Genomic DNA, 60,948 nt, shown 5'->3' on the forward strand with positions numbered 1-60,948 from the left:
GAATCATTTTGAGAACTTTTTTGAGACCTCTTTCTTCATTATAATTATTATTTGCAGTGAAACTACATTGCATTGATCTAAACTTTTTGTGCCGTTAGATGATGATAAAAAGAAAGTAAACTCATTGAGGGACTTTAAACATTGCTTTGTTTTTCCCAGCATATCAGTTTGCTATAAAGGACTGATATTGAACAAAATATAATTCAGAGGAGAGTTTCAGTTCAGTATCATGACGAAAAACTGTATTATGAAGTGGTCATGGTAGTTTAAGTCATCTAGTTAATCATGACTGATAATTAAAAAATATAATTGCAGTTTTGAATGCTCAGTATTGAAAATCATTATTCTTACTGATGAATTTATTATGCTAATTAATTATGCTAATTAATGTCCGGTCAAATTGTTAAGATGTCTGACCAAAATGAAGATTTGAAAGGACACATGTCCTGTTAAAGGAGAAAAATTATTTCCAGCACTGGCAGCTGGAAGAGTGGGCGACTATGACAAGGGTGAGGCCACAAGGCCCTTCATCCTAGGGGGTTCAGGGGCATGTCCCCCCTCCCCCAGAAAATTTTGAAAAGTACAATGTAGAAGAAAGGAAATGCCATTTTCAGCACTCAAAGTTAAATATTGATCTATCAATGGCATAACTTTATTGATTTTCTTAGGTGGTGTACAGTGGGCCATGATCTCCCATCTTATCTGTCAAATCAGCCACTTGTAGTTCAGTTAAACTAAACAACAAAGTAATCATATGGGCAAATGAACAATAACATCTGACAACATGATTCTGATTACCTGTGTGCATTGGTTGAATTTTTCACCTTCCCACCAAACATGACTTTTTGAAACTAAAAGAAAAAAGATCAGTTTTTCACAATCGTTTCACTGCCAGGATGCTGCTACATTGTAGATTTCAAAATGCTGGAAGTGACACCCAAACAATGTGGGCCTGGCCACTTATTTAAAACTGCAAGATGGCTAAAAAGACACAACAGTGCAATGGATGCTTTGAGTGTCTCTTTAAAAGAGCCTACTTGTTATTGCATAAAAGCAGGGGTTTGATAACGGGCCAGGAACCGGCAAATTGACTGGCTGTGAGGATGCTTTTTTCCAGCTTGGTTTAACCATCTAGTGGAAAGTTTTTCTTATGAAAAAGTTTGGTTTAAATAGTTTTGCCCACCTATGAAAACCAGTTGCCCTCCTGCTGAGAAGGTTAATGAAACCCCTGATTGAGTATGAAGTTACTCTCCTGTCTTAAGGTGGCTGAACACAGTTTTTGATACTCGTGTTTCATTAACCCTTTTCTCTAAAACCCTTGATCTCTCGGTCGCCAAAAGTGGCAGCAAGCAAGTTAACAACACAAACTTTGGTTTTTTGATGGTTAAGCTGATGTGGGTGCCATTGCCATGGCAACATGAATAAAACTAAAAAGACTTTTAAAATCGGTTTTGTTTATTTGTAGAAAATCTAGTCATTAGATTTTCTTTATAATTTGCATGCAACAAACTTGTAACGATTCTCACAAGTTAACACCATTTTGCTAATAATTTAACAGAGAGATCTTTAATTATCCCTTGTTGAAGGTTCACTGGAATATCTAGAATTTCCTTTGTTAAAGTTCAATTATTTTCAATACTCCAGTTACTTATTTCCTAAAGTATTTTCGTGCCAAATTTCGTGAAATTCTAATGAGTGGTTTTCGAGAAATAGGCGTATTTCCGAGTGCAACTTTTCATTCAATCGCAATTTTTTTACTTACTACGTATGCACTGCATTTAACTGGGTTCTTTCAGTAACAAAGAAAAAGCTGAGAATTGCTGGGTTCTTTGCATCGTTTCCTTTGCTAACATATCTTTGTGATAAAAGACTAAAGCCATCAATACACCGCGTTCGATTATAGAGAAAAAAAGCACAGCGTGTGTTTGGCCACCTTAAAGATTGATTGATAAGATGCAATGCCAAGCTTGTTTGTCACAAGCTGATTGCTATAACCAGAATAACCAGCGATATATAATCAGGTAGGCAGCGGATATCCGGTAGTTGCCCGCTTGTATTGAAAACACTGGGCTAAATCAATAAATTCGTGTAGAAAAGCAGTACAGTAAAAGTTGCATACCAAATGTCTATACAAATTAGAGACATAACAGAATGGATAAATCACTAACATTAATACAATTTATCGACTTAAAGTTTACTTAAGACACCATTGACTCTCTGCACAAAGGGAAACACATCCACTAAAGCAAATCATTCAGAGAGTAAATCGTGTTACCACCTCCTCAACAACTTTCACCAACAACCACTGACTCTATTCAATGCTAAATACCTTGAACTTTAACCTCAAATCAAATGCAACAGAGAATCTTCATACTGGGCAGCCTATTCATCCCGAATCACTGATTTACTAATTTATCAGCCTTTTTCATACGTAACAATTAATGAAACACAACAAAGAAAAATCAAAAACGGTGTTTTGTTAAATTGTTTTGGGAATGATTAGCACAGTTTTCAAAGTAAGCCAGTGCTCAATCCAAGTCGCCAGCTACTTAAAGCATTTGCGCCAGGTACTTTTTTAATTCCAAAGTTTAATATTAAAATGCAGTTTTGTTTCCCCAATATGATCATGATCTGATCTTTGTGAGAATAGGAATGAACAGGTGTAAAACTAAACAGTGCAGCTATTGTACGTACACCTTTTAAACTTCAAAACAAGAGCAACTTGTGGCCAGCATTCTCCTGTCATTCAAATGTACATGTATCACATTTGCGAGCACATGCCCATTTTCACCATGAAGCAGGGGCAACAGACTATGCTGCCTTGAATTGCCACTGTATAGAAGTCACCAAGGCAACAGCTAACAAGCAGGTAAAGAAATATTATGTGCTGTTTCAGTTGTAAAAGTAACAACAAAACAGTCAGCTTTTTATTGACCTAGTTCTCTGCATGTTACATGGAGCATACAAAGGCACCCTTTGTTGTGAAGTGTTACTTATCAAGGTCAGAAGGAGTCCAAATGTATTCTAAGCAACAGGATGAAAGGAATCTTAATGATAAAATCATTCAAACACCAAAGAGTTCAGAATTCAAGACAAATGAAAACTCTAAACATCAAAGCACAAACAAAACAAGACCACTCATTAAGAAGTGATCATTCATGTAACTGACAGGAACTTAGATATCACAAGAACTCACTCTGATCCTTTCACCACAATGGACTTGATTTATACCCAGCTCTTTCAATATGAAAACTAAAATGATCTTGGCAATGAAACTCTCTTCTTGAACCCTGCCATGGACAGTCCTAAGCCCAGCTGAGAAAGTAGGAAGGTTAGAAATTGGGTCAGCACCGCTACCCCAAAAAACTGTTACTACATGTAATGGGTGCGCGATCGTGTAGGCATCCAATTACAGGTATCCAATTAGAAGTTTTTGTGACTGGATAACTGCAATTGGACACTTACCTCATTCGCACATCAATTACGTGCACTTTAATGGCTTACTTCATGATGTTTCCTATAGTTTTTAAAACTTATGAAAAGTGCTCCTGGCTTTTTCGCTCAAAAGAAGTTCTCAAGACTTGAGAACTCAGACCATACAATTCATACAGTACTCGTGCCCATAATTTTAAATCCACCTCGCCCTTTGAGCTTATCTGATTTTGAAATTACACACACGATTACTCCCTGAATTCTACTCCACTCAGTCTAATTACTATTTAACCCATTGACTCCTGCATAAAATTTCCCGTGACCCACCCCTAATTCCCTGGTGTTTTTGTGAAATATTTCAGAGCGAGCGAAAGCACAAAAATAAACTATATGTGCAGTAACCACAGACACAAGATCAGGTTTTGAGACATCGTTTACTTAAAGTTGAATAAATGAAGGGTCAAAATATTAAAAAATATCAACAAAAAGAACTCAACTTGATCTGTAAAACTGATAATAAACAAGAAATTATATTTGGTTCTTTGCCATGCAACAAAAGCCGAGAAAATTGATTACGCAAAAATGAGTTTATTTTTGACTTTAAAGGACAAAACGAAACCGAATACAACAGGATTTCTACTCTTTTACTATAACGGATAACATTTGATAAAACACTGGAAAATAACGGCGAAAGACACATGTAAAACCCAATTTAAAAACAAGAAATCAGATCATTTCTTCGCGGCACGACAAAATAATACAGCGCAGTGAAAGAAAGCTGAAAGTCGTACATCAAAAAGGCAACAAAAACAAGCCAATTATTTTGAGATAAATCGTATTTCAAATGTGTTAATTTAGTTCCCACTTAGTTCTTTTCTAGGAGTTCTGTAGTAGCTGAATAAGACTCGAAAAAACATATTTGAACAAAGTGAATAAACTAAACAAACAAACCACGGGGGTCACCATAAATTAAATATGCAGGAATCCAGCGTGCAAAAATGCTGTTCACTTTAAAGCCTAAAATTCACAAATAAAGGCAACCAAATGAAAGAAACGTGACAGGAAGCTAAATAACAATAAATTTTCGTTCACAATGAGGCAAAAAATCTTACCTAAAGGCATAAGAATGTTCAAAATTTCGCAGACATGCTTTGCTGCATAACCACATGTTCAAATTAATTCTTCACGCTAAAGCGAAAGCTTGAGATTTTGCCGATGAGTTTTGCAGTTATTTTATTGGCCGTGGCTTTACTAATTGTTCTAAAAATTAAACTCAACTTCGAATCAATACTGTACATTACCATTTTTGTTTTCTTAAGTCCAGGAAGCTGCTTTAAATCTGCGATCTGTATTCAAAACTCACTTGAACGCGCACCGATCGTCATGTTTTCACGGCAGTTCAAGGAAGGAAAAATTCTTCACCAGAAAGGTTTGAGGACTCTGAACACCTTCATCTTTCATTCTGAGGCCACCTAAACATCAATTTTTGTTTTTCCTTTCTATTTTAAAGTGCCACGGAAACAAAATTTTCGTATGTTAGATTTTTGCTTAGTAATAAAGTTTCAACCTTACTTGGAAACACTGCAGACTTTTTTTTCGCATACGGTAAGCAAAAACTGCTTTTTCAGCCGTTCGAAGTTGGCTGGTTAAACCCAACATTGGCGGTCATCTTGGCGCGGCCAAAACAGCCTAGTGACGTCACTGGTTGTATTACTCTCATGCCGCGCTGAAAATTTAGAGTGATTATGGGAGAAGAGAATACTGTTCGAAGCCCCCCAAAAAACATCTTACGGACATCTCAGAACTGTAAAGCAGATAATAACAGTAGCCTTAGACATGAAGAGGCGGAGAGTCGATCCTGGGGCTTCTCAGTCTATTTAATTGGATATTTGCAGGATATTTTATGTAAGCAAGCAAAATGATCGGGACTCTTCGTGAAATGGCCACCACTCAATTAAACAATATCTACACTCATAAAGTAAAAAAGACATGAAAACAATAGAAACCGGCTTTTGAAAATATTATCCGGACTGCTGCTGTACGAATCGCAGCAACAACGCTTCAAGTTTTGAGTCACTTCACTTTGAGGAAACCGGATACTTTGCGAGTTTCACCACGGACAGGATTGTGCTACAGTGACCTTTAGTCTAGTTGTATCTGCTACATCCTACAAGTTATCAAAACAGCAACAATTTAAGAAACCCTCTTCTTTTATATGAGGGAGCGAATTTAAACTATAAAGGTAAACTAAGCTGCTATGATCGTACAGGTATGTTTTCAGGAAACAAGAGAAAGCGTGACAATGTCGGCGGCGAAAGGTGAGATATGCAAATTAGTTCAAATTCTGTTTAATAAACCTTCGAAAGGAGTGTAAACTAGTGACGTTTTAACAAATTGCTTTGAATTTGGATACTATTAAATGAAGATCATAGACATAAGTATGTGCTAAAGAACTCCAAGTAATCCATCGACCGTGAAATATTGTAATTGGGAGATACGTGTAAAAGAGAAGCGAAATTCCCGCTTTGTTTACACTGATACATATGCGGCGATAAAGCAAACCCTGCTGCGGATCACAATTTTCAAAGATACATTTTGTCTACCACAAGAACTCTCACTTATTAGTATCATAAAAAGATGCCCTCTGTGTGTAAAGAAGTACTTGACTAAAAGCTTGTGGACCGTTAATAACTTCATAATTGTGCGGATGGCTGCTGCGCTTACAGCTTTTACTGCAGTAAAGTTGCCAAGGATATATTCGAACCTTGTGTAATAGACCTTAGATAAACGTGAGAATCCAAATTTCAGAACCAGGCTGAAAACAGACGAATACTCAAGATGTTCAAAAAGTAACTGAGCTGTTCTAATCTGTAGCATTTATTTTGGTGAATCTACACTCTTTGGTGCCCTCCAATGTTCATGATATGTATTTCCTATCAAGACTGGACAGAAATTACAAGGTAGAAAACTAGCAGGTATCGACAATATGAAGAATAAACTTGAATAAATCAAGTGAAAACAAGAGAGAATCTATAGCGCTTCTTGTGTGAATACAACCAGTGACGTCACAAGGTCCTTAAACTTGGTTCCAGCGCCCAGACACAGTTTTGCTCCAAAAACTCGATTTCAGCAGCTAAAAAAAGCACTTTCTGTTATGATTTGACAGAAATAAAGTTCACCATTATTTTAAGCACGTTTGAAACTAAAAATTGGGCTAATAAAAGAGAGTACGAACATTTCGTTTCAGTGGCACTTTAAGTGCCAAAGAAGTAATTTCTCCGTTTTAGGAATCAAAACAGGACCCTCAAAGTTTGTAGATTTGGCCCGCAACACGCCATGATTACCTGTACTTTTCGAGCGTATGATTGTAAGTCAAAAAACTGTCTTTCTAGGACCTTTAAAGTCGTCTAAAAATATGCTCAGTAAGTCGATTTTGATTTGCTTATTTGTCCTTAACAACAATAGAACAATAGGAGAACTAAAACGTCTTCAGGGAGGGTAGGGAAGGCAATTGTCCTCACATGCTTTTTCACGGCTGGTTACAGCCAGCACAGGGAACTGGGGGTAGGTTTTCACACGGCTGGTTACAGCCAGCACAGGAGTCGGTTAACAATTAGATTATGAGCTCAAGATTTCTATGAGGTGATAACTAATTGGGCCAAAGGCCAAATACACTACCTTAAATTTTCTTCACCAAACCATATCAAATTGTTTTTGTACATTGTATTTAACTTTATTCTTTATACAAATTGTGTGGATTGAATTGTTGTAAGGAATTTCCTGTTGTGTACACACAAACCGTAAATCTCCTTCTTTTACTTTTCTCGAGAATTTAATTATCCATTTGAATCTAAATGTTCTTTTGTGACTTCTCAAAAACAACAAAAGATCACTATTTCACAGACAACCTCCTCCTTTGGCTAGTGAAATTCCCTTAGTTACTAGCCATGTTAACTACCAAAATTATGGAAGCAAATTTCTTTCTCCAGTGCAAAAGATAAATTCATGCCATCTGACAGGGTGTGGAACAAAATACCAAATTAAGCAGAAATTTTCAGGGTAAAATGCAGAAAAATGTGTTGGTTGTGCGGAAAACACACTGGATTATACGCAAATTTCAACATTTAACAGAATTGATCATAAAACCTTTCAAATGTACCAAACAACAGTGAAACGTAAAGCACTTCAAAGTCTTACCAACAATTTTAAGTTCTTCAATAGAATGCACATCATTTTTGCCAACTTTGATATATCTTTGATCTTTTTATGGTATTTGTTGACAGGTATTTCTTAATTTAGAGATTTTCCAAGTATTCTAGCTCATTTCGCCGGCAGAATTTATTGTTACATTCGTGGAACATCCATAGCTCAATAACCACGCATTTTCCTCAGAACTAGTTTTCAGGCTCCTTGCCTAAAGTACGTTGGAACATCTGGCTAGTGAGAACTACCATTTTACTAGCCATAACCCCACTGGCAACAAAAGTTAAGGTCAAGCCCTGGAAGACATCACCCCAAGTACAGGAAATTTGAAAGGATGGAGAATTTTTAAAATGACTCCTGTCACCCTTGGACCAATTTTTTTCACGAACTCATATTCAAAGCACTTAAGAATCGTAAACACAGTGGTTATGCTGATCACCATCAGATCAGATCAATTGACTGAAACTTGTTTTTCTTCAAACTAAAGCTACTCATTTTAGGACAATGGTGACAACTGTGAATGAAGTCAACAATGATAAAACAAAGGTACCAGATGAATTTATTTTTCGTAGCGTTTTGCTAATTTGTTTTTACTGCCAAACTTGATGGGTAAACTGATAAATAATCAATCTGCACGAAAGCTTATTATTGCTGTGGCTCCATACGTGTATGCAAACAAACAATTGCATCTGTATTTTTGTGTTTTAGTCCATTATTTTGTAGTCCTTGATATTCACCTCTGAAAATTATACAAAAACAATTATGCGGCTCAGGCTCAGTGAACATTGGTGAATATTTCCAAGATGAAGTTAAGGTGAATATTCACCAATGTTCACTTTGCCTTTGATGAATAATTGTTCATTATTACGCAGCATTTTAGTTTTTAACCTTATAATTGACATTAATTAAACTGAAGTTTGATAACTTTGCACTTTCCATTCAGAAGAGTCTCTTTTGCACTGATAAGCAGAAAAATACACTAGGGTCACTAGTGACGATGTTCGTAATCTCAAACATCAGAGCTTTTTTGTGACACAAATCTTGATATTTACAAAAGAACCTTGTTAACAAATTTGGGCGGGAAGAGGATTCAGGCGTAAAGAAAGGCGAGATGGCAGGATTCACACAAAAAAGTAGAGAGAAAGTAATTCTGAGAACTGTAGTGGATGTTCTACATCATCTGAGACAGATACCCTTACGGGGCTAATCCCAGAAAAGTTGGGCAGGGATGTGCGGCCCAGTTCCCAAAACCCTCACCCTATTTAACCCTTGTCAAATAGGTACCAGGATCCTACCGGGATCCCACCAAGATTCCCAGCACTCACCGGGATCCCACCAGGATAATTCGTCTGTTTCATAATAAAAATTGGGCCATGAAATTAAAGCAAAAACTATATTTAAACATGGAATGAGCTCTTAATAACCAGTACTATCACGCCACTGTCAAACTTGACTTGAGCGTCACTTCTCATGGAATGAAAACTTAGGCTGAACTGCAAAATCTGCAAATCTTAAAGAAATGCTGGAAATGTCAAGTTGATTTTTGTCATCAGAGCAACCCTGTGAGCCGAAAACGCTTGGACGTTGCCCTGAATATTACAGGAGTTGAAAAAATATGCTCGGAAAACTTGCGGTTGCAGTCAACACTACAGGCCATTCAATTTGAGTTTTGAACAAAAGGAATGTTAGTGACAGAGGACTTTATCCCCTGTGGTTAGTGATTCTCAAATCAGTTTTCTCAAATCAGTTTGATATAGTGTCAGAGACAACTTTTTGCTGCCATACAGTTGGCCGTAAGCTGTAGTGAGCTATACTTCCCTCGCTGCTGTGCCCTGAAACGGACTGGAACATTTGCGTCGGAAAGCAAGGTCATGTGTTTATTTTAACTGATTTTAACATGGTGTTCAAATGTTTCATTCCTGACATTTTGAGACTAAGAAAAAATGATTTGTTGTTAAATAAATTAATCTCATAAACATTTTGTTCATTGGGTTTGTTAAATTTGAGACAAAGCAATGGTTTCATACTTTAAAGTAATTTCAAGACCAAATTAGTTTGGTTTAGTCTAGCTCAACTGCCCACTGAGACTACTCGGGTATTTTCTTCCGAGTCATTTTCAAAAAAGAAACAGCTCCTCCTTTCTTCTTCCTGCTTCTTGTACCCATTCAATGCCTCGGGAAGACTAAATGTTGTACCTTATCTTTCGCCCAGTCACAAAATATTACCTAAATTCCCAAAACTTTCTGCCATTTTAAAACACAGAGGGAAAAAATTCATAAGGATGTCAATAGTGCATCTGTCCGCTAATTGATCATGGGTGAGAACCAATCAAAATGCAAGAATAATTTGGGTTATTATATAAAAACCACGAGATACTACAGGGCAATTCCACCATCGCAGACATAACATTCAGACTCAATTTTGAAACTTTAATTTAGCACAGACAAAGGATAAAAAGAAGTTGTCTAGTTTTCCATTTGTGAACATGTTTTTGCCTACTGACATGATAACTGGGCTGTACAATTTTTCCAATTGACTGATTTCTATTAGAGATATAGAGTAAAAAAACACTGTCGCAAACGTTACATAAAAAACCACAATATTGAATGCATTAGTATTTATTCAAAATTCCTGTGAAGTGCCAGGGGGTTTTGTATGAACTGCTCAAAGTATATGTAGTTTAGTGGTTGTGTGACCCAAAACAGCTGATTTCATTTGAATTGACATTCACAGTTTTGCAACAGTACTTGAACTTTAGCATAACATGGCGTAACGTGGCAGACGTTACGCTATGTGAATCATTGCCAAGTATAGGTGACAAATCAACTTTTCTGCATGGTTCTCAGTGATATAAGGCAAGATAGGCAAATATTTTATGTTACTATGAATGAAACTGGTTGACATTTCACGTAAAACCCCTGAAAGTTTGGGGGGACACAACATGCTTTCTACATCAAGCATGATCTGCATTTGAGCCTGCTTTTGGCATTCTGAGCCTGGAAACTTATGTTGCTCACCAAAATAATAACTTCTTTTGCCAGAAAATAGAAAAAATTGGCAGTTTTGTTCAATTCAAGGTTTCTTTACAGAGTTGGTACTACTAATTATTATTGGCCTAGACAAGGGAAAACAAAAAGGTCCACTTTTCAAACATTTTGTCTACTTCTGTTGTAGTTCCTCACTTAATCAATGGACCACTCAAAATTCCAGAGCAATTACCAGTAAAAAAAACTCTTGAAAGTAATAGAAAACATAAAAGGGTTTAAGAACTGTTAGAAATGTCTATGTTGATCAGAATGGCAGAACCTCTTCTCTTGTTGAAATTTCAGAATAGTTCACAACCCACTTGAAAGCTGCTGTCTTTGGCAAAATGTTTGTTAGATGAAACTAGAGCAAATCTAGAAGGACTTATGGTCTTGTGGTGTAATGGTTTAGCTTTTAAGAACCATTTCAAAATGTTTTTACTTAACTTCAAGAAGTGTAATGTCTGCAACGTAATGTCCACAACAATGTTTGCTGCCATTATTTTGAAAATGTTGTTGTTTACCGGATGTTTTTTTTACCAAAGTGTTTCTATTGGATATCTAGCTGTGTGACAAGAATGGTTTTAAAATCTTTCATGTAGTTATTTTAGAAAAGAAAAAAAGATTGTTAAAACGTTGCAGACATTACATAATGTCCACGACGAAACTGATTTTTGATATATCTACCTTTTAAAAATGTTCAGGATGAAGTTTATATCACTTAGGCCATCCCCCTTTTTTTTCTCTGTTTAGCATCGTCCGTCCCACCCAGGTTTTCGCGTTTTCAAAGAAAAAAAAAAGTTACACAGAAGGCAATAAAGGCAATGACACATTATTTCAAACAATTGTCACTTTAATCTGAAACATAAGCAATTTTTTGCCTTACAGATTTTGTTTTTCCCTGTTCTCGTTTGATTTTAAAAACAACGTCAACTTTTTCCTTCCTCCATTGCTGCGATGTTGACTTTGTAACCACACCTTGTTGTTTCCAGGCTCTACGGATATTATGCCGAGGTACCGGGCCTCCTAGCTCCAGACTCCTTTTCCAATTTTTTTTTTTTGTTTTTTTTTCCTTTTCCGACCGACCAACCCAAAATCAGAAAACGCATTCGACAATAAACGAAAAAAAAGGGGGATGGCCTTATGTATTAACTCCAGTGAGGGACTTTTTCTGATACAAGTATTTGAAGTCCCTTACATTTTCCAAGTTTGATACAGCAAGTTAAAAAAATTTACTTCTTGCTTGTTGTTTGCTGTAAAAAATAAATACTTACTCTGTGTACCTTAACTCGTCCACAATGTAGAACAAGGTATAATTTCATGTGCAACCTCTTTCCAAAAATCTGAATTTTCCCACAACTCATGTGGAATTGCCCTACGGTGAAGATTTCCACAATACAGTTTGTAGGACAATAATTTTACTTCAAAAATGTAAGGCCTAAAAAGACAGAAACAACCAGCAGCTAGTCTTCAAGTTTCATCGGCAAAACACTATCGCGCTATACCAAGTTATTTCGGAAACGGCCATGTTTTTCTTCAACGCGCATTTCAACATAGCCAGCCTAGCACCAAAAACAATATTAGGAGCAAAATTTAACATTTTCACAACAATAAAAGCGAATTATTACCCAATATAACATTGCACGAGGGTCAAATACAAACAAATACTGACCTTGACAAAAGAATAATCTCCAAAAGCGAGCTCCACGTGAATTCCTGTTTTCAACATCTCAAATTATTTCGTAGCCAGACAAACATCTCCTAGGCAGAGAAACAACTCGTTATTCTAAGTTTCGTCAATAAAAAAGGCAGAAAATATACTTTTACATAGTCTGGTGAGATAAAACGAGAGGAAATTGCTCTCCTCGTCATGAAACGAACTTCAGAATGTACTCCCCGAGAAACAGGATGAACAGTTGACGAGACAGCTGTGCCGTCGCTATGTCGAAATTCCGCTCCCGTTCCAATACCCTGCCAATAAATGCCTGTTCGCAGAACGCAAACACTTGAATGAACGTACCTTAAACAGTATCCTCGGCTTTCACACTTCTAAAACAGATACAAAACATTCAACCACCATCATCTTCGATCTGCTTCATCACAGCTCGACAACTCGTGTACGTGTGGCAGCATTGGGAGGGGCAGATCAAATTACTCAGTGGTGTCCGGTTTACATCGGGGAGGGGGTTGGGGAGGGGGGGTCCACAAGTACCAGGGTCTCGTTTCTCGAAAGCCCCGTAAACCTTTCGGGCCCGAGAAGCCATTTTTAGCTAATCTCTATCTAAGAGCAGAAACTTCTTGTATGAAGTGAACCTCTGTTCGTATTAGAATATGTGAACACAATAGCTCAGCAATCATTAGGTTTGAGATTTTGAGGAACCAGAAACTGCAAGGGACCGCATACGATAAACGCTGCCAACGTAGAATCTAAAAGAGATCTGATCAGCCAAAAAATTGTGTGAAGACAAACAATAGACTGCAAGACTGATACTACGTGAGAAACGTTTCGAGACACCAACATGACAAGAACCGTTAAAGTAGGATCGCAACAGTGGACAGCTGTTTCGCCCTTCTTGAGGCTCGTCAGCACTGTGTAGTGAAGATATGTAACGCCAGCCCAACAGCCAACGCACATAAATTGCAAAATGACCCGTTCACCATATCAAGTTCCGTACTTTGAACTCACTTGCACCCCGAAACACGAGTTGCCACATCACGTGTTTCGGGGCGCAAGGAGACAAAGTGTCAAGATTGGTGTCTCGAAAAGCAAAAGAATAAATGTGGCTGGACAAGGCCAGCCTAAACATTTAAACATTCAACAGCATGGCTAGTACCATGCTTTGCTATGGGCGAGAAACGGGATTGACCTATTAAACAAATTCTGGAAAATCAAGCGCACTTACTTTTCTGAGATACGATATCAATTATTTTTACGATAACTGCAGAAATTCTCCCGCGCTCATTGGCTAATTTTTATCGTCAATAAGCGGACAGACACATGAATTTATAATTTAGGCGATGCGTCAGCGAGCGAGAGCGGACAAGTTGACAATTTGTTGTCGTAAAAAACAAACTGACGTCAGTTTTTCATGCGTATGTCCTGTTATTGACAATGAATTACGTCATAACATTGTCAAAATAGCTGTGGATCCACCAGGCGATAACCGAGTGGATCCGCAGACTATCGCCTCGTGGATCCACAGCTACTTTGACAATGTTATGACGTAATTCATGATCAATAACAGGACAGACACATGAAAAACTGACGTCAATTTGTTAAATTTTGTTGACTTTCGAAAGGAATGACGTTTTTAACCGCGCGGCCTAACTAGGCTGAGCGCGGTTTATTCGCACAGGTAAGAACAAAAGGGTTCTTTGTTTTAGCGCTTATTGCCGGTTTTCATGTTACAGAGTAAAGTGGGAAGTAAAGACAATTTTAGATCTGGTTTTTGAACTTCTTGAGTTGTAGTCTTTTGTCGAACTGGTTGTAAACAGGCGGTGAAATGTGTATGAAGATGAATCAGCAGAATTAGCTGTTGTGGGTTTTACGTTAATTTTTTTGGGGCGGCTTCTTGTGGTTACTGGTCAGGTATATCATCAGATGTGAAGGTAAGATAGTCCGTCACGTTTTCGGGAACCTTTCGGAACAATCTTGGTGAAACCAAAATACCTAAAAATTTACTTGAGTCCTTTAACCTTCAAAACGCGAGTTGATTTATGAAAAGAACCAAAGTTGCTTAGCAACGAAGGTTATTGCGATTTGTTGCCGATTACAATTTTTCTGCAACAATGGCTTCCCCCTTTGTTGAAGCCGACAAAGAGTTTATTGAGTAACTACCCAGTGAGAAAAAAAAAAAAAAACACAAAAAGAAGTACAGACTACTGGACTAGCATTTTTCAACATTGGGCAAAAACAAGAGGGGAAATTAAAATGAGCAACTTGAAAGCTACGAAGTGCCACAGCTGAACGAAGCGCTCGCCCAATTTTTTGCTGAGCTGAGGAAGGAAATGGTAAGGAGTACGAACCAGACCCCTGAAGAGACAAGAGGTGGTGGTGGACCGCGAGTTAAACCTCGCCTGACAACTCCTAAAATGTTTGCGACTGGCAAGAAGAGATGTCCCGTTGCTTTTTTAAGAAGTACTTATATAAACGTGAAGACAACTGGGCCAGTGTACCTCGGTGTTATCGATAAGCCACAGACCACCGTGTAGTACAAAAAAATGCTCATGGATAAACACACTGTAAATAACATTATAAAAACAATGAAAGAAAATTCCCCTAAAAAGCTAACCAACCACAGAAATGCAAGAAAAACGGTTGTAAAAACGTTGAGGAGTTCTGGCACAGCTCCGCTAGCCACAGCTCCGAGCAAGGATTAGAACACTATGACTCCGGTGATGAAAGCGAGCAAAGAATTATGTCCAACATCATTGACAATGTCACAAATGCAAGACAAAAACTCACAGCTCTCTCCTCAATGCAGACAGGCCCCCGTCAAGTGTACAATTTCAGCCATTGCAATGTGACGCGCGACATCACTGATAGCCATTCTTCAAAATCAAGTTTCAGCCAGACCAAGCGAGGTTACAGGAGCATCTTTTGGCCAGATTCTAACTCTGATTAAGGTAATTCCTCTGAAATAAAAGTGACAATAGATTTTTGTTCAAACTTTGTCCACTAAATATTTGTCATATGATAACTTCAATTTTGAAATAAAAAAGGGGGGTGCCCATGCTCATTAAGGAGCAGTGAGGCATTGAAAATGCCCCATTTTGGCATTATTTAATGCTTATTATAAAAACGCATTCCCAGTAATTGTAAAATCTTTGTGAGCCCAGACTCATAAGAAAACGCATTAAACTACAGTCAATACATTGTGTCGGACACAAATAAACATTTTAAGAGTCACTGACTGAAAATATCGAGAACGGCTGGCCAGGTTAGAAATATCGAAAATCCCGAAACTTTGCCTAAAGAACGCTTTCAGGGAGCCACTTTCGAAAATATTATTCCGATTTTCTTAGAATTTAAAGTCTTCGAGAAATTCGCAAAAAACGAAAATATAGCTTTTTGCCTCATTAAATATGCAAAAAATATCTGGAAAATTGACAAAGTTCTCGGTATTCGCATTGAAACAATTTGCAAAACTAGAACTCGGGGTAAACTTAGCATAAGAGCTTTACTTTTCTTCTATCTAACAATAGGAAGTTTTAAATTTTTCAAGCATTTTGAAGGATTCCGTCGACCGTTGAAGAATTGCCTTCTAAAGCCCCCATGAAAACGGCAAAATTTGCGTAGTTTTACGGGCTTAAAACGCATCTTGGTATGTCCGATATGGAACCAAAACAAGTACTGTGCGAAAAAGTGTCGTTTCTACTATAATAATATGGAGAAAAATTTCTGGGCAATCGAGGTTCACACAGGTAAAATGCGAAAGTTCGCGACAGTCTCTTCTCAAATTTGCATAATGCGGTATGTTCAAAGAACTCTATTGTTGAGCACTCTAGTCTGTTTTTGTTCCATTTGTGGGCCTTGCTTTGTGGGAAATATACAAAAAGAGAGTTGATCCATGTCGTTATTACAACATTGTCTCATTATTTCACGCAAGGTACATAAAACTACAGACAAAGCCCAAAATATAAGTTCAAAGTCACATAGCCTAAACACGCTACATGTATTACGTGACTGGCGTCACGTAATATTTATTTTCAATTAGCTCCAATTGGAATTCCTCGATTATTGAGGTTTAGACACTTACTTATAATAGAGACATAGCAGGGTTTGTCTTTCCCGTTTACATACACTCGATTAGTCTGCAAATATTCAAAAGGAGACTGGTCTTTTAAAGTAAATTTAGCATGTGTCTCGATTTTGATCTTGATGGAAAACGAATCAATTACATACACGAAATGAAACGAAGAGGTTTTATTAACACGATCCAGCCAGACCAAGGAAGCAAGTCTTCTTGAAAAATAGAGTAAGGCTGTTTGAAATCGAGACTCATATAAAAATAACTGGGGTTCTCCTGGTACATTTTCGGGGTTAAGCTTCAAAAGGTCCACCGCGAGAGCTTTAGCGGAACCTTTTACTGGGATTGAGCCGAAAAATATGACAGGGGATAATGTGTTATGTAAACGGTTGTCAGTTTAACCATCGATTTTCCCTCTTTCTTTATTATTTGGAAACTATTAAGGCCAAGTAATTGAAGGCACCATCAAAGACAAAACAACACTGTTAGAAATATATCGAGTAGTCATTCTATGAAGAGACTTTTCAATTTTCGTCATTTATGCAAAAAAGTTCACCTAGCCTTAAAAACGTTTGTGTTTGCTGGTGCGCGTTCTTACTGCGCCGATTTTTTGTTCCAAATACTGATTGAAGAAGACCAAAAGTTAATCAAAGTATTTATTTGGAACCGATATTTGGCAAACTAAAACGCCTTTTAAGGCCATAAAATTACGCAATTTTTGCCGTTTCCATAGGGGCTTGAATTCTTCGACAGTCGACGGAACCCCTCAAAATTTAATTTAATATAAGGTTTTCAATACGCTTAGTTTATCCAGTGTTCTAGTCTTGTAAATTGTTTCAATGCGAATACCGAGAACTTCGACTCAAGCGCGGCAGTAGCACGACGTTTGAAACCATGCATTCACTCAGATCGGCAGGCTGAATTAAAGTCGGCGCGACTAGTTATAGCACGGCAGGCCTAGTGCCGTTCCGAACGGCAGTAGCGCGACTTGGCTTCGAACGGCGTGCTCTTGCCATGCACGTGCCGAACTGAACCAGGGACGGCGGAGCCGGGGTCGGAGCTTAAGCTCCCCCCCCCCTCCCCTCCACTTTTTACCACGATGACAGTTTATTTTGTTTTAGTATGAGGTACAAATGAAGAAATAAAGAAGAAGGAAAAGAAAACGAAAAAAGTCTGGTTGACTACAGATTTACCAATAATTTACAGAGCTACAACCTCGTACCAACTCTGTAGGAAGCTTCTCATGTTTACATAGTTTTAACCTTTCCGCAGCGTGCACTTCTTTCCCACACACAGTGGGGCTTGTGTAAAAGCGCAGGTCATTCAGTACCCTAAGGCGGTGATTTATCATGGAGGGCTGAGAAAGATGTATCAAGCTCACAATACCTTCAAAATATATCGCTGTAAATGCACTAAAAGTACCTGTCATTTTATAGTTCATCCACTAGGTTGATTTTCTTAAGAACTACACCATGGAGAATGTCAAAATACTATTCCCGAGCCCCTAGACTTAAAAAGGTTTTTTGGGGGGAGGATGCCCCTAGAGCCCTCTACAAACTTGCGCCGGCACCGCTCTTTTTCAAGCCCCCACATCGCCCCCACCCCGCTTTCTTTCACTTGAAAAAAGACTCGGCCGTCCCTGTGAATTCATATCCTGCTGCATCAGCTGCAGTTGCTTTCTAGCATTTAAAAAGGTCTTCAGTAAAGCAAACTTCTTCCGATCTTCTGAACGAATGAATTAAATTCGACGTTTGAATCTTTCATAGCTTTTTGTCATGCCACTGCCGGGCCAAATTTATTTGAGTTCGGCACGGCAGAAGCACGACGTTTGGACTAGGCCGAATACCAACCGAGGTCAGATCGCGGGATAGACATCAAACAGCCTTACTCTATTTTTCAAGAAAACCTGCTTCCTTGGTCTAGCTGGATCACGTTAATAATGCCTCTTCGTTTCATTTAGTGCTTCTAATTAATCCGTTTTCCATCAAGATCAAAATCGACACACTGGTTAAAAAAATACTGTAAAAGACTAGTCTCCTTTACAATATTTGCAGACTAATCGAGTGTGTATAGACGGGAAAGACAAACCCCTATATGCTTCTATTATAAGCAAGTGTCTAAACCTCAATAATCGAGGAATTCCAATTGGAGCTAATTGAAAATAAATATTACGCCGGTCACGTAATACATGTAGCGTGTTTAATCTATGTAGCTTTGAACGTATATTTTGGGCTTTTTCTATAGCTTTTTGTATCTTGCGTGAAATAATGAAATAATGTTGTAATAACGACATGGATCAACTCTCTTTTTGTATATTTCCCACAAAGCAAGGCCCACAAATGGAACAAAAACAGACTAGAGTGCTCAACAATAGAGTTCTTTGAACATACCGCATTATGCAAATTTGAGAAGAGACTGTCGCGAACTTTCGCATTTTACCTGTGTGAACCTCGATTGCCCAGAAATTTTTCTCCATATTATTATAGTAGAAACGACACTTTTTCGCACAGTACTTGTTTTGGTTCCATATCGGACATACCAAGATGCGTTTTAAGCCCGTAAAACTACGCAAATTTTGCCGTTTTCATAGGGGCTTTAGAAGGCAATTCTTCAACGGTCGACGGAATCCTTCAAAATGCTTGAAAAATTTAAAACTTCCTATTGTTAGATAGAAGAAAAGTAAAGCTCTTATGCTAAGTTTACCCCGAGTTCTAGTTTTGCAAATTGTTTCAATGCGAATACCGAGAACTTTGTCAATTTTCCAGATATTTTTTGCATATTTAATGAGGCAAAAAGCTATATTTTCGTTTTTTGCGAATTTCTCGAAGACTTTAAATTCTAAGAAAATCGGAATAATATTTTCGAAAGTGGCTCCCTGAAAGCGTTCTTTAGGCAAAGTTTCGGGATTTTCGATATTTCTAACCTGACCAGCCGTTCTCGATATTTTCAGTCAGTGACTCTTAAGTTTGATTCAGACAGAAAGCTAAATCCTTGATTAAAATTTGAACAAATTTCTTGACGTGGTTACCGACTGCAAAATAGAAAAGACCACAGTGTATCTGCTATTTTTCTTATTTGTTAAATTTTCAGCAATAGAAATTAGATCAGTCTTTTCTCACGCGAAGCTTACGATTAGTTGATTACAATGACTGGAAAAAAATTGGGGTCCCCGTGCTCGTTGGTGAGCTAGAGCCATTTTTCAACTGAAAGAGCTCAATATCAAGGCAAATCTGTCATGTTTTCAATATGCGCGTGCACGAGCGCGCGCTAATGACGCCATAAATTATGCGCAGTAAGGATGCGCAATGCAAATGTGAGGAATGACCTTAAGCTGACTTTAGTTCAGAGTTTGATCACTATTTTCGTTGACAGCAACCAAAAACTTGTCAATTTCTTTGCTGTATTTTTGAGAATAAAATGTTAATTGCATCGATTGGTCAGTTCAGATAATTCTTGTATGTCACGGCATTGAACGGGCTTCCTAGAAGGAGAAAGTCGCGCGTGAATGGGATTCCCTCGATACTCGATATAACAATTTTGTGTTTGAGAAAAACTCGGGCGTGGAAATCACATGATTATTGTGAAGTCATCGTTTCGAAAACCTCCGTTTTCAAAATGTTTTCCGTCCACACTTAAACACAAAGCCAGTGTTTTCAAATTCTTCTAGTTTGAAGAGTGTTTTCCAAAAGCTCCGTTTTCGTGACGGCGGATTAGTGTGGACGGTGGGCCTAACCGTAGAAATAAAGCTGCATTAATGTGGACGGGGCCGTAGGTCTGGCTGTGGCGGTCACTCTTATAACGAAGAGTTACACAATTAATAATATACATGAAAAAAAAAAAAATACTCCATTCTGATTGGCTGAGAGCAGTGCAGTTCAAGTGTAATACCAGTGCAAAAAGTGTAACACCAGTGCAAATTACACATCGTCATTCTGGATTATGCTTGGCTGAAAGACAATAGATAATTTTCTAAGCCAGCGATATCACGCAAAATGATGAAGAACATTTTTGCGGAAACTTTGAAAAACGTTTATTGAATGAGAAAAAAATGGCCCCAAGAAAGATCTTCCAGCACTTCCTCCACGCGAATTTTTTCCTGTTTTATTTTATATTATTAATAAGTAACCATACGGCTTTTCTCATTCAATTTGAATTTGATTAGGACTTGGGAGTTTTTCAAAAAGCTCACTTGTGCAAATTAATTCCAAATCGAACTCGAAACCATGTGATTACCTATACAAACTTGTGAAAATTTGATCTATCTTTTTATCTCTTTACGAACACACACAGTTCAACAACGTCTGTAAACTGTATCTAAGTTGCAAGAACACTTTGTTAGCGCAGAAATTGGTACTTGCATCCATTTGAGATGATACGGTACATCACTCTTGTCTCAATGTGTGTTCTCCGAGCCACAAGGCTTCAGATTTTCTGCGGTCAATTTTCTATCCAGTGCATTCTTGGAATAATGCAAAAAGCTCCAAGAATTCTCTAAGCGAGTTCTTATTCCTCCAAAAGCACCTCAAAAGATAGCCTTAAGTGAACTGTTGCTGAGAATATATATTTTACCTCGATACGATAAGTGTTTTAGACGTGCAAAGATAATCTTGGTTTAAACTGGGGTCGTGGCATCATTTCCCAATCAAAGGCCCGCAAAGCGTGCGTATGCATGTGACAAATGCAATCAAAGAGATGAACCAGCAGTGACGATGAACTAATTTCTCCTTAGAGTATCAGTACATTTTCCAGCAAATTGGTGATGGGAATAAAGAAATTCATTAACTTACAAATTCTACATGTCCTACCAAATTCTCGTGAGCTTTTCGTGAACAACAACAACAACACTAGCTTTATTTGCATGACCATAAATACATACAGTGTCGCAAAAGCTTTCGTAGACTAAAACTAAAACAGTAACGATTATCGTCATCATATAGTAATGTTATGATATAGCAATCAAGTTACACTCAAGGTTGAAAAAACTGTGTAGCACAAATGTTGAGAAAGAAATTCATTTAAAATCGGTTAGGACCCATTTGAAGTTGACACGTACTAGAAATTGTCAACCACGCCACTTTGCTAAGTCGAGTCGACGCGACGGCCACCTTTCTTCAAACGAAGTTAGCTCTACGGATGCGAGACTTGGAAACTGAAATGCTACGTTTGCAAGTTTTAACACGACAATAAAAAACAGACAAGTCAGTTGAAGCTTTTTTGGCTCAATTTAGCCAAAACGTTTTTCCGTCCGAAAACTAATAGCACCTTGAGCTTCGAACTCTCTCATAGCACACTGGTAATAGATTGTTAACTTTCGAATAGGTCCACGAATGATCGTAATCCGATTAGCGAATACGTACACAACAGTAAAAACAAAACAAAACAAAACAAAAAAAAAAACAGGTAACCGATTTCTCAGAGAAAACGCTGTGTGCTGAATGAAGCTCAACAGAATCAAGTGCAAAAAAAATGTTTTGTAATCTGCAGTATGACGCTATGTATAGAATCCTGGAGTGTTCGGATTCTAATAGGATATTCCAGGTTATTTCAAGACAGGCGTCTTTGAATACCTCAGAATATTTGACTGTTACTGACATACGAACCAGCAAGGCATGCGAGCCACGACCCCTAATCCCAACAAAAAGGTTCAACCGGAAGCTAGCTCGGCTAAACGATTATTTAGACTATAAAATTTATATTTAGACTAAACGCAGTGCTAGTTAGATTAATAGGAGTGATATTTAGACTAACCAGCTAATCACCAAGCGAGCTACGCGAGCCAGAATTGGTCCTAAGGCTTACTGCATGCTAACTAAGGCATTTTTTTGGTCGGGGAGGGAGGGGGAGGGGAAAGGGAGAAACGCTATTTAGGCTAATCGGAATGGCTTGCACGCATGCCTCACATATGAGTAACACTCTTGTATATTTGGATTTTAACGCGGAGGTAGTGTAAACAAAGCGGAGAGGGCGGATTTCAGTCCAAGTAAACGAGAAACCGAAAGAAAAAGCTGCTGGATGCTTATAGAGCCGATGATTTTATTTCTTTTTCCAATTACTACATGCATACTTTACGTATGAGAACAACTTCGTAACTTTGGATATTTACTACCTTCCGATAAACTTAATGATTTTCCACGGCAGAACTTTAAAAAAAAAACAAAGTTTGCAAACTCGACTGACATAAAAACACTAAAATCAAACGTCCAAAATCGCTCAAGAAGTCATTTTCTCTCATAAATCACATACACAATTAAAACTGAGATAAGACTAAAAAAACCTGGGACTGAAACTTAAAACCTTTTGAGCTTTTTCGAATTCGCAAAAGTCAATCTTTAGAATTCACATTGTACATGGTTTCTTTGTTAATTTTCCCGATGAAAACCGCTGACCAAAGTTACAGCGGCTAAATAATCGTCTGCAGTGTGGCAACTCCTTCCATTGTCCGAGTCACAAGAGACTTGGTACTGAGTTACAAGGCTGTTGACAGGCGAGGTACTGGGACTGAATGGAGGGCTTGCCGAAGCAGATACACGCGGTCGGACCATCACACTAACAGTCTGTGAAGCAGCACACGGGAAATTAGAATTCCTGTTGAAAACTGCCGGTCCAAACGTACCACTGGGTGGAAACATAGAAGTGCTGGCAGGAAACGGAGGGTAGACTGGGCTCCACGGTCTAAAATACTTTTGGCTTAGTGGCGGGAAAATGGCTGGAGACGGCTGGAACATGGCCGGTGAGATGACGTCACTGTTGTATGGCAGCGTCTTTGAAGCAGGGAGGACTGGAGCGGGTTTGTTCTTGATCTCATGTTTGCGCCATCTTGCGCGACGGTTTTGGAACCAGACCTGTAAATAAAAGTCAAACAAGCCAGCATGAGTAAAATGGATGTGCACTGCACTGCAATACTATATCACCATATCAATACAATGACAAGCAAATAAATGACGTGAGAGACAAATAAGTTTCAATGCGCTACCGGCTTGGATGAAGGACCAAATGTCGACGTAACGATAGCGTGAGCAAAGAGAATTGACATTTTGATGATCAAAGGAAACTAGTTGTTTTTTTTTTTTCTCTTCGCGGAATATTTTAATTAAAAGAAACAGAAAACATGTTCTCCATGTTTCTACCGAGTTATAGAAACACCCGTGGAAGTTTGGGCCGGAACTCGAAAAAGCTGTGGAAATGCTCGCCCGGCGGCTCGTGTTCCCACGGCATTTGTCGTCCTTCTAAACGTCCACTCGTGTTTCTATTTATACAATTAGATTATGAGCTCGAGATTTCTATCGCCTGATAGTTGACGAGGGCACAGTCTGAGTCAACTACGACGCATAGAAAACAAACGCGAACAATCTAACTGTTCTACTAGTCGTTTAAAACTTTATCTAAATCCTCTTCACAGACACTTCGAAAACGCAAAGAAGCGGCCGTCATTTTGTTAACAAGCGCACACTGCTACCCTACTTACTATCTACAACAGAATATAGATAGTGAGTAGCGTGGCCAATCAGAGAACGGCATTCGTGATAGAAAGCAAATAGATTTATACTAAAACTCGATAGAAACACGCTACGTGTTTTCTATTCTTAACTGTCTGGGATCGACTTACTGTGCTGCACAACCTTCCCAGAAGCAGAGCTCTTGCGCAACATCAACTTCAAATTCAAAATCAACCTGGCTCAATCAATTGCTTCCTCTAAATGATGATTGATGATGAATTTCAGATTGTATATACGAATCAATTAATTCCGTCTTACCTGAATTCTGTCCTCCCCGATACTGAGTTCTTTCGCAAGGTCCTCGCGTATCTGAATGCCTGGGAATTTCTCGTTTTCAAAAGAGTCCTCCAACCGATTCAGTTGTTCATCTGTAAATGCTGTGCGACGACGCCTTTGTCGCGATCTGTCACCTTAAAGAAAACAAATAGCGCTCGTCAGTTTCATTCGTAGACTACATGTTAATAGATACTCACGGCAAACAAAGGTAGTAGTCTTCTGACCTTCTCAGTACAATCTCCACGAGTACGTCCGCGAATGGCATAAACCTTCCGATCGATGTAAATGGCGAACAATTTGACATGGAGAACAGAAACGTTCCTCCCTAAACTAAACTGATCCCGCTCCAGCGATAAAACTACTTTTACGGCAGACTCCAGTTCGACCTCTTATAATCATTTTAACAATTCCAAGTTACAAGTGAATAGATGAAAGATTATATATTTGAAGTGTGGAGAAAGAGGTCATGGGTTCGAATCCCATTGAAGCTTGAATTTTTTTTCGGGCTTCAGTTTCACAACTGTTTAAGTTGTATACATAACTGCGATGATCAATAAGACACGGTTACTTACGTTCGGTTTCCGGAGCCGGTCTTTTGGAGCTTTTCCTTGAACTCATACTGGGTTTGAAAAAAATTCACGTTTAGAGGATGCTGGCAGCAAGAGATGTTCTCGAGACACAACTGAGAGTTAAATGAACAGCTGCGAGTTTCATTCGTTTATATAACATTTGACGCGCTTCGTTTAATCGTGGGCGGCCAAACAAAGTTAAACAAACAATAAACTTGTTACTGACTTGATTAGTGAATTATTTCTCACCTCTTTTGTTAATAACTTGTGAGTTTTTATTCATTGTTAGTATTTTTGCGTCAACTTGCTCCAAAAGCGAAGTAATAGTTGTCGATTATTTTCGTCAAATTTGCAAACCTAGCATTTATATCCCAAAACAAAATCTTAAACTTTATGAGAAGTGTATTTTAGTAGGCTACACCATATAGTCCATATTTTATTTCTCCTATTCGTGATCAAGTAGTTTTTCTAATCTTGTTTAAACACTTAGAAATCAAATAATGTATGTAACAGAAGATAATCATAGATTACGCGTGCAGGATGCTAGTTCTATGCCAGAGTTATCGACATAATTTGCCGATTTGCTTAATCACAAAGAAGCGAATTGGTATAACTTTGCTCATCTGTGCAGAAACGGTAACCTAATTTTCACACTGCCGCAACGAAATTTAAAAAAGCGCTCCTGATCGCAGGTTAGCAGAAGGTGCTTTAGTCAAAGTGAAGCACACACAGAGAACGTGGATGGCTTCGGAAGAAGTAGAAAGAAACCTATGCTACCTAAGGGAAGTTAAGTGGCGGGAAGTTCTCTTTCGCCACATATTTTATCGTTTTTCCGAAACATTTCATGGTAAATCTCGATAATTCGCTAGTCGATACAATTAGCGTTTTGCGTTCGTTTAAAACCGTCACAGCGTGCTTTGCTCAGAGCAAGTATCAAAAAAACTTATCCTTGCTCAGAGAGAATAAAACAAAAAAAGGCGTTCGTCCTATAAAATCGAAAAGTCGAAGCAACGCCGGTAGTGGTTCGAGGCCTGACCGAAATTTGCGTAAAACTTTAGTTCATCGAGTTAAAGTGAAGTTCTTTTTTTATCAGGCTGTCGCGCGTCTTTTCATTATGGGAGGCACAACTTACAGACAAACAGACACAATTAACTTGTTACCTTGATAAGTGAATAAAGTTGTCACCTCTAGTGTTACGCATCCTGCGAGTTTATCTTTTGTTATACACTCACTCCACCTTATAACTTTACCCTATCTGAGCTAATAATTGCTTCCTGTTGTTGTTGTTTTTTTCTTTCAACCGGTTCAAATCCAGCAATTTCGATAACAATCATGTGAACGTATGCAAGTAAACCTTTGATTTGGAAACCATTCAAATTTATACTACCACGGTTCTCTTGATCTATGTCGTGATCAAATGCTGTTCCGTGTTTCGATCTAACTGTAAAAAGCGGAGTAGAAGTTCAGTTGGGAGAACGAGAAGTGATTTAGAAAAACGGGCCGCAAGCGAATTCCAGGCCACAGCTTCCAACGGCTTCGCTGGCTCTCTGTTTCTGTCAATTAGGAAATGACATTAAAGGCGCCATTTCTTCTATCATGTGTTCCAAACGAATCAAGTTTAAAAAACTTAAACAAAGCCATGACTTAAATTTGTTGATATTGCGAGTTATTTCACCTCTGCGGCTCACCCATATTGTAATTAACTCCATTAATGCTATCTCACTTCTTTGATATCACAATTTATTTCACACTGCCCTTCAGATTACGTCCGGCCATTGATACTTCCTTCTGACTCGTGCTTCTGGCGTTACTCGCTTTGAGGACTTCGAGGTAAATCATTAGAACGATTTAGATGATAACACCTAAGCTGAACTACTTGTTTCTATATAAAACTTGGAAAGGTTTTCACTATCCCCCCCGATTGTAACAACTGTTTCTCTTGCTCAGAGTTAGCGAGAGACAATCTGCTTATTAGCAAGGGCATTTGCACATGTAATGAATGGTTACTGGCTATAGATACGTATAATCAACAATTGACCAACCAAGATACTCAGGTAACTGAAAAATCGTTTAAGCCTGGGTGTTCACTAGCGACGCAAACACAAGCGCAAACACAATAATTCTTAATAAAAAATTAAAAACGATCTCTGGCTAGAAATGTTTATAGATATACGAGCTTTCGACTGTTAGGTCTACAGTCTTCTACGGGTATTCATCTTTACCCGTCGAAGACTGTAGATCTAACAGTCGAAAGCTCGTATATCTATAAACATTTTTAGCCAGAGATCGTTTTTAAATTTTTATTATGCTCAACCCTGGCTACGGTCCTTCATTATTTTTACATTAATTTTTATTTCACCGTGAAAACGGCCTTGACGCGGGCATAAGCACAAGCGCAAGCACAAGCACAAGGATCATCTTGTCTTTGCGTTTACGCTTGCGTTCACGCTGCAACAAGTGAAAACGAAATACCGCTCAGGCATAACACAAGCACAAGGATACTTACCACACGTGGTTATATTTGGCCAATGAAAACACTGGATCCAGATTACCTCACGCGTAAACAGTTTTCCATAATGGGGAAGGTTCGGATAATTTTGCTTGTGCTTGTGCTTGCGTCGAATTTCGTTTTCACTTGGGTCATCCCTATTGGTTGCATTTGTTCTTGCGCTTGTGCTTGCGTCGCTAGTGAAAACTAGGCTTTAAGGAGTTCATCGCTTTATTTTGAGTTATCTTGGCCACATACAAAATTGTCTTTACTACGATAGAAAAACACCAAAGAGATAAAGAAAGAAGTTTAGGATGGAGAAGATTGACAAAGATAACAAACGACGAACTTGAAAATTTAGGCTAAACTTTTCAAGATGGGCAGACCGTGACGTAGCTCCTTTGAATCAACAGATCAGAGCAACGTACCCCCTAATAAAGTTGAGCCTACAACAGGCGGCTTGAATATACTATTAACTAGGATATTTATCAAATGAGTACCCTTCCAAAGAAGGATATTTCTTCATCTTTGTAGTGACACACTGTATTTGCTCTTTAGTCCACGCTGCTGTGTGTCTGGTGACTGAAGGAGTATTGTACAAAATCTGGCTGCATTTTTCAATGTACTCCTGAGAGCAAGTGACACCTACTAGATGGTCACACAATCTTCGCAGCGTTTCCTTGGGTCGTTGAACTGTTTCGTGTCCCGGAATATCGATGACGTCATTTCCGTACCGTTCCCTGATACACTTGTTGGGTTGGCCATACAAAAGTAGAAATAAATTTTGTGCTCTAATAATTTCGTGTTGGTTATCTGTCAGAAGAGGAAATGAGAAAAAGAAAGTAAAATTGTGTATTATGCGACATGGATTTAACAATAAAGCATCATGCGATATATATGCGACATGATTTGTAAAAGGAAAAAAAACAAGAATAAACATGAAGCAGCGATATTAAAGAATGACGTTTCGACGGCTCCATGTCATCATTCTCAAATTCAAATAAAATACATTATATGAGTTCATTATATAGTGAATGTACGTTTGAAGGTCTCAGTGCATATGATTAAGAGATAAAAAATAATCGATGAATAAAAATACCAAGCACGGTGCGCTTGAACTGTCAGATAAAAAGTTTTGCCTTAATGGAGTCAGATTGAGTATTAAGTGTTGGTTTTGTTGTTTTTGATGAAGAGCATTTCATAAATTAAACAATCCAGTTTCGGACTGCATTTCTCGAGGATTGTAAATTGGTCACGGAGATCTTTGTTCCTCAGACTGTGTACGTCCCGCAGGTGTTTACCAATGACAGAATGGTTATGCTCAGTAATGCTCTGAAATAGGTCAGTGTCGACACGTATAGCCCACATAATCTGCGTCGCACAGATCACATTTGTATTCATAAACAACGCATTGTTCGTTAACAAGAGGTGGGTTGGGTTCCGTCAATTTGATCTCATCAGCAATTTTCTTGCTCCTAAACACTGGACGCAAGTCGCTGTTAATTTTCTTGGCAAGATCGGAGAGCTGTCCTCGTACTAAGTCGGCTGATCGCTGATCTTTAAAGGGAAGAATAATCCGAACGGGCTTATTAACTTGAATATCAAGTGTTTGTTCTCGGTCTTGCGACTCAATGAATCTGGTGATTGTACAGTTAATGAGTCTCTCAGGGTACTTAAGCTCGAGAAAGATCTCTTTCAGGTTATCACCCCGGGGGGGGGGGGGCACTGCCATATATGGGCTATATAGGTATGTGCCGCTGTGAAGGGTATGGTTTTCAAGCAGTTTACTCTTGGAAAGGGTGTATAAATCAGAGCGTTTGGGTCTAGAATAGGGTATAATTTTTCACAAAACTGACTAGTTGGTTGAAGATTTTATCTAGACTAGGGAAACCAGGAATTGCCACTCAAAAATATAAAAAAATCAAATCGGCAAGTTTAAATTTACGCAAATCAGCCTCAACAGTGTCGATAGATGGGGGGATTTGGGGAGTTTACTCTAGTATAGGGTAGCAAAATTCAGCTGAATTAGCTCTGGTATAGGCTAAGGGTTCCAGGGTCCAGCGGCACATCCCCACCCAGAAATTCCCAAAGTACTCCCCCCGGGGTTATCACATTCAGCAGCGAAAAGATCAGATGAAGATGAGAGTCTACGTGCATCACATTTAGCAGCGAAAAGATCAGATGAAGATGAGAGGCTACGTGCATCACATCAGTAGCAGCGAAAAGATCAGATGAAGATGAGAGTCTACGTGCGATCAAAGCAAAACATCTCCAAGCCAAGGCGGGACGCGGAGATGTTTGTCTTTTGACGATCAGATAAAAATCGGCGCGAAAGAAAATTTCTCCCAATACGCAGTGCGAGTCATGTCCAACATTGCCTGGGCCAATCGGCCAAGCGGAGATCGGTTTCGAACACGCGCAGTAGCAGTCGCAGCAAGACCCAGTCTGGGTAATGAAACTCGTTCCCAAAGACCGCGATCTTTTTGGTCAGCGCTAAGAATGAGCCAGCATCAATCACAGCGGTTACTGTCTCTACGCATGTTCAGAAACTGTTATTGGAATTGAACTGTAAAGCACAACATTTAACAACAACAATAGCAACATTTCTTAGTTCCTATACAGTCGAACCTCTCCATACGGACACCTCTCAAATACAGACAGTTTCCTATGTACCGACAAAATTCTCATAGATTTCCTCTAAAAAAACCTCTATAATACGGACCCTCTCTAAAACGGACAACGGACACTAAATCTTGTCCCCAGGGAACAAATTCATACAAATTCAACCTCTTTATTACAGACTCCGGGGTTACACATTGACACGTTATCATTCAGCGATGCCAATGCCAGAACACATCAAAATGTTAGTTTTCAAAACCTACAAACAATACAGACTTAAAAGTGACGTCATCATAGTGACCTCTCCAATTATCGGACACCTCCCTAATACGGACACTTCGTTCTGTCTCTTCGCTCTCCGTATTAGAGAGGTTTGACTGTATCTAACGTTGCTGAACTGATTTTTTTTTCTGTCATCATTCTCAATCTCAATAATTCCAGATTCCGCTTTCCTATGTCCCGACTTTCCCATATCATTTTGGTTTTTGGTTTTCGGTTTTCAGACTCAGTCTGAATTATCATACAATTAAAGGAAGAAATTCATAATTCAAAAAACGTAGGGAAGGGTTTTTGGGCTTTTTTTTTTGGCTTTGCAGTTTCCTGATGCCCGAACAGGTGCATGGTTCTTCTTTGTTGTTCTGGCGACCGGGCAACCCTCGAAAAATCAGCTTCCCAAACGTTTTACGGCGGTCAATTATCGTTAATAGCTGATCGTAATTATCCTTTATATTTAGACAAGTTTCAAAAGAAAACCCCTCCCCTCCCTGGGCCGTCGAATTTTTGACCAGAAGTCCCCAGACTCCTGCCAGTCATTTGTCTCTCAACATGGACTATCGAAAGTTTGTTTTGCTCTGCGCCGGGTTATTGTCGGTCGGTTTGGCTGAAAATAAGGAAACCAAAAGTCAGGATGATGACCATTATAAAGAAGGAGACTCCTACTTTTCAACACGTTACGAATCTCACCCACATACGTGTAGAAAACCTGGAAATTGCGAGGTACTGTATAACTCAGGCAGCGAGATCAAGTTATGCAAATGTTGTTATTTCAGCTGGACTTACAATGGCTTAGTTTTAACAGTAATACAAGCCCAAGTCTACTGGAATAAATGTATTTAAATTGAAGTAATGCTCCTTAATTTGAAAAATGTTTGCATTGTTTGCTGATTTGAAACTAGCCTTGTGGTCCGAAAGTCTTAGCACTTTAGGCTTATTAATAAATAAAGACAGAAGCATACATACTTCTGATTAATTTATAAGGCAAGTAATCTTAAATTAGACTTATGGTTTATGAATAAGCTGATAGACTAAAACTATGCTTATGCTTAAAATTTTGGTGAACCAACTTTAGATTCTTGGAATAATTAACAATTCTTTAATTATTCTTTATTTAGCTCATTGATATAATTAATGAAAGCTTAATGAACCAGATGGTTTTCTTGTGAGCTCCCTGGGCAGACAATTAAATATCTAGACAGACAACAGGTATAAATTAAAGAAAACACAGAAGTAGAAATTAATTAGGTGTACAAGATGTATGAACACTCATTGCAGAGGCATGGCAACCATATATGCGTGTGTGTTCCTCCTGGAAACCCCCCAAGATATATTTAGTGTTGAAAAATGTCTTTAGTATAGGTAATCACACGGTTTCGAGTTTAATTTGGAATTAATTTGTGCAAGTGAGTTTTTCAAAAAGCTGAAATTGCACAAGCCGCTTCGGTGAGTGCAATTTCAGCTTTTTGGAAAACTCACAAGTGCAAATAAATTCCAAATTGAATGAGAAAAACTATATGATTACTTATTAATAATAGAAACATGACAAAATTTGCATGGAGGAAGTGCTGAAAGATCTTTTTTGAAGCCTTTTTTCTGCATAAAATGTTCGTCATCATTTTACATGGTATCATTGGCTTAGAAAATTTCATATTGTCTTTCAGCCAATCGCAATCCAGAATTACCATGTGTAATTTGCACTGGTGGTACACTTTTTGCACTGGTGTTATACTTGAACTGCACTGCTCTCACCCAATCAGGATTGAGTAATTTTTTCATGTACATTATTAATAATGAAATAAGCTGGTTTGACAGTCTGTAGTCTCTCCTATTAAACCCAATATCAATTATCCCAAACAACAAACAAACCCAAACAACAGAAGTTAGCAAATACTCAACATTTTTCTTTTCTTGGATTTATGAAAGTGTTCCCAGGAAAACATGGGAAATGGCATTTCTGAGCCTCTTAAATTTATAAATTTCTTGGAGACATACCCCAAAACCCTGCTAACGGCTCTTGCCTTAATTACCTCTAAGGTGCATACTCCATGGAAATGTAGTGCTACATCCCAGCTTTGACTTTGATTTAGACCTCTTAAAATTATGTTAATCAACAAAATATTAAGAAATGAAACAAATATATTTAAAACACAATCATAATAATGCTATCTGCTATTTGACAATATCGTTTGTTGTAGGTGATTCGTGAAGTTAGCATTGGAGAATATTCATTGAGACACATCAATACAGAACATTTTAGTTACCAAGACATTTTTGCAGCATTTCAGCAAAATCAAACTCAATAAAGGCATTAGTTAAATTATTAGATATTAATTATACATGACTTAGTTAATTTGAACTGGAGGGGGAACATTTGGCTTTTAGTTGTTTTGTCTGGACCTAGCTGTGCTTGCAGGCCTATAATTGCCATGACCTCAAGCCAAATACATTGTTGATGTTAACCCATCCAGACCTCCTACTCCGTATAATTTTTGTGTAAGTCTTTATGTGAGTTTTGGATGTCTGACTCTTGATCTGGGCCCAGTTCTTCAAAGGCTGGATAGTGCTATCCACTGGATAAATCACTATCCAGTGGATAAGTGTTAACAAAACAGGCTATGCTGGCTGTTTTATCTGATGGATAGTGTTATCCAACCTTTGAACAATTAGGGCGTGACTTTTAAGAGATAAATTATGGATAAGAGGGCTAATAACAGAGCTATCTGCTTATTCAAACTACTGGTCAGGAGTGATTTTGATTATTCTTTTTCCTTTGACCCTAAACATTAATTTGCTGACAATAAATATATTCTTGTGACAGGATGTCAGCATTTGCTGTCTACATTACTTGATACGCTCATGCATGTTGGTTCATTATACTATAATAATAATAATAATAATTAAAGCTTTATTTAAAACTGAAAGACCGATCAGCGAAGTCCGGGAGGAAGATGCTGGTATAAACCGATGATCAGTATCTATAAATTACATGGTAAAAAACAATAATCAAACAAACAATACCAAAAATTAAAAAAAAAAAAATCTAAACACTACGTTTATGATCAGTCTTGTCTAAATCACTAAAAAATTTAAAAAGTTTAGTTTTAAAAATTTTAAGACTACTGCAGTTTCAATGTTTCTTTGGGAAGTCATTCCATTCCTTGGCAGCAGTGTACATGAATGTGGACTGGCCCATAGCAGTTTTAGTTCTAGGGAGATGAAGTTCTCTGTAATAATTAATAATTAATAATTAATACATATTCTTGTTTCATCCAGGAGGTAGATGGCAGAGCTCAGCAGCAGTGCTGGGGATATGAAGCAGGCTGTAACTCACCAGACAAGTGGTTCACAAAACCACACTGTGATGATAATGTGTTTGGGAGACATTTTAGAACGTGAGTAGAATTTTTGTCAAATTTTCGTACATGTGTGTATAATAGTAATGTTTGATCAGTATCTGTGCAAACCAAATTGTGGCTATCTGTTGTGTTTTAAGCTTGCGTGCTCAATTGCTCATCAATAAACTTTGAATGCAAGTTGCTAAGTAGACTGCTGACCTGTGGTGTTCTGAGTACATTTAAATGGGGACTTGGGTGAAGGAAGATCAGCAAGCAAAAATTGTGCTCAAAGTCCTGTACAAAATATTTGAAAGATTGGGCACTGAAGACTTCTTCAGAGAAATTGACGCTGACCTGTGTCAATATGCATATGCCTTTCGCGAGAGTGGTGTTACTTCTAGTATGAACATGAAATATTGCCTGGAGCAAGACTTTCAGAGTCTTTCAGAGCGCAAAAGTTCGCATTACGGTCTGCTAAACTTCAAATGTTTGATGACCAATCATGTGACATTTGACACCCAAATGCAATTAGAGTATGTTTCAGCATCAAGTGTCCACGCTTATATGCAAGCGATGGTATGTTAAGAAATTTCTGAAAGTATTCACAAATCTTGTAAACAATAATCTTGGAAAATCTTCTGTAATCTTCAGGTGATTTTCAACCTTTGACAAATCTTCATAAAGTTTCAGGTGATCTTTGGAAGTGTTTGGAAATCTCCTAATTACCTTTTGCTATCTTAGTTTGGAACTCAGAAGGTTTCAATCAAACTTCGATAACCTTTGAAATACCTCAGATAACCATCAGCAGTTTTCATGTGTCTTGGTACTAACTTTACAAATCTTTCTTGTAATTTGCTTTGATGAACATTACACTTGAACTGCACTGCCCTTGGCCAATCAGAATCAAGTATTTTTTCAAGTGTTTTATTAGATGGAGTTATGAGCTCAGGTTTGTCCTTCACAAGATAGCACAATAAGATTTCTTTTATTGATTACATTACTCTACAGTTCAGAGCTAAGGAAGCATTTTTCATTTACTTCAGACACTGTTATGGCAGTTGCTACATGTAGAAGTTTAACATGTTTTTTGGTTAACATTCATGGGAATAAACAAACAAACAAACAGAAGTACAGTTGTACGTTGTCTATTAATTATAAACTAGTTTTTTTGTTTTTGTTTTTGAGAACGTACTTGGTGGGCGTGGGGTGTGCTTGTTCTTAGGAATTGTAATTCCTCAGTGCACTCTTACATGGCTAATAGTGTGATTAAAAATTAATGAAAAGGATTTTATGAGACATTTCTACTACTTTTGCACATTTAGTTTTTACTTACTACATTTGAGCGTAACGCAATGATAATAGTTTGATATTTAAAAATACACAACAACAACATCGAACTTTATTTGTACTCTCTCATGCTATGATACTAATTGTACCAAAATATTGATGATAGAAATTAGAGTACTGGCTGCCTGGAATAACCATAGGGGCTAACAGAGCTAGGCAGCCAGTTGACATTAGTGTTATTCTTAAATGAAAATAAATTGCAGGTCAGCAAGGTAGCACAAATGCACACATAATAAGAAAGGAAAAGAAGAGAAAAAAGGAGAGAGAGTCTGAAAAGTCTGAAATAATTAAATTTCTATATTGGTATAAAATATTAAAATAAGGGAAGCACACAATTAATAGCTATGAAAACTAATAGCACCTAATAACATATACAATCATGTTAAGTGGACTTTCTAAAAGTTTTTACACACATGTACTTCTTATTGTTGACCAGGATTGAGGACAAAGTTTACCAGTTCTGGAAGGAAGGTGATTTTGGTTATGTGAAATCTGTTCAGGATAACCTACAATTTGTATGTAAACCTAGGGAAAATGAGGTTAGAAGCTTAAACTTTGTGAATTTAAAGGCCTTTAATTATATTCGTGTATTTTTGATAAATACTGGCTCATGTCAGAGTTAGGAAGGATCACAAGGACATTGATAGTTACTAGGTATTTTCATCATGTGATTCCTTCACATGTGGTCTGTTTGCAAAAAGATTATCGTGAATGATGAATTATTTTACTTTGACACACAATTATAATAAGTGCATGCTTGGCTTAATGGTTGATTATTTGTACTGTATTGAATATTTTAGTACAACTGCAGTACATCTGGGGAGGTCTTTATAATTGTACTTTATTTGGTGTTAGGTACTTAAAACAATGTAACAAGTATCCTATATGGTCGTGATAATAAATTTGTATAGTTATAGAATGAATATTTTCTTTGAGGACTGAAATATGGCTTAGTTAAGAAATATGCTAACTCTGAGAAAACAAGTTTAAACTCGGCCACAATGGTTGTAGTGTTTGACAATCAACTGTTAGCATAGCTAATTTTTTTAGATTAAATTAAAAAATTCTTTTGACTTTGTTTTTTTGTCTTCCATTTTGTGCCCACAACTTGTTGAAATTGTGTAACTGAACGTTGATTAACAGCATTGTAAAATATTTTATGTGTATTCACTTCTGAGCTGATGTGTTAATGAAACAAACAGTAATTAAAGAGGACATGTTTTTTTTAACTTCAATTCTTAGGTGGATAGTTCCTCACTTGTGTGCTCCGAACAGTTGACTTACTGTAAAGCTGAACACTTATACATGGATCTTAGGAACAACGAAAATCAGGATAGGTATATGTAAAGTTAACAGAGAACCTTCTTTAATGTAATGTTTCCTCTCTACTCCCTGGAGGCTATCTCTTCTGTGATGAAAAACATGGGTCAGATAACAGAAGTGCCGTGCATTCCAAATTGAAAGATATATTTGTCTGCTTTCTGGTTTGAATTAGCTACAGTGAACATGAAATTATCAGGATACATCTGTCAAAAGATCTAATGTAAGTTACTCTTAAACTCTTACATGCAAGTTGCAAGAGAATATATTTAACTTTTCATAACTTCTCAGCATAAAAATGTAAGAATGGTGAAGTTGAATTTTACATATTGAGGGCAATTTTCTCAGCAAGCCCATAATAACAACATGCAGAGCACTGTTAAGTGTTTAATATGTATTTTGATATTGATCAGTGTTATTTAACATGTTTTATAGGTCACAGTCAAATGTTTTTAAGCCTCAGAAAATTGGTGGGTTTTGTAACATAGATTCTAACACCCTCAGCGAAGATGGAAAATACAGAATGGAGCTTAGTTCATGGTAACAAAACCTCATATCATTTTAAGGTGGCTCCCTATAGTTTTACGATTGCATGCGCACATACATGTAGAATGAAAGCTCAAGTAATCTGCGTGTGCTCAGAGGAAAATGTCAGTGTTTTTCAATTTTTATGACGTCAATATGAGCACAGAAAAGCAAAACTGACAGTGAATTTTCTCACGTTTCCTTTGGTGAATTTTTTTAAAATTTGGCTCAGTTGTAACCACATACAATTCTTATAAATACCCTATTTTTGTTTAAATCTGTCAGAGCTAAACTAATACATTTAGAATAATGACAAATTATAGAATATTGGAAAAACCGTGTGAACAACCTTGACCAATTCAAAATATCAGGCAATATCATTTCCATGGCAAAGTTTAAGAAATTTTCACCAAAGGAAAGTATAAATATTAAGGAATTTAGGCCAAAATGAGGAATATATCTACCTGTCATCAGATGGGATGTTGCCATGGTAACAGCCTTGATCCAAAAATTGACAACCAAACAATAAGCGTTATTTTAACAGTACCCATACTGGTAAATCTCTACAGGGAAAACTTTAAGAGAAATTAACTAAGTTTCCTTTTCTAACTTGTGCTCTATAGGGAGGGTGTTCATAATAACTCTAGGGAGCCACCATAAATTTAACATTATCAAGCATAAGATGCAGTGTGTGATCACATTACCAAACATTAGGAAGAGAGTCAAAAAGAAGAAAAGAGTAATTTTGACCCCAGCTGTGATGAAACAATTAAGAGGGCTGTTACGATTAATCATTTTTATATTATTAATTTAAGAATAATCAATTATTTAGCACTTGATAACTTTGAGAACGATTAGAAAACAGTCCTAAGAAAATATGCACACTGGTTGGTTTAAAATTGTATTGCTATAACTCGATAGAAACACAGAACTAGCATCAGCTGTGGACGTAATGATGGTACAAGCAAAGAGAATTTACATTTTGATGATCAAAGTTAACAAGTTGTTTTCCTTTTTTCGTTGTGGTGTTTTCTAAAAGAAATAGAAAACATGTTCTCCATGTTTCTATCGAGTTAGAGAAACACTTGTGAAAGTTTGGGAGAACTCGAAAAAGCTGTGGAAACAAACTTCCACTTGTGTTTCTATAACTCGATAGAAACACGGTCCATGTTTTCTATTTTTTAAGTGTTAATTAAGGGGGAAAGAACTCTGGCTGGGGATAATTGTAAGAGTCCCACCAAAAATTTACAAAAGTCTACTGGTGTGTGACATGGGAACCTTGTACTTTAGTAACAAAGACCAACTAACATTTATTCACAAGTGATTTTCTGCATTGGACATCCACATGATGATTATCAATAATATTGAGTATTATTTGACTGATCTTTTATCTCCGTATTTAAGTTATAGACATTGAAATTTTGTTGTTGGTGTTATCTATTTCTTGGAATTTAGGGCAGCTTAAATAAGAGTTTTTGTACAAGGTATGCACAATAGTTCATGGTTGAAATTATATTTCTTTCATTAAAAGCATCAAAACAGTTTAAGTAGTTGTCTGAAAAATCAATCTGAGAAAAGATACGTAGAATATGATTTGAAATACTAGATCACATTCTCGTTCTGAAACTCTACAATTAAATAGAGGCTAATGTATATTTTTGCAGGTTAAATGAACTGGAGGACTTCTCCTCATTGCCTTTTAAACCAAACCAGGAGAAGCACTGTGATGTCACAGTGGAAAAACCAACATTCTTTATGAAACTGGATGCAGGTTTGTTTCACTTAACTGTGGTGCTGCAATTTGTAATTTACACCATGGGGAGAGCTGTAAATTCTGATTGATTATCAATGAGCAACCCTGTTCTTTTAATATTGGAGTCTTCCTAGAGTTTATGCACAGACCAAGCACGGTAATGTCTACACTGCGTTGACCTTGTGTCAGTCTTGCGTAGTATTAGTCCTCACACTCAGTTAGCAATTCTTAGTAATAAAAGTGCTTCACAAGTCATGATTACGATCATGATGTGTCAGACTAAAATTCAGTGATAATCCTTTTTGCCCCTCATTTTTGTTTATGATTCCTATAAATCTTATGATGTAAATTTTTAGGTGGATTTGGACTCAACTTCCATGCACTCCAAACACCCACATTATTATGAGCTTCTCAATACAATTTTGTCACTTAGAGATCCTAAGATTTTTCTCAAGTGTTTCTTGAGATTTTTGTGCATGGAAATTTGGCTTATGACTGGTACAAATATGGAATTGGGAGTGAATAGTCAGGTTTGAGTGGGTGGGTCATTGTGTTGTATCCTTTGGTAAGACACCAACTCAAACAGTGCCTCTCTCCACCTTTAGGACTCTCAAAACCTTTCAAACATAAAATAGTATGTAAATCAATGAAAACCCTTCACAAATTATGTTTACGGAAATTAAACATTGGTCTGAACTAGGGAACTAATTGCAACCCAGGTCTGAAACAGGGCTTTGATTTAAGGGTCAGGTCATAAACAGGGTTTTGAATTTTTGGTCAGGTCATAAATAGGGTAGGGAGTATTGCATATTTTGGTCATAAATAGGGTAAGGGTTTTGAAAAGTGGGCTGCACACCCTCACCCAATTTTTCTGGGAGTACCCCCGGGGTAAAATATTGACCCCGTGTGTACATTAAAATATTACAAGTGCAAGCTATTTGTAAATAAAGATAATGAAAAGTGCCTTAGTTTATGTACATGTATGTATTTATACTTTTGATGACTTCCAGATAAAAAAAGAAGAAACTTGAGAATATTCAGTGTACAAATAGGGTTATTACGAAATGTTTATGAAGTTACTAATTAAGTTATTGATTGCACCTAACTGTGTGGTGGTCCAATGTACTTACCACATGTATACTTATTGCAGTTGTAAATATGTACCATCATTTCTGCGATTTCTTCAATCTGTATGTCACACAACATGTGAATGGATCCTTTGATACTGATGTAAATATTGTATTGTGGGAAGAGGTTTGTGCATTTAACTTCTTAATAAATGATTTTGTTTTAAGTAGTAAGTAAAATATTTTATTTCTAACTGCTACAGGGCTACAGGGAGTCTACACACATTTTTTATAGTTTGCACATATTTTTTTTATAACTAAAGAGAAGTCGGTGTAAGTGATGTCTTTAGCTTTTTTACAACTTATCTCATGTAAATAAAAACAAATTTGAGCATTCCCACAGGTAGCAAAGGTTAATCTAGGAGGGTCATGGCTTACCAAATTAAAGTATGAGAGACACGTTTTTAACTTTGCTACATATAGTTACTTAATAGCTACTATACATGTATATGAATGAAAGACAGAGTCGAGGGAGAGAGTTGTCAAGATTTCAACTTTTTTTATGATTTCTGGAGGATCAATATTATAAGTTGGAGTCTTCTAAATTTATTACTACTACTACTACTACTACTATTATTATTATTATTATTATTATTATTATTATTATTTTCACTTTTGGTCTAATTTGAGTGAATAAATTAACTTTAGCTGATCGGCTAGAAATTTTTATACTTCTTTCTACATTTGCTTCATTTGCTTTGCATTTGTTTGTTTTTTTGGGTTTGGTGTATTTTAGCATGCAAGAAGAAGTTTAGGGAATTTTGGAGCAACGTGGAAAGCATTTACATCCAACCCAGTGCTTTATCTTGGCAAAGAATATAAACACAAGCAGGTAATTTGAAGTGTGTAAACTATTACAAATTCTGTCATTCCTGACATTGCCAACAGAATTATTTGTTACCACTTTGATTGTTTGTTTTGTAGGTGTGTTTTAAAGAGGCAATCTTTGCCCTTCTCCCTAGAATGGTGTTTGGTTTGTACTATAACACACCTTTGGTGAGTTCAGGCTTGTTTTTGTTGTAGAATTTACTTTTTCTGTGACACTGCATGGGCCTTGAAGTCTGCAGAGGTATAGTAACTAGAATATTTGGCAACTTCGATGATTTGGCTTGGAAGTAACTGTGATTGGTTTGCCCTCATAATTTATGATACATGAATATAGACACCATGCATGAAAAATTGTTCTAACCAATAATTTTTCCTCAGAATTAGTAGAAATCTTTAAATATGCAATATTTCAGCCCCAAAAAGTTATGAAAGGGTGTTGATTTCAGTCATTTTTTATAAAGGCGTTTTTTTTCAAACTCATCATATCCTAACAGAAGAAAATTCAGAATGACAAGTTCTTGTGAAAGTGGCAACGCTGATACAGAGTTGCCAAGGGTGTATAATGTGGCTTTGTAAACTCCCTACACTGTATGTAGTAATTTTCAGTACTGTGTACACGTGCATGTTTCCTTACCAGACTCCAGGTTGTTCTAAAAGTGGTCTTTTCAAGGCATTCTCAGAGTATGTGATGGGCAGACTTGGCATTATTCAGGAAAAAAAGTTGCAGGTATTGAGCAGGACTTTCTTTGTACAGTGGATATCTGGTGACAGTCCACTGCAGAAAATCCCAGGGTTTAAATAAATTGCAATCTAGCATGATATTAAAGACTACAACTACAGTATTAGCTAAATAATTCTAACTTGACTATATTGTTTATTTTGTTATTACTAGCTCTTATCAAGTGAGCAGGAGGCCTGTATGGGAGAATCTTTACCGAGGTCGTGAGTACAGACCAAGGTCAAGATTCTCCCATACAGACCGACTAAGCTTGGTTAATAAGATATTCATTATATGGCAAACAAGAACAGTTTAATTCATTTAATGTAACTGGTTTGTACTAGCTGACATTTTGCTTGTGAATGGCAATGAGCCAAACTTAATTCTGTTAAAGTTTGCTTGTCCTCTTTAATATCTTTCTCATCAAGCTTTTTGACACTTCCATAAATAAATATTTTTTGAAGAAAACAGTCAATATTTTTGCATTTTAGTTCCTTTTTCATCGCAAAATGTTACTAGTCTAGATGCCGGTTTAGATGGGAAAATCTAGACTGCTTTCAATATCGACTTCATCCAATCAAATTCGTGGATTCGGTAGTTCCCAATCCTTGTGAGACACAGCCATATAATAAAGTATAAAATTGTGCTTCTGCTCCTTTTTATGGTTGAACCCTGACATAGTTAGTGTTTATAATAGATGTACCTCAACACACATCAGCTGGCAACCATACATTCAACTTGTTAGGGTGCAGTATTAGACATTCCATACCATAAACAGTAGGATTACATGTACATGTAGTTCCAGTGGTGTGGGCCTTGAGTAGAGTGTAGACCTTGTGAAAGTGTATAGTTATCATAAATTCCATTTCTTAGAACAGCAGTGAGCCGATCCGTGTAACACTACTATCTAGAGGGACAAAGTTTAGGAAAATATTGAATGAGGAAGAGGTGAGAGTAATTTTAGAACTGTTTGTGGTGAGTTGTGTTGGCTTTAAAAGTTCGCTTTGCAGTCTTATCGTTATTAAGTAGAAGAATAAGGTGGCTTACACTGCAGGATAAGAATATGTCATCTTGAACTTTCCAGGTGCACGTGACCCAGTCATCATATCAAATTTTGTCCATGTGTTAACAAGAGCGACCCTCACAGTATTCAAGAATCTTTGAAAACCCAAGTTATTTCTTTCACTTAAAGTTGATAACAAACTGAACAATGAATTTTGTTTCTTTCCATGTTCCGGAAACTCAACTCACTGTTTCTCTTAAGGTTGAGCATATCAATTTTAATAATTGGGTGTGGATCTCAAGAAAAAAATATCTTCTTAATGTTTTGCTTTCTATCTTGAATAAACAGCTCAATTGTACAATGTGCATGTACCAGTTAATCCTAAATATATGGTTCATCATATCAGTGACTTATCTTGGGAAGGCGGAGTGCAAAGAATGCAAGACCCTTCATTTTGTAGAGTTTTTTGTTGAAAGAAATTTTGTTGTTCTCCTGGTAGATCAAAGTAGCACGTTTTATAAACACACATAATAAGGAGCATTTTGGTCAGTAAATGATGTTATTTATCTTTATTGTTGACAGATTATTCATGCCTTGGAAACATACCCTGGAGTGAAGTTGAATGTGTCACAATATTCTTGGTACTGCTTAAGCTTCTCTCATTGTTTTTGCCATATTCCATTTGTGCCTTTGTAAAACCGTTCGCCAAAACTTAGTTTAGACACTCGGTAGATCAGAGGAGCCAGGAGGCTCACCAGTGTTACCTCAAGAATTTTAAAAGCTATAACAGAGGTATTGTTATCCTTGTTACCGCTTAGAGAGAATGCTAGGACATTGTACACCTAAGGAAACCACTCCACCCCAAAACTTAAACAGGAATGTTATGACAACCACGAACGATGTGTGAACAAGTTTTTCATCAATGTAATGACTGATGTTATTCAAAAATGGAAACTTTTCACTTTGGTAAATAAGAACGCCATTTGTCGGTATTTCAGTCTAGAAAATCTGTTACTTGAGAATTTCAGTGATTCTGAAAACATTCTCACTACTCCAACGTTGTTAGCAAGTTAGACAAGTAAATAATCGGCTGTGAGTACGCTTTTGTACTCTGATAACAATATTAAATGACGTTATTGGTTATACCATAGTTAATGGACTATGGTTATACACGGGTTATATTAGGGTGTACTCCCCCATGTTTGATTAATGAAGGCGTATTTAAGGGGAGCGCCTCCACCTTGCTCCACTGAGAAACGCGTTTTACATCGTTTAATTATCGCATCTTCTCATGAGAGTACTCTTCAATACCTTTCGTGAAGTAGGCTTCATACACCATCAGAGGTGTGGCGGTTTAATGCTTAGGGGGCTGAACTCAGAATTAAGTTATCCTTGCTCGAACCCTGGTTGGGTTCAATTTTTTTGTGTGTTTGGGCAAGACACTTAACTGTCACAGTGCCTCTCACCATCCAGAAGAAAAAAGAACTGGGTACCGGCGAATACTCGTAGTCATTTTATGCTATTGTACCAACCTGATGGGCAAAATTAGCCTACTTTTAACAGACAGTACTGCTTTCAGCTTTATTCCATGTAAAATCATAGTTAAATGATCTTAAGGTTTGAAAGGTGTGACTTATGCCGACAACTGTTTCTCTTAATTTGGAATTTTCTGTTCTTCGTTCTCAGGGACATGCCTTTTCTTGAACAGCTCAAAGTGAGTTATTGTAAATTTTTTTTACAGATCTTGTTTATTGTTTGCAAGTATAGGGTTCGTAATTTGAGAGACGCTTACCATGTATCATGTTCTTCTTCTCCAGAGAAGTCACAACACAGACATATTTATAGGAATCCATGGAGCCGGGCTCTCTCATGCTCTCTTTCTACCAGACTGGGCAAATCTGTTTGAGTTGTAAGTAACATTAATTTTGTTACGACAGAACCGTTTACTTTATTTACATTCTGACGCCTGATGAAGACTAGCAGTGAGCAGTCGAAACATGGCATTCGACATTTCAGGGCCGGGTTGTCCAAAGTCCGATTATACTAACTCAGGCTTATTAGCGAATTTTGATTTCAGTTTTGTAACTTTTCGGCGAGGTTTTCTGTAAATTATATTGTTTGTAATTTTTCAAGGTAGAAACATCAACTCGGAAAAAAATTCCGAGTTGATGTTTCTACCTTGAAAAATTTCGTATAATACTTATATTGTTTGTCCCTCGGTTTTGAGTTTGAATAGTCTCACACTATACAAAACGTAAGAAGCGAAAACCATTTTTGTACAAGAAAAATCAAAACGTTGGTTATTCGAACAACCCGGCCCAGCTGACTACGTCGCATCACGACATCTACAAGGGGTAAGACTTTGTTATTACTACAGCACGGTTCGTACGGGTTACGGAAAACCTGGAAAGTTATGGAATTTTATGATACCATTTTCGAGGCCTAGAAAGTCATGAAATTGAAGTGTGGGTTATGGAAAGTCTTGGAAAAGCAATATACTTTCTGAGAGCAAAAAGGCAAAGAGATCAAAATTTGAAAAAATAACGGTCGAGTCAGAAAACCGGTCTTAATTCCAGTAAATAAACACTAGCACGCATTCTATGGGTCATAATGTGAGGAAATAACTTAAATAATAGATTGATTTGACGATACTTTGAGAACAACTGCTTAACATAGGTCATGAAAAACTCAGAAGGTCATGGAAAAGGACATGGAAAGTCATGGAATTTTAACAGCTCAAAAGTGTACGAACCTTGATTACAACCATCAAGAACAATCTTTTTCACGATGATACAACACTTGTTTAACGTTTTACTTTTGTAGTTAAGGGTCATTATTTAACTCTTCGAAAAATTTGTTGATAATTTTCGTGCATCGTCCTTGAAATCTTTTTTAAATTTGTAAATTCGTTCACGTTGTGTATTCTCATTCATTTTCTTGTGTGACTTACTATATCTAGATACAACTGCGGTGACATGAATTGTTATCGGGATTTAGCAAGACTAAGGTATAGAGAGTTACTGTTAGTTCGCAGATATTGTTATTATTTTTCTCGTTGAAACTTCTCTTACTGTATCTGAATTTTGATCGTATCCAGTAACAGCTAAAAGAAGGAAAGAACACTTCAGTTTCTTTCGAATGAGTGAGACGATCCTGGTCTGTGGCTTATGTTCTCTCTACGCCATCCGAGGAGCAGAATAACTTAATATATAACTGTAATTTAGACTTTTATACTTTTTTTCAACATTCTCATTTATACTTTATCTTAGTGGCGTTCTTACAAACTAGAGAGTACATTTCAGACAGTTTGCATGTTTTTTCAGAGGCTTTGGTCAGTACCGTCAGGTCGAGAGCGCTGACCACTGTGGAAATAAAGGGTGCGTTCCTTTGGGGTGATCTGGATCAGGATAAGTCATCCAAGATCACTCGGATCATGGTGCATAAAAGGAACCGATGAATCCACTCTGGTCACGGATTCATCGGTTCCTTTGATGAACCATGATCCGAGTGATCTTGGATCCGCACTGATCCTGATCCAGATCACCTCAAAGGAACGCACCCAAATTGATTGTCTTGGATTGGCTGGTGTCTTGTGATCTTTCAGTGTGTAGATATGGGTGATATTGAACCACAAGGAACAGATACGTAACAACTGAGCTTGCATTTCTTTTAATTTACGTTTCAGGGGAGTATCTTACATAACGTGGGAAGACAATGATAAAATTGTTGAACATACTGAGGTAGGACACTACACGACTGTAGTAACCTTCTACTGAGTAGACTGGGTAGACCCTGAGTAATATCTTTCCTTTTATTCCTTAAGAAATGTATGAAGGGTACAGTCCCCAATTCTTTCTCGTTTTTCCTTTTATTGAAATACTCATTCTTTTTTTAATTTTATTGAAAACCGCTTTTTGATACTAACGTTGAGGTTCACACTAACCAGTCATACTAATATACTGAGAAGTGTGTCGAGGACAAAAGTGGACCTCAGATCTGAGGGCTAATTCCGTTTTAGTTGGCGGAGGGGCTGGGGGTCTTTTTTCAGATGTTCTTGACGTCGACGGCATCTTACGCCAACATTTGTAAGTTTTCTTTGTCATAACAATTAATGTCTGTAGTGTTTACTCCTTCGGGAAGCCCACTCAAGACTAGTTCTGTAGCGCCATGCGTAAGTTTGTTTTGAACTGTAATTGTGACGAAAATAATGGATTTTGTGGAAGGTGAAACTATGTAGCATAAGATCTAGTGCTCAAATGATACCTGGAAATTTTCACTCCTTCCGCTGTAGCTGGAATTGTAACAATTATCTCAAGGTGTAAATTGTGTATAAATGAGCTAATTTGTTTTCTTTCCATTTAAAATCCATCTATTTTCCTAGGAGCTCCATCCACAATACAAAGATCATCCCAAGTTTAGGAACTACGCTTTTGATGTGCGTGAATTTATGAGGCTAGTGGAGAAGGCGGTGATTAAAGTTAGGCAGTCTATCGATGATTACAAAAAACATCATAGCAGCTGACACAAAGTAATTTAGCCGAGTTTGATGACGTTAAAGGATGTCTAGAAGTGTTGGTTCAACTGGGAGCAAGCTATGTGGAGTCCAGCCTCACAAGCCTTACCAGCTCAAACGATCTTACCCACACAGAGAGAGTATTCAAGAGTGACAGGACGTGAATATGTCACGTGAGAGGACCTATAGAGGTTTACAAAGGATCAGTTCTAGAGACTACAGCCACAAATACTATGACTGAAAGTACAGATCGGACGATAGTCCAGAGACAAATGACGCGTCAGGCTACAGTTGTGCCAGTTTCACCCGAAAGACCGAATCTCTAGCGAAGCTAATCAGTGAACTTCAAGGGCGGGGGAATGCTTCCTCCGGCAATAACGATCATACAAAAAGAAATACTGTTTTAAGCCGTGAAACAACATTAACAATTAGCCCTATATAGTCAAACCTACGGTTGGAACTCTCTTTTGGATACCTTTTTGTTCCGGACAGTTTCCCTGGTCGCGACGAAATGCCCATCCCCTGTCTAATACGGAAAACAGACACTAAATCTCGGCCCCAAATAATATTCATAAACGTTACCTATATCGTGAACGATTTGCATTGCACCTTAAAGACGTGCTTGGGTCAGTTTTGACTCCTGGGGAAGAAGACTTTGAACCACAAGTGGAGCCTAATAATACCGATACATCTCTAACAGAGGAATCGTTTGTAATATTTGTCCCACTAGCGTAAGCGATTTATTTTCTGACCGAGCTAGAGAAATGCCAGTTCTAGATATTAAAATGATATAGCACAGTTAAACCGTCCATTTTCGTATTCTCGGTATTGGACTGGAACTAGCTTGTAATGGAGGTTCATGCGGGGGAATATCATTAAAAAGAGATTAATGTCAGTTGCATTTGAAAAGACTCCCTGCATTAGCCTCAGTTACAAGCTAGTTCCAGTCCGATACCGAGAATACGAAAACGGTTTGATTTTGCGGCAGATATATTAAAGACTGTTTGCGTGTTCAGTTTCTTGATAGTATCTGATCGTGTGGTACCTGTTCTACAGATTAAATTGTTGCTTTTGTATAGAATCATGACTTTACACAGTTTTCATTGAACTTTGAACTCTATAAGCCAAATAGGAGTTTCAAGAATTAGTGCAATGTACATGTGTTTTTATCCCTTATTTGTTCTCTTCTTTTGTTTTCTTTTTTAAATTACAAAAGAAGAGAATAAATTAGGGATAAAAATGTTTGCCTAATGCACTAACTCTTGAAACTCCAATATGGCGTATTGCTCACTTTCATCACTTTGAAGACCCCAAAATAGCTTTTGGCATAGTTCAGAGCAAAAAAGTTGTGTATGTAGAGAGGTAAAAATCTTTTAAACCTAGCCACGCTTTCACTATTAGAAATGTCGAGCATTTCTTAAAAGGTTGTACAGAATAGCGGGTTTCCATTTCGTGTCGCTTGTTTTCTCCCAAGGGTCCTGTAAAGGTCCTCATGGAGGAGAAAAGGCTGGTTTTGTTTGTAGTAATCTTTTCATAGGACATGATGACGTGACTGGACCAAATGTTACTTAGTGGCTCTAAGTATATTAGAAGCATACATTTGATAAGTCTTTGAAGTTCTTTTGATGAGAGATGATCGTTTAAATAAAGACAACTATTTAATTTCGCTGTACATTTACTAGTCCGTGTTTTACTAGTCCAGTCCAGTCCAGTCGTCGAAAATTGTTGACAATAGACAGCAATAGATGATTAATGAATGATACACCATCATCAATTCAGCTCCTTCAAAGTAGAGATTGATTGCAGTTTACCGTCAATAGTGATACCGTCAATTGATTGCAGTTTACCGTTAATAGTGTACAAGATAGCCGTCAGTTTTCATGAATCCACTGAGAAAAATATGGCGTGTTATGTTACCCAGGTCCCGCAGGTCATGATATTCAATGCGAAACGTAACGCAGTCTATCGCAGTATTCCCTAAATTTTGTCGACGAGTGAAATGCGGCTGGTCGGAATAGGTTTTTCTGTTGCATCCCGTTACAAATCCTGGAGATTAACCAAGTTACACTGTGGATCCACTAAGGCACTTGACTTTATTTTCTCCCGCTTGAGTTCAGTTCATGTTCATGTAAGCACACCGCCAGTGTTCGATTCCAAAGTTGGATTTACCGACTACGAGAAAGAGCGGAGAGAATTCCACATCGACGTTCCTAAATACTTTAATTTTGCCAACGTGCTGAACGAATGGGCGCAAAAGGAAAAGGTACGAACATAAACATAAACACATGTCATGTTGTGTCGATCCAGGGCTACGTTATGTTGATTTTAAAGCAAATGCCCTCCAATAGTAGATTAGATAGTGTGACTATTATGGTAGTTGCTGTTTAATAACCTCTAACTGAAAGTTGATCGTTAGCAGAGTTAGAGCATATTGGAATACAGTACTTAGCCGCAATCGGCTTTTGATCTGTGCTAGGCGAGAATGCTGTTTAAATCCTAGCCTCATCATGAATGCTGCTTAAATCCTAGCCTCATCATGAATGCTGCTGTCGCGAATATTTCGCAAGTGTGGAGCCGTTCGCGTACTAGCCTGCGATCAGGCTTTTTGCGAAGTAAGAAATTATGCAGATTACAAACCTAGGATCAGTTTTCAATTCTAAATGTTTCTGAGAAGATTTGCGTCACTGAATCACTGATTTTGGTTCGGAAATTTACTCGAGCTTGTTAGTGCGTTCCTTGCGTGACATCGCTGTCACGTTTTTATCTCAATCCCAGATCTCGAAGGAGGAAAACACTTATGGGCCAACTTTTGTCTCTGGGTTGAAACGAGTCTTCGTGCAAGAGCATTCGTATCAGAATGTGTTTCACCTGCAAGGAACTCATTTTCATATGATAATGACAGGTTTTGTATGGGGACTCGTCAAAAAGTGGCAAACGGTAACACGGATATGGCTCACGTTTACGCGTATAAACCCTTTGCATAAAGTTAAATTTGAATGGCAATACCTATACATCCTACGCCTCAAATTCATGTGAAAAATCCTTTGTCTGGAAACATAATTACAAGGCCCAAAGTATTGTTATTCAAATTTAGGCGCCATTTAAGCAAAGGTTCTATTAGCACTCGTCTTCTACAGGGAACGAGATAACGAGTCAAGTTCGAGACTCATTCGAATTCTCAAGGATTTTGGACAGAATTCGCTGATAATTTTCCTTGATTAAACTGCGTTGATTAATTGCCAATCTATCGTTTTAAATACAAGTTGTTTGTTCAGGTGGTTGGTTCGTAGCTTGTTCGAGGCGTTCGGTTAATTGGAGCAGCGCGAAAAACCGTCAGAAAAGAGGCGAGTAGACAGAGAACGCCGTTCTCTCGCTTTCCCTACACTTCTCTTCTCTCCCCTCCCTCTTTTGCTTCTGTTCTACAACTAAACGAACGCCTGGAAAAGGCTATTGATTCAAGGAAAGTTCAGACCAGATAAAGACAATGTTGGTTCCTTAAGTTTGTCGTCACTCCTGGAAAACTAGTAAGAGCAGCAAAAAAGTACCACTCTACTCTTACTCAGTTCCTGAGCTGACTGACTAAAACCGATTGAGGACCAAAGACAACTTTCAGACGAACGGATTTATAGAAATTCCCCTTTACATTCTTTTTCATAGTTATTTTCTTTCGACAATGAATCACAGTTTGTCAAGCTTTTTCTTTATTGTAATTCACTCATTAGACAGGCGAGAGAAAGGATGGAAACCCGGCGTTTTGGTGGGTAGATGACAAAGGGAAAGAAATAAAATGGTCTTTTCAACAACTCATTGAACACAGCAGAAGGTGAGCTATCAAATGCCTATTGTTTACCTCCTCACGTTGCCTCACCTCATCTCGCCCCGCCTTACCTAACTTACCCCACTTTACCTGTCCTCTTTACGAAAGTGCAAATTAAGTAGTATTGACTTGATCCTTGTTCTGGGGAGAGTTTGTTATGTTTGAAGTGCAAGGGGAAGAGGGTTGGGTATTGCGGCTAGGACATCAAATTGACCGGTTAGGTGGATGGTTTATTTCTTTTCCTGATTTTTTTAAAGGACAGCAAATATTCTCACGGGAGCTTGTGAAGTTCAGAGGGGAGATCGCGTCATGGTCATATTACCGAGACTGCCAGAATGGTGGCTAATCAACATCGCTTGCTTACGAACAGGTAACAGAATTGAGACCACTCAATTCAGTTGTCTTTGAGAGAACGCCTACTTTTCGTACCTAATCTTTCCTTTTTGGTGGCATGTCAGGCGAGTTTGGTAGAGTCATGGTTGGTATTTTGGCAAAAATGTAGTCGAGCCAAAACATCTGTGAGGAGACCATGTGAACCTGATATGCCACCAGAGCGTACCAAAAAAGGTACGATTTAGATATTTACCGTGCTCTAATTCCACTTAAATTCTGGAGATTTATTAGATTTACGTTTGGTGATCCAATTTTGTTAGTACTTTGGCATGCGCTAGATTTTTTATCTCATGCACAATTCCGATGGCTCTCAACTCAGTCCCCGCCAACGCTACACTGGAGAAATTTGAAAACGGAGCTTTTCGAAAACGCTCTTCAAACCAGAGGAATTTGAAAACGCCGACTTCGCGTTTTAGTGTGGGCAGAAAAAATTTTGAAAACGGAGCTTTTCGAAAACGATGACGTCACGGCAATCACGTGATTTCCCTGCCAGAGTTTTCTTCAAACACAATTCTAATATGTCCAGGGATTCTTGCGTTTTCAAATTTCTCCAACGTATTGTGGACGGAAAACATTTCATGCGTCTTCGGAGTGAAAACGCCGTTTCCAAATTTCTCCGGCGTCGTGTGGACGAGGCGTGAAATTGCGTGCACATTTTTCCGAAGGACAAAAGGACATGATGTATTCCCCCTTTCTGGCCTTTGTTAACAAAAATGAAGAACCCTGTTATATTACGTAGTGCTTGACCGTTATCGCTTTTGCATAAGGATATCGGTAACTCTGATCATTCAATCTTGTCAGGTACTGTCATCAGTCCTGGATCAATTCAATTGCGAGCCAAGGACATCAAGTCGCGACTGCTGGCTTCCAAAGCGACTTGTATTATTGCTGATTCTGAAAGTGCTGAGTTTGTAGACGAGGTAACTAGTTATTGTTGTAGTTTTAGAGTGACACCCCGCCGAATAGCTTGTAAAAACTCTAACAAAAGCCCGCTTAATTTGTTATCCGCTACAGCCAGTCGGGCTTGGTCGATCTTGAACCCTGGCTGATACTTAAAACCAACCGTTACTCTAATTCGGTCAAAGGCTGTCTTTCGGAGGTTCGAAAGTTAAAAACCAGTTGCGCTCATTTATATAATATATATATAAAAAATGAGCCAAACATGACCAAGCTGTTTGAGCATAGAATTGTCCAAGCTTGTCACATGAATTAACGTGAGAAATTTCAGGTTCGTTGGAAAAAAATGTCAGAAAGGACACAAACAAGTCGTTAAAGTGACAAGCACAGAGGTTTTGAACAAGAACAGCTGCTAGTGGGCATGGATGGTTTTGAATTCTATCAAGTAGATCAACACGCTGTGAAACAAAGGTGCATCCGTTTAATATCGCTTACTTTTACACGTCAGTAACGGGGCGTGTGACGTCTCCAATAGTAGACTTTGAATTATTTTTCGTTCATTTGCAGGTTGCTAACTTTTCACCACATTTGAAAACCAAGTTACTTGTAAGCGAAGAGCAGGAAACTAAAGAAAGGTATGGTCAATCGTCTCATATAAAGTGCTATATATTGATAATTACTTACATGCCTAAAAAAATTCTCTCTCTATACAGTGTTACGCCATTTTTTGCCAAATGAAAGCGATTTTGTGGTCTTTCTTCATTAAGTTACGATAATCAAGGATACTTGTGAAACACGCAATTTCTGTTTCAGTTTGTTCCCCAGCTCATCCTGTTATTTGGGGTTTTACCCCGGGGGTTTTTGCACTTCTTTTGAGGCTCCTTCCGCACTACACCCGAGAAATTTGAAAACGCAGCAGTTACCGGTCATTTTGGATTTGCGTTTGAAGAAAACTGGGACAGAAAAATCACATGACTGTCCTGACCTCATCGTTTTCGTAAAGCTCCGTTTTCGTGACAAATTTAGTAGTGTGGACGGTACGCCAAACTGTAGAAATATAGCTGCGTTTTCAGATTTCTCTGGCGTAGTGTGGAAGGGGCCTTAGACTTGTAATTCCCACATTTCTGAATCAACATATGTTTTGTTTTGTACTCAGGAAAGGCTGGCTTCCTTTCAAAGAACTGTACAAACTAGCCTCGCCAGAGCAAGAGGTTGGTTTTAAGTACTCTTTCAGGATAGCTAGTCATAGGCAAATATAGTTGTCCTGAATAAGTGACTCAGCTTTACCTTGAGAAATCAGAGATCCCAAGGCGTGTGGCTTGGCTAACAAGCTGGACGAATCTCATAGCCAACTGATAAAGTTGATCCCCATGATCCAGTTAAATACACCAATTCGTACTGTACGGACATGATATTTAATGGAAATGAAGCTCCCTCGCTTAATGCTATTTTAGAGATCCTCTGATAGAGGTAAGATAACGAGAACGTGTAGGTGTACGACTTTTCCATTCTACGTCGTTTTCAGAGTCCTGGATATTCCCAGTTTTATTTACTTTTGGCACAGTCTATTGGCGATACTTTGATCCCTTTTTGACAAGGCAGTACGTATTACTTTCTTCTCCAAACAGAAAAAAACAACAAAGCAAAACAAAGAAAACAAACAGACTCTGGAAGATTTACAAAATACTTATTAACTGGCCTTATTAACTTATTAACGTTTCAGTGTTTTCTATCACGCAGTGTGCAAAAACACTCAGTAGTGAGCCAATGACAGTTTTCTTTACGAGTGGAACAACAGGACTTCCCAAGATGGCAGAACACACACACGCCAGCTGTGGACTGGGCCACATTATCACTGGAAAGTAAGCTCCAGTAAAGTCTAGTTTACGCGTACGGCTTCCCCTTCCCCAACTAACTGTCCTTGTTTACTAAATATTTTTTTTGAGAGAGAATTTAAGTGAACTCCAGTCTTGGCTGGGGAACTGATTAGTGGGTCCCAGAAACACTGGAAACAGCGTTTCTGAGTGTTTTACATTTTGAAAATTTCCTAAGTGGGGGCATACCTCCATACCCCACCCAGCAAGAGTTTCAGTTTGAGTTTTATATAGGAACAGAGAATGTTTGAAAAGCCGCAGAAACTGTAATCGCCATTCAGTAACCCAAAACCTAATTCAAAACTCTACCTCCAACTTTACTCAAACTTGAAACTTGAATACAGAGTTATGAAATTGACAATCCCATCCTCTTTAGAACGATGTTTGTCCCCGAACTAGTTAACTGATTAGCATTCGTACAAAAATTCAAGCACAAACAGCAACATTTTAGCAGCTTTTAAAGTACTCTGTTGCATTATATAGCAAGAGTTTGATTTTAATTGCATATCATTACTTTAATGCTGTCTTAAGTTGTAAAATAACAAGCAGAGAAAGACCATAATCAGATGAACCTTTTATAAATGAGACAGTTTTAATACAATCTTAACTGACAGCTGCATCTAAAGTATAGCCATCTAAATGCAAAATAGACAATCAGCATTATACAGCGTTATCGAACTTGGTAAGTACATTTTGCTATTAATGCTTTAAAAACCCAAAACATCATCACCATTCGTCGTCATTAGTTTCATCAGCACTGGTGTCACTGGAGAGGGGGGGGGGGGGACAGATTCTGGTGTAAGGATTCAAGGGTGGGCTATGTTTAATCATGCACTTACGAGGGTGGGCTACTGAAAATGCTTTCACGATAGATTTGATTTTACCAGCCCATCCCCTCCCCCCGAACTTTATTATAAAAAAAAACTGTCTTCGTTCTGCAGGTACTGGTTAGACAACGTACCTGACGATGTCCACTGGAACATTTCAGACACGGGCTGGGGAAAATCTGCGTACAGCAGCGTCTTCGGCCCGTGGAGTCAAGGCGCCTGCGTATTCGTGTACCACAAGGCGCGTTTTGAACCGGTGGCTATCTTGGATGCTTTGCAAAAGTACCCTGTCAGCACGTTCTGCTCAGCACCTACAGCCTATCGAATGATGATCCAAGAAGATCTCCGTAGCTATAAATTTCCAAAGTTAAGACACTGTCTTAGCGGTGGAGAACCTTTGAATCCAGAGGTGTTTGATGTGTGGAGAGAAGGAACTGGGCTGGAGATTAGAGAGGGATATGGTCAGACGGAGACAGTAAGTTAAGAGGAAGTCTAGACAAGCATGGCTCATAGTGAAGTTATTCGGTTACGAGGCTTTTGATTAGTACTTCTCCATATAAACTTAGAAATAACGTCATGAGTGTCGTGTTTACTGGTTGATAACTGTGCGCTGTCTTCGTTAGGATCAATGCAAGTTACAGTTGATCGATCGATCGATCGCTTGGTTGTACAGTAGGTCAGTCAGTCAGATACTTAATCAATCAACTTCGAAACACATTATCTTAATCAACTTCAACTGTTACTTGCGTCACATAAACAGAGTATAACAGACATTATAAAAGTGGTCTTACAGATACAACTAACCCACTTATCAGCGAAATTACCTAATTACCTTACAAAATTGGTCTACATTACAATTATTATCTTAAATGTTGAAACAAGTCCTTCGTTGAAAGCCGCTTGCTAGGATTGTTTTGAGAAATGCAGTACAATGATGTTTGCAAATTAAAGTTTTTTAATCGAGATGAGAACGTCTATTTCAGGGAGTGCCATTTAGCACTTTTCAAGGTCTGCTTTCTTGACATTTCTGATGCAGGTGTCCTTTATCTCTAATTATAGACGCTTATGTGTGGGTCATTTCGTTGTATTGAAAACCGTCCTGGATCGATGGGGAAACCCGCCCCTGGGTATAACTTGAAGGTTGGTATTTCCGAGCATTTTTGTAATTCGCAAAGCATAATAGTTTGTTCCCGAACTCAGTATTTAATCAGGCGCAGTTTTTACTCTATTAATCGCCGCATACCGGGACGACATAGTGTAGTGCTATTCTCCGTCGTGCAAGTCAGGGGGTATTATAACAATCTGGGAGTTTATCATAAACTTCTGTTCTATTATATCTTATGCAGATCGTAGATGGACAAGGTAATGAGTGCCCCGTGGGAGTGGAGGGTGAAATTGTCGTGGATCTGTCGCCGGTCAGACCTGTGGGACTCTTTACTCGTTACGTGGTGGGTTACAAATGACAATTTCTTCCCTTTTCTTTTTCTTTTTCTAGTTTTCATTGTTGGCATTTTAAGATGTACATATTTACTCATTTTTGTACAGGATGATGGCGATAGAACATCCTCCGTGCTTCACGATAATTTGTACTGGACAGGTAAAATAATCCAATTTAATCCGATAACAGCACTGGACCGGGATAACACTCACCAGCAATCTTTATAAATCAGTCTTTTCTGCCACTGACATACTCATTTTATTACTGATTCTACATATTCTACAAATTTTCACATTTATGACAGGCGATCGAGCTACGCGAGACAAAGATGGCTACTTATATTTTGTGGGTCGATCTGATGACGTCATACTCTCAGCTGGGTTTGTACCTAACAGATGTTTTAGGAAATATTTCTTTTTTCAAACATTATTCTTGGTGCATGTAGTTAGCTAAAGCTATTCATATTTTGTTTTGCTCTTGAATAAAATTAATATCATGTTTGTTTTAGATCTTGTAATTCGATTCCAGTTTGCAAACGGTAATCTGTCTGTAAGAAAACTTGCTTTAACCCTGATGTTTCCAGGTATCGTATTGGTCCATTTGAGGTAGAAAGTGCCTTGATTGAACACCACGCAGTCGCAGAGGCTGCTGTTGTTAGTAGCCCTGATGCTGTCAGGGGAGAGGTTAGTTAGGTGTTACAAGTACAAATCGTGAGGATAATTATGGGAGAAAACATAAATTGAAAACATTGGTACTGATACGACTGTCGATTATGTCACGGCTGTGCACTGAGAAGGGAAACTTAGGTTACCAAATCGGACCATCGAGCGCATTCTGCTCCCTTGTTTGCTTTCAAGTCAACTCATTTCAAGTGTCTAAATTTGTTTTTCATTATCACTACCAATTGTTGCCCCTGATGTTTCTCAGTTTATTTGTACCAAATAGTCGAGTACACAGATATGGCACAAGAACAGCCAGTAGTTATCGATCACACCATTGTCGCATAAATTTTAAGCAATTTACTATGCTCTGTTAAGGCCCTAAAATTTGGAATTCTCTACCAGTATCCATAACTAGTTCAAAAAGGCTCTCCAGCCTTAAGGTAAAACCGATGAAACAATGGTGAATTGGTCATGCTGCGCACGCAAAACTATAAAAGCCTCGTAGTTTTTTGAAGGTTTCCTCGCCGCCGTGTTGTTTGTTATTATTATATTTTATTATTATTTGCGGTGTGGCAAATAATAATAAAAAAATGATGATGATATTAAATATCCTGTAATTTTTTAAGCTTTTTTTTCTGGTTTATTATTCTCACTAGGTGGTGAAAGCGTTCGTTATTCTCTCGCCGCATTTCTCTGGAGACAAAGAGTCGTTAGTGAAGGAATTAAAAGATCACGTCAAAGAAACAACAGCATCATATAAGTATCCGAGAAAGGTATATCAGTAATCTTGTTCAAAGGGCAATATGTATCTTGAAACAATCACTGAGGAAATAAAATAAAATAAAATAAAATAAATGTAAACATTCTAACTCTCCCGGTTGATCACAGTCTGACCAACGTTACTCTGACGCACCACAGAAATTAAAATGCCAAGCTAGAAGCACTATAGATGATTTGCAGCCAGTTCCGAGGGATTCAAATGACATAACCTGTCGGCCATGTTGGATGACACAAGCAAAAGAAGGAAGTATCTTTTGTTAATGTCATTCAATATAGCGGCGATGACGTCATGTGAAAACCAAGTAATTTTTTTAACCACTTTGATAAAGCAACATATATTTTACTGATATAAATAAACCCGTTCTCTAATTGAACTTATGTTTCATGTTTTATGCAAGGAATAAGGGTATTACATAACTCTTTATTTACATATCATTGCAGATTGAGTTTGTAGAAAGTTTACCCAAGACAGTCAGTGGCAAGATTCGTAGAGTGGAACTTAGACAGCAGGAATGGTCCACTCTTACTTAGAAAATTCAATAACTCTGTCAAATACTTTTAACAATTTCATGGAATTTTAGTGGTTCACAAATAAAAAAAGAGCAAAGAAAGAAGCAGCAGATGTTTATTTATTATAAACCGGAAAATTTCAATGGTAATGATCCAGGTAATTGTAAGAATATGCGCGTGCTTTTATCAAGAGATGACGTCTTCTCAGCGACTTTTCAAGCTTTTTGATACACCGTAAAGCAATATATTAGAGACAATTAATTCAGCAAACAGTATCGCTTTTTGTGTCCGAAATGTCCAACGCACGCCCGCCCAGATTTGAACTGAACGGCTTTAATTACACACGAATGTTGCTTTCAAAGCGGTCCATGTTGGGAAAAACTGTATCCTCGGTCTTGAGCACGAGGATACAGATACTCAAGACCTCGGGCACAGTCTTTTTTTCAATACAAACCTCCTGGCCGGCAAATAACATTTATTTATTCTGACAGCCTTCAGTTGAAAAGCTTTTCGTGTTCTCATGTATGTCGTTGAAGTTTTACAAGAGACTTGTGCTGTCCATTTAACGAGAGAGTTTTAACATGCATAATTATTCAAACGCACCGTCCCCTTCAAATACAGTATGACTTCAAAAATTCTGAGAAAATATCCAAATTATTAAATATTACATTACTATTTCACATGTCCGTAAACATTGTACCCTTCTTGGGTCAGTAAAGGAGACAAATTCTATTGGTCAAAATTTGGGACATCAAATCTGGCTTTTTGACTTCCTAAATGTCTGTTTTCTTCATTCTTAAACTGTCTCCATGAGTTTTTGTTGTGCACTTCTCTTGAATCTTTCCATGGGGAAAACTTACTTAGGGCGGAAAGCTACAATTCTCAAGCATGGCTCAAAGCCTAATTTGCATAAAATCCGAAAGCAATCAGTTTTTCAGCGATATACTAAAACATTCTCAAATTTGGCAACAATATGAAACGTAATGACCTTAACTTAAGTGCTAGATATTTAAGTCACGTGATCAGTTATCTCTATTTGATTGGATTAATAGAGAATTGAAAATGGGGTGCTGAAATGGCAGTTAATGAATATATATTGAAATGTTACTGTAATTATATTGTTTTCCTCTCTGTGATTCTGGTTGGAATTATTTGCGGATCCAGACCTTGAGCTAAGTGGGAAGGCGGGGGGAGCGGGGGGGGGGGAGGTTGGGCGGGCCTGGTTGGGAAGGATTTACAGTTTAAGAGATGATAAGCAAGACAGGCCACTTGACATAATTTGTCACTAAATGCAAAAACTTACAGATATTGGACGTGTCCTTGAGCTAAAGATAACACAAATCAAATTTTACTATGCCAGAAATGGAAGAATTGTTATTTTACATATGTATCTTGTATGTTGATGAGTAATGAAAGTTTTCGGATCAGCTTTCCCATTGGATAATAAAGTCATTTAATTTGGGTTGATAGTCCAATTTTTTAAAACATGAGATCACTGGATGATGTTATTCAAGAGTTTTCAGAGGTTTAGCTTAGCCATCATGGTATATGAATGAATGAATAAATAAATAAATAAATAAATAAATAAATAAATAAATAAATAAATAAATAAATAAATAACTTCTGTCCTGAATGTATTTAGCACTGTTGTGCTAATTGGGGACACTGTAACTAAATAAACAAATATTTTTAGATGAGCAACTATACCATGCTATACAAATATGGTAGGCGCACGTGTAATTTTTTGAGGCGTTTTTGTTTCTGTTTTATTTCAGTTTTCTACATTCTGACACCTGTTTTTAATAAAACAATTATTCCACCCGCGCTTGTTGGATATGAGATGATTTAAGCCAACGCAGGTTCGCGGAATAATTTTTAATTATCGATGTATCTTTTTTGGTTTTGAAATGCAGAAATGAAATCTCCAGGGATTTTGTTTCAAAATGAGCTTTAAAAGAATGGGAGTCTAGACGTTACGTGGTTAATAATTTGCATTTCAGTATAATAAAAGATTATTGATAAATTTGTTTGCCAGTCTTCCTTGGCCAATTACAATGAAGTTCTTTTCTCAGTTATATTGTGAAAGATAAGGAAGGATTCCAAATACCAAGTACTGCTCTCTCAAGAAATAATTCAAATCTAGACTACAAGTTTTGAAATATAAACACTCTCAATGAAAACGCAGTTAATATTGAGATGGACACAACTTGCTCATTCCTGCGAATGCATCTGCTAATATACCGTAAACTTCCGATAGTAACGACTCTCATTACTTTCGGAATCAGTAGCCTTTGGGGTTGGTACTATCGGGGGCTCGTTATTATCGGGGAGCAAAAACCGTTATATGAAGTTGGTGCGACTGAGCTCTTTTAACAAAATAAAAGACGGAAATTCGTAAAACAGTTCTTTTAACATCAAACTAAGTTCTTCGTTCCAGTTTAAATCCATGTCCCTGCCGCATGGGTCGGCTACTAGACCGTGTTGTCAGTGGTCGCAGCTGCAAAGCTGGTCAGATACTGTAAACTGTTTCAGTCGTAACGCACTGCTATGTTAATCTGCTGTAACAATATCTTAGTGTGTCGGTCGAGTTTTCAATTTAAATTTGAAGAAACGTTCCTTTTAGTACGCTTCTATTGAAAATGGTACAGAGTTGTCAATTTTAATTTAAATAAAAGTTCCTATTAAAACGTTCCTGTTACTTGGTGAAATTCTACGGGTTTTGTTAAAACACGGCGCAAAATAAACTGATGAAGCACGAATTGACATTTAACAACACTTCGTGGCATAAGCGATACCTACCCTTGTTGTGGCGTGCCTTAAATCAAGTGACCGTTGGGTAACTTTCACCTAACTAGTGACTGAAAAAGTAGACACACCACTTAGCCTTGGTCTCACTATTTTCGGTGGGGGAAAAGGGTGGGCTCGCTTCCTTTCGGAGGGCTCGCTACTTTCGGAAGTTTACGGTAGTGATACATATGGTTATAAGGCATACTCTACAGCAGGACCGAAACAATGGAATAATTAAATTACCATTAAATATAAGCAGACATCAAGTGCATTATTTGTAAACTCAGGCCACGGCATCTCTTTGAGGACGCATTTGATTTGAACTACAGGGTTTATTTCATAGCACGGTTTAATATTTTCAT

At 37.8% G+C, this 60,948-nt stretch overlaps 3 protein-coding genes across 4 annotated transcripts; 2 read left to right on the plus strand and 1 right to left on the minus strand.

The window, feature by feature from the left end:
* Nucleotides 1-22,421: 22,421 nt before the first annotated feature.
* On the minus strand, nucleotides 22,422-25,032 carry LOC145480810 (retina and anterior neural fold homeobox protein 2-like). Its single transcript, XM_081459496.1, has 3 exons — nucleotides 24,999-25,032; nucleotides 24,163-24,314; nucleotides 22,422-23,250 (listed from the first exon to the last, which is right to left on the minus strand). Exons 1-3 carry the CDS (start codon nucleotides 25,030-25,032, stop codon nucleotides 22,768-22,770), a joined length of 669 nt encoding a protein of 222 aa, XP_081315622.1. The 3' UTR covers nucleotides 22,422-22,767.
* A 5,588-nt stretch (nucleotides 25,033-30,620) lies between these two features.
* LOC145486669 (EGF domain-specific O-linked N-acetylglucosamine transferase-like) lies at nucleotides 30,621-48,264 on the plus strand. Of its 2 annotated transcripts, none has more exons than XM_081465380.1 (17): nucleotides 30,621-30,852; nucleotides 33,406-33,524; nucleotides 35,251-35,353; nucleotides 36,057-36,151; nucleotides 36,570-36,674; nucleotides 38,324-38,430; nucleotides 39,563-39,666; nucleotides 40,276-40,371; nucleotides 40,464-40,535; nucleotides 41,005-41,094; nucleotides 41,959-42,033; nucleotides 42,671-42,729; nucleotides 43,775-43,802; nucleotides 43,906-43,997; nucleotides 45,048-45,095; nucleotides 45,774-45,828; nucleotides 46,470-48,264. In XM_081465380.1, the coding sequence occupies exons 1-17, from the start codon at nucleotides 30,682-30,684 to the stop codon at nucleotides 46,608-46,610; spliced, it is 1,560 nt and encodes a 519-aa protein (XP_081321506.1). In that variant the 5' UTR covers nucleotides 30,621-30,681; the 3' UTR covers nucleotides 46,611-48,264. The 2 variants fall into 2 exon arrangements, with proteins under 2 accessions (XP_081321506.1, XP_081321515.1); XM_081465389.1 differs by having other exon boundaries at nucleotides 30,764-30,852; nucleotides 35,251-35,285.
* A 52-nt stretch (nucleotides 48,265-48,316) lies between these two features.
* On the plus strand, nucleotides 48,317-58,683 carry LOC145486662 (acyl-coenzyme A synthetase ACSM3, mitochondrial-like). The gene is made up of 15 exons (XM_081465374.1): nucleotides 48,317-48,864; nucleotides 50,324-50,424; nucleotides 50,676-50,788; nucleotides 51,613-51,731; nucleotides 52,276-52,343; nucleotides 52,865-52,919; nucleotides 53,449-53,570; nucleotides 54,524-54,884; nucleotides 55,469-55,549; nucleotides 55,756-55,857; nucleotides 55,955-56,006; nucleotides 56,152-56,227; nucleotides 56,431-56,530; nucleotides 57,166-57,282; nucleotides 57,731-58,683. Exons 1-15 carry the CDS (start codon nucleotides 48,601-48,603, stop codon nucleotides 57,818-57,820), a joined length of 1,821 nt encoding a protein of 606 aa, XP_081321500.1. The 5' UTR covers nucleotides 48,317-48,600; the 3' UTR covers nucleotides 57,821-58,683.
* The last annotated feature ends 2,265 nt before the right edge of the window (nucleotides 58,684-60,948 follow it).

This window comes from Orbicella franksi, chromosome 1 (genome assembly GCF_964199315.1).
Source record: "Orbicella franksi chromosome 1, jaOrbFran1.1, whole genome shotgun sequence".
Classification (NCBI taxonomy): Eukaryota; Metazoa; Cnidaria; class Anthozoa; order Scleractinia; family Merulinidae; genus Orbicella; species Orbicella franksi.

Excerpts from the sequence above, each read along its gene's own strand:
- LOC145480810 (XM_081459496.1), bottom strand. The coding sequence starts at position 25,032 with ATGAATAAAAACTCACAAGTTATTAACAAAAGAG. Across the intron at positions 24,315-24,998 it reads ACAAGTTATTAACAAAAGAG|GTGACAGATCGCGACAAAGG; the intron begins GTGAGAAATAAT and ends GTTTTCTTTAAG. Across the intron at positions 23,251-24,162 it reads TCGGGGAGGACAGAATTCAG|GTCTGGTTCCAAAACCGTCG; the intron begins GTAAGACGGAAT and ends TTTTATTTACAG.
- LOC145486669 (XM_081465380.1), top strand. The coding sequence starts at position 30,682 with ATGGACTATCGAAAGTTTGTTTTGCTCTGCGCCGGGTTATTGTCGGTC. Across the intron at positions 36,675-38,323 it reads AGAATGGAGCTTAGTTCATG|GTTAAATGAACTGGAGGACT; the intron begins GTAACAAAACCT and ends ATATTTTTGCAG. Across the intron at positions 40,536-41,004 it reads TGTACTATAACACACCTTTG|ACTCCAGGTTGTTCTAAAAG; the intron begins GTGAGTTCAGGC and ends TTTCCTTACCAG.
- LOC145486662 (XM_081465374.1), top strand. The coding sequence starts at position 48,601 with ATGCGGCTGGTCGGAATAGGTTTTTCTGTTGCATCCCGTTACAAATCC. Across the intron at positions 52,344-52,864 it reads GAGCAGGAAACTAAAGAAAG|GAAAGGCTGGCTTCCTTTCA; the intron begins GTATGGTCAATC and ends TTTTGTACTCAG. Across the intron at positions 56,228-56,430 it reads GACGTCATACTCTCAGCTGG|GTATCGTATTGGTCCATTTG; the intron begins GTTTGTACCTAA and ends TGATGTTTCCAG.